Below are 72,089 nucleotides of genomic sequence, written 5' to 3' on the forward strand. Positions count from 1 at the left end.
AACAATAAAAATATAAACCCATCCGCTGGTTCCGGTTAAAGTCTGTAGATGTGTGATCTTGACGGGCATAATTCACGGCAAAAAAGAAGTAAGTATACGCGTGTGGGAAGTGCTATGTTGCACGTCACACATATGAATATTATATTATATATGTAAAAAGGTCTATTAGGGGATTTATACATATAAAATCTACCCAATGACTGCTAAAATATTTCATTTGCTCGGACTGTACAATTGACTCTTCAAACTAGCAATGACAAAAATATTTACCATCCAGGTAAAATAATTTTGTCGTTACTAGTATACAAACATCCTCCCTCTATTTACGTCTTTATTTTAAGACAATAACATACCGATTGAATTAATATCACTAAATATATCAATTAAAGAGTTTTACCATATTAAAAAGCCACTTACATATCAAAATCTATGTCCTTGCACAATTGATCTTCAATTGGGTCACACAGGTAAATAATTTTGTCGTTGCTAGTGTCAAGAGTTGCACAAACAAAATGAACGAATATAGATGAGGGCAAATCAATGACCTTTTGCATGGTACCTATCAGAAAATTATCACAGTTGACTGTTATCTGTTCATGATTAATATCGGATCACTCCATTTCTCTGACAATTTTTACTCTAAAAATTACTTGATGCCTGCAAAATGACAGAATGCATCTTATGGCCTTATCATCTTCACAGACCAATTTAACATTACAAAACTTTCCTGCACGGTATGAATCTTGCAGTCTACCGACGAGAAGGAGTAGAGAAAGTTTTGGACCTACGAGCTCCACACAGTTACGAAAAGGATACAGGAAAGATAAAGAATAATTTCATACACCACATCGTCCTTTGTATCTTGTTATATTGGCCAATGGACGTTGCAAACTCTTAACCACCAATTTTGTAAATAATCTTGAAATCTATTCAAATTATGAATTATTTACGAGGTAGTTAAATTCGCGTGCAACATGTACATTGAGCTACAAAATTTTCTTGTAATCTACATCCGATATCACCTGGATTTGTGCACGCCAGTTAAAGCTAGTTTGTCTAACGAATTGTTGCGGTTATTTGTAATCGTTTTGTGTATATTTTAAACATCGTATTACGTACATACTAAATAGTTTTAAAATTACATTGATAGGAACTCTACATTTGCAATTGTGTATCAATTGAATTAATCTTTGCACTGATTAATCCACACGCTCACAGTTGTGTATGTCATGTGTTGCTATTTATAGGCACGTATATACCGAATGATGTATGTATATCATATTGTGACGAAGCAAAACATACAAATTACAACAGATTAATGTATCACAAAAGTTTTAACCATTAGTAATCAACAAATAAACTGTGCATGTTCATGAGGGGGTGCATGTCTTTCCCGGTAAACGGACAGAAAGTCACAGGACAAAAAGTCACAGGACATAAAGTCACAAATTTGATAGGACAAAAAGTCACAAATAATTTGGTGACAATTGTTTGAATATATAAGAGAAATATTTTGAAATATTTACTTTTTAATACATATATTCATATTAAAGTTTAGGAAATGTGTCATTATACTTGAAAAATCAAGATTTATTTGATTTTAATCAGGCAAAAGATACATTTCTTGGCACAATGAAGCCATTTAAGTGCCAAACCACTCTGACATTTTGTTTTTTTAACAATTATTTGATCATCTTTGATATATTTTTAGGATGAAAAATTTTGTTCTGCATTTTTTTTAGCTGTAATATCTGTCCTGCCTTTTTATTTTTCACTCTAATCGGTCCTGCCGGTTTTTTTTTAGTTTATCCTGACTTTTTTTTTGCAAGTGTCTCATCCTGCCTTTTTTTTACTCAAAACTCCTGTCCTGCCTATTTTTTTCAAATTTCATCCTAGCCCCCCCCCCCCTAAAAATCAAATGGTAGCTCCCTTACTGCTACTTTAGCATCACATGTGTTCACATCTACTTTTTTACTCTTGTGAGTGTTCTTAACTGCTACTTCAACATCACATGTGTTCACATCTGCTTCTTTACTCTAAAACTTGTGGTTTGTTTAAATAATTTGATGGTTGGCAAAATATTAACAAGAGGCTAAAAATATTAAGGTTTAGCCTCTTGTATACCCAAACTTTTGATAAATATGTCAAAGTATTTCCCAAGGGTGACTTGGGGATAGAAATATGGTCACTTGGTCTTCTTCCGACCGGCAGTAAAACGCTTGCCGAAGTGGGGCGTCCGTTTGGCTGTGCGGGATGTATCAAGTTCGCAGTCACGTCCGGTCAGATTGGGGACGTTAAATCCGATGCCTCGTGTAAAGAGAGTGCCACGCTCTTTGCACGTTAAGAACCCTTGCAACAACTCTTTGAGGGACCCGTAGGTGGCCTGTTGCAAGGCAAAATTTCTGTCCCTATCCAATATACCCTCATTTTCCAGTGGCAGTCCAAATTTCCCCGACCATCATCCCAGATGGCCTCTATTATTTCAAGACCTACCTATAGTATTTATTGTGAACTTGTTCTCGTCCTGAATATGCATGAAATATTTGCCACTGGACGTTAAGCAACCAACAATCAATCAATCAAAGTATTTGCATAAAGGAAAATACTGCCTAACAGATTAGCCTCTTGTATACCTAAACTTTTGATAAATATGTCAAAGTATTTGCATAAAGGAAAATACTGCCAAACAGATTCGGAAACTGCTTCCCTGACTGTTCAAAACTTTCAAGGCCAATATTATATATTTCATAATAAAATTAAAATAAGGAAGTTACTGTTAAGAAACACAAGATAATCCAGTTTACCAGGTATATAAAGAACAATTAATATGAAATTAAGGGGATTTTCGGTATGATTGCCAATGAGACACCTCTCCACCAAGTAACTTAAAAGAAAATATCTACATGTCACCATAAATTGCCAGGAGTAAAACAATGGTAAGTGCCCAAACATTTCTCTGACCAGAGATAGTGATATTACAGCACTATAATATGATTCTGAAAAAGTTATATTTCCATTGCAAAGATCATTTATGTGTAGAACCTTAACATGTCTTATTATTTCTAATTTGACAAAAAATATAAAATAAAAGCTATCTTTGGCTATTTTCAATCTGGTTTTATCTAGAGTAGTTCTGAAGTCTCCATCTTTTTGAGGTTGTTAGTCTCTGCCCTCGTGAATTTGCTAGGTCAGCACGGAAAAACAACAAAGGCATCACCTTTCTGATTACGAAATATCCAGGGCTGCTTTCTTTTTAAGTCCTTTGCATGATTTTCTATATTGTTTCTCCCTCAACTGTAACATCTGCACTCTCAATTAACTTCACATTCGTCTGAAATGCAATAGTTCCATACTTGATATATTACAAAGTGAATATGTGATGATAATGATGTCATTACGAGACAACACGCTTATCTTCAAATGATATTATACATATAAATACCAATAAACCTTAAATGTATGAGGAGTTAGTAATTCTACGTTAATACTGTTATAGAGTGTAAACATTTAACATGTAGGAGTGAATTTTAATTACTAAACAAAAAATAAAGAGAAGGATTTCCTTAAAAAAATATGTGTCCTCATCAGGTACTTATTACTTCGTTTAAAAGTTCTAAATGCATATATTTATTAAATGATATGGTAAAACCCTAATACGGATAAATCAGTATGTGCAATACTGAAAACGTTCCACAAGATTTAATATTGCTCTTCGAACAGGGCCAATACGGGAAAAGGCGGGAAAAAGCTGTATTGGCCCATGGGCTTATACAGGATGTTCACTTCCGGTTTTTATTTGTTTTATGCCATTACTAACTATAGAAATATCGTAAAGCATAAACAGGTTTGTATTATATTTTTTTAAATTAAAATAATAAGTTATCTTTTTTAATCTTATGTTTTTGTAGTCTCATCAGAAGGCGCAATCTCTTTCATCGATACCACATTACCATTCAAGTAATGTAGAAGTCAGCACCATTTCTACTGGCGCAAATTGCGCCAGTAGAAATGGTGCAATCTTGTGAATTTCCTCATTCTCAACCACAAACTTCCCAGTATTTTTATACGCTGATAGATTATTGATGCCAACACTGAACTTGACGTCGTCAAACTTTATTATGCCTCTCTTTGTCCCACTGATTGATGAGCCTCCTCTATACACTCTTTTGTCTTTGCCTATAAATTTTACGTATACTTCGTCGCCTATATTATATTCGGATGGTGGATATTTTGCCAAACCTTTTTTTATTGACGTGGTATGAAAAGTTATCTTTTTTCAATCTTATGTAGTCTCATCAGAAGGATCAATCTCTGTTATCGATATCACATTATCATTCAAGTAATGTAGAAGTCAGCACCATTTCTACTGGCGCAGATTGATGTCTTGTAAATTTCCTCCTTCTCAACCACAAACTTCACAGTACTTTTATACGCCGATAGATTATTGATGCCAACACTGAACTTGACGTCGTCAAACTTTATTATGCCTCTCTTTGTCCCACTGAATGAAAGTTGAGCTGTCATGGTTCTGAAAAAAATATATTTGAATTGTATATTAAATTTTATATCATCTTATACAACAAATGATCAAAAACATATAAAGAAATTACAAAATCTAATCCGGTAGATGGTTCAAAAGTGAAACGTGATCTTTTAACATTCCCTAAAATATGTCACCAGTCACATTAAATATCAAGTATTATGAACGATTTACCAGAAAGAATTCTGGAACATATACGTTACTAACCTTTTGGTCGATACCATGCAGATTTGGAGTCATATAATTTTTATTGTAAACTGAAACTGCATTAAAGGGAAAATTCGCCAAAAAATAAAAATTTGATATTATATTCATCCTAAATAAATAAGCATATTCTCAAAATATTAAAGGTTTATTTGTCTAGATAAGTGAGTTAATAATTTTTAAAATCGACTCTAAATTCTCGGTAAGACGCCATCTTGAAAACTAATGACCACGGATATCTAATTACCACAAAGTCCTAGTACACGGCATGACATGTCCGTTAATCAGTGTCAATATGACTTGTCAAGCTGATGGATTTTCTATCCGACCAAGTAATGGAAGCTGAAGAAGTCTACATAGTTTTCAAGATCATCAAATCAAGTAATGCTTCACTAAGAATGATAAGAATAATTTAAAAAATACTTTAAAAAACATCTTATTTTTTTTAAGAGGGTTAAATATTCAACGTACAATGCTGAGGTCAAGTTAAAAAGCTGTAAATGACATAATATCGGACAATGGTTTAAGCTGGTCAATAAATTTACATTTTTGGCACCCAGATACAGTATCAAGTATTGTATGAATTATGCTATAATAATGTTAAAGTAAACCCCAAGGGTGACTGGGGTATAGAAATATGGTCACTTGGTCTTCTCCCGACCGGCAGTAAAACGCTTGCTGAAGTAGGGCGTCAGTTTGGCTGTGCGGGATGTATCAAGTTCGCAGTCACGTCCGTCAGAAGGGGACGTTAAATCCGATGCCTCGTGTAAAGAGAGTGCCTTTCTGTCCCTATCCAATGTGCCCATATTTTCCAGTGGCAGTCCAAATTTCCCCGACCATCATCCTAGATGGCCTCTCTTACAACAACCTACCTATTGTATTTATTGTGAACTTGTTCTCGTCCTGAATATGCATGAAATATTTGCCACTGGACGTTAAGCAACCAACAATCAATCAATAATGTTAAAATAGTCTCAATAAAGTGAGAAAAAAAGTCCGGTGAAACTCATGGGATTCTTCCTATGTCTGTCTGCTATTGAGGGTTATTGTTCTTGCATAATTTTAATTCATATGCATCATTTAAATTAAATAATAGCCTGCTAATGTTTTTAAGATTAGAGAAAAAAGGGGTTAAAATTAGAGAAAAAAGGGGTTAAAATTAAATGTTTACAGAATAACAGACCCCCCATCCAGACCCTCATGCACATTTAAAGCTTGTCTGCTTGCTTTTAATTTTCTCGTAGCCCTAGAATGAACAGTTTGTAAGGGTATGCGTGAATGTAGAATCTATTATTTATTAATTTCCAAGAATTGTCTGCCAATATGTCTTCATCTTCGCCGTCTTCTGGTTAAGACTCGTCAGAATTTGAGTTGTACGGCTCAAACTGGTATGGGATAATCCCGGGTTGATTTGAGTCCCTGTCATGGCACCAGTAGCTTCGTCTAACTCATCGTCCGAACCTGAGCTCCCGTTTTCTCCCATTTCAAATTCCGATGAACCACAGGACAGACAATTCATCAGAATCACTTTCACAAACTGTCGTGGTTATCGTCTTGATGTTTGGAAGTTGATGCAGATGCCATTGTTGTTTATATTCTTTGTTCATAATGTGACGTCACGCATTCCTTTCTTGGAAAACTGGAAGTTATTCAGACTGGCACTCGGGACTTGTCGCAGACAGGTGCGATGGGAATGTTTAAAGGGATATAACATGCTTATAACTATTTCTTAATATTTTTTTATCGTTTTTTTTTCTATCGGTTTGAAATAATAAGTGCTTTAAAAATTTAATTTAAATACGTTCATATGGCACTTTAACTTGACAAAATTAAAGCAGTCTCCAACAGAAAATATTGAAGATTATATTCATCGGGCAATTCAGTACAATATATATAGAAGTGCATCAGCACCATTTTTAATAGAACTTGCTATTTATGGAATGAAATCTTTAATTGTCCACATAATTCTTCCTCAACAACCACAAACGATTGAAGAGTTAAGGAAAATTGCATCAGTAGCTGAAATGACAGTTAATCAAACAAAAACACTAGATGAAACCAATATTAATGACAACGTAGAAAAACTTGTGGCATCAGCCGAAGCAAGACTCATCTACAATTTGGCAGAAAGATTCTCAAGTTCTATTTCTGCCATCAATTCTTCAATGGACGAAAAATTTACCCGTTACAACCTAAATACCAATAAACCAGTTGAAATCCACCGATATGAACAACTACAATATCAAGCACAAGAACAGGCTATTACCAGCATCCATATCAACCACAACTCCAGAATAACTATTAGCCGCGCCAACAATTCCAACAATTTCAAACACGCCAGCAATTTCAGCAATTCCAACCACGACAGTAATTACAGACACAACAGCAAAATTAGACCAAGATATCAGCAAACCACAGACAGCCATGGTCACCACAAAACCAGACAAACCAAAATACAAATTGTAAAGGCTGTGGTAAGTTTTGTATATCAAGGTCCAAATATCCAATAGGAGTGCGAGCCTGCTTGTAGTCAACCAAGGTCTATAGGAGGGCATAATGACAATCACAACATAAGGCAATTGTAAATTTGTTGACAACTTTCCATCCTCAAAAGAGTACTACACAATTTGTGTTGGTGACTCGAAAACTCATGATTTTTTAGACAGTGGAGCAAATATCTCAGTCATGTATTCTAACTTCCTGAACAAAACTACATATTCAAAAGACAAATTTCTTCCTGCCGATATGCCATCTCAAATCGTAGTGAATGGTGATCATGTCAGAATATTAGGCAACATAAAAATCAAAGTAACAATAGGAGATAGATTATCAACAAATGGTATATGTGCTTAACAATCTTCATCATTCTTTAATACTAGGGGAGATTTTTTTTTTAATTCAAAAGCACACTTATGCTTTGACACAAACACAACAGACAACCCAAGCATGTCAACTGTTATAAAAATGGACACGAAATCTGGTTTAGAACAAGTCAAAAATGCTGTTATAATTCCTAAAATGTCTTGAGAAAATTATATCGTCAAAATTTCAAGACAAAAGTATGACGCAGAGGTTTTACTAGAACCACTTCACCATTTAGCTTGTCAAAACTTACTTGCTGCCAAATGTGTAGTCAAGGTAAACAAAAATGGAGGCTTTATACAATTGCTTAACCAAACAAACAAAGATGTACATTTGAGAGTATTAGCGACAGTTGAATGTTTACAAGGTGCAGAAATACTCTTTGGATAAAGCAAAAGATGAATTACACAATTTTCTATTTCATCTATGAAGTCTAGCAAAAACAAAACCTTCGAATGGTATTCAATTCAATTTGATTTAGTAGATAGTGATTTAACACAAGGTCAAAAGACAAGTTAAATGCTTTCCTTGGAGAACATACAGGTACTTTTGCTGCTGATATGAGTGAGTTAGGTCTTTGCTTCATCTTATACCCATCACATTGAATTAATCCCAATCTCCCAAACAGTGAGACAAAACTTCTATAGAAAATCCCCTCACATGGAGAAAGAAACAAATAAACACATTGAAAAAATAAAATAAACTCATCATAGATACAAGGACTAAATTTTGTATATACGCCAGACGCAAATTGACAGTATCCACCACTCCACATCTAACTGGTCTTCTCCTGTTGTTCTAGTCCGTAAAAAGGCACTTGACAATGAATCAAACAAAGTTGAATACATATTTTGTATTAATTATAGAAAATTAAACCGTATATTATTTGCACAAAATTTTCTTTTACCGAATCTAGATAATGTATTCGGTTCCATTGGAGAAGCACAAGCAAATTTTTTTACGTCACTCGACATGAGAAGTTCTTTTTGGCAAGTCCCACTAGACCCTGAAAATCAAATCAAAAAAACTTCTATCACTCAGTCTGGTGTCTATCAATGGAAAAGAATGCCATTTGATTTAAGAAACGTCTAACGTTTTGAGAGGGAAATCAGTTCTTGTCTACATTGACGACATCCTTATCTTCAGTCGCTCATTTTTTCGCAAAATTTCTGTCCCTATCCAATATACCCTCATTTTCCAGTGGCAGTCCAAATTTCCCCGACCATTATCCTAGATGGCCTCTATTACAACAACCTACCTATTGTATTTATTGTGAACTTGTTCTCGTCCTGAATATGCATGAAATATTTGCCACTGGACATTAAGCAACCAACAATCAATCAATCCTTGAAACATAAATATCTGAATAAATGCAACTGTCAAAACGTCTGAATTAAGGACGATCAGGTGAAACTGAGGGTGTTCAGTTATGCACTCCAAGTCATCAATGTTCGGTTGCACATATTCAGAGGAGCAGCAACAAATACATTCCTCCGGCGAAGGCATTTCTTACATGCATTGCAACTGCACCAATCTTCTAAAGTTGCATGATTTGTGATCTGCAATGTCTCTCTTATATTTTGCAGTTCTTCTTGCGTAAACTCCGGTTCGTAAGCATAAGGAATTATTCCAAGATTGGCCCGGCCTTCTACCATTTCACAATCGCTTCACAATTAAATATTTAAATCGGAAACACGTTAATTTTCTATCCATTAATATACATGAAAACACCTGTGCTTTTGTCTTGGAAACAAACCGACTGCGTGACGTCAGATGTTCGCCGGTCATGGCCGCTCCAAGTGAAGGCGGGAAATTCAAATATGTAAAAATTAAAAAAACCTCTATAACCATTATAACTGCTAAATAGTTAATTATTTTATTATTTTATAACAACTGAAACTAATTTGTAACAGATAATTACAAAAAATTATAAACATGGCCTTTTCCTTTAACAGTAAAAGTAATAGTAATAAAATAATTTTGTCATTCAAAGTATGATGGGATACATAAGCACAGAGTTACGTCAAATGGATATCTAAAAAAACAGACCTAACAGTAAAAATAATTTAAAAAAAGACACATAAAAGAATAATATAACACGTTATTAAGATGATAAACAACGTCAGTACGCAAAATCTATACTTCAAGACCAACGTGTATTATTTGATACGGAATATTTATCAACAAGTTTTTGGTACTTTCCGATGAATTTTTTTAGAAAAAAAGATGAGACGTTCTTTGACATACCCCTGGTTCATCAACTTTCTGCTAAGACACTGGTGACGTTTTATAGAGTCTGAGTAGGAGTTGCAAGCTCTTGAATACCGAATAAGTTGGGAAATGTATATTCCATATGCAGGTGAAGTTGGTATATTGCTACTAAGGTTGGGGAAATTTATAATTTCAAAATCAAAATCGTCTCATTTGTCATAGATTCTGGTACTAAGATGACTGTGTATGTCAAATGCGAGGTATAAGTCTAAAAATGAGGCGGAGGAAGCCGTGTCTATTGTCTCTTTAATTTCTAGTTCTGGTGGATATATTAATGGAACCCAATCGGAAAAGTTCGGATTGTTAATGGAAAGAACATCATCAATATATCTGAAAGTGAAATTAAATAACCTGGCTTCTTTGATCTTCTTGTTTTTGACAAGTGTTTGAAGGAACTCCGATTCATATGAAAATAAGAAGAGGTCAGCAAGGAGAGGCGAGCAGTTTCTTTCCCATGTAGCATGTTTTACCCTTTTGTTCACTATTAACAAAATATGCCTTATGGTATCCCAAAGTAATAAATTTATAGCGTATGCTACCATTTTTATGATTGATTTATTGATTGATTGCTTAACGTCCAGTGGCATATTTCATGCATATTCAGGACGAGAACAAGTTCACAATAAATAAAATAGGTAGGTCTTGTCACAATAGAGGCCATTTGGGATGATGGTCGGAGAAATTTGGACTGCCACTGAAAAATGAGGGTTTATTGGATAGGGACAGAAATTTTGCCTTGCAACAGGCCACCTACGGACCCCTCAAAGAGTTGTTGCAAGGGTTCTTAACTTGCAAAGAGCGTGGCACTCTCTCTACACGAGACATCGGATTTAACGTCTCCATTCTGACCGGACGTGACTGCGAACTTAATACATCCCGCACAGCCAAACGGACGCCCCACTTCGGCAAGCGTTTTACTGTCGGTCGGGAGAAGACCAAATGACCATATTTCTATTCCTCAGTCACCCTTGGGGAATACCACACTTGTTAGAGGGTTGCTGCGCACAAGGACGCTATTAAACCAAGAGTTCCAAATGGTGAAGTTGAAATCATCCCTTCGTAAAATTTACGGACGCCATCACGAGTTGGTTGACCGGTATGGAATAACCGTTTCACAAATGATATCGGATATGTTCCTTACGTCGTAACTACAATCCCCTTCCCTTTCATGAATGTGACCTACCGAATTAGACTATTTACCGGATTTGTTATCACATAAGCAACACGACGGGTGCCACATGTGGAGCAGGATCTGCTTACCCTTCCGGAGCACCTGAGACCACCCCTAGTTTTTTGGTTGGGTTCGTATTGTTTATTCTTTAGTTTTCTATGTTGTGTCATGTGGGCTGTTGTTTGTTTTTCTTTTTCATTTTTAGCCATGGCGTTGTCAGTTTGTTTTAGATTGATGAGTTTCACTGTCTGTTTGGTATCTTTCGTCCCTCTTGCATTTAACGCAACTGCAGGAATTGCAGTTTTCAGTGCAGTTAAAATCATTACAGGGGAGTAACTGTCTGCTCATTCCATTCAATAAAAAATGTCTTACAATGTATGAACGCTGGCATTGTTTAGTTTCAACAAGAGATCTTAAATACTCCCGGCTGCTTCATGTACATTGGAATTTTCGGTTACTTCTGCATATATCACATGGTTTGGATACACTCCTCTTGAATGCATAGCATAACATAAGTCCAAAGATGCCATCACGGACACCTCTGGCAGTTTCCTGCCACAGTAAAAGAAGTGTTGATGGCAACCCTCACAAAACTACTAACTTAATGTTGGGTATATTAACACCCATTCCACAGGCAATTGTTGCAACCAAAACACGAATGGTACTGTCTATGGATATAAATTGATCCATGATTCTTTGTTTGGATTCCTCATCTGTGTGAGCATGGTACATTTCAACCATGCGGTTTTGAATGATGGTTCCCCAGTATAGGCTGCAGATTTGAGCTCTGAGTGAATCCATATATATAAGGTTTCACACAGAGCAATAGAGTTAACATACATGATGATCTTTGCAAACTTGTCTTTCTTATCTTTTACACCTTCTTCATGATGTTCGGATGACTTGTTCATGCATAAAAATATGTCCGATCTAAAATACAGATTAATTTTATAAAACATATGCAACTATGGTTTTGGTTATCGACGCACCAAAAATGACATTCAACATCTTGTTGTTTGGTCTCAAGATCATTTATCTCTACATGTTCCATATTTTCTGGTTACAGATGCTTTGGTGACTTCTTCTGGCTTCTCTGACACACATTAGGTGTTTAAGTATTTCTAAAACCTACCATCCAATCATCAATGGAGGCATTTGGGTCAAAACTACTTATGCCTGGTGTTTCCAACTCTATTTGCACTAAATATGATAGTGTATCTGTTTTAAGGTGACCCCTTATTTTGCCCTTTGTTAGTTTGTTCTACTGAACGTGGTCTCATTATTAAATCAATAAACACTCTCAGCATCATTTCTTCGGATGGTAATTTAAATAAGTAATTAAATAGAAAATTTCGTTTTGAACAGACCAAATTATGATTTTGAATTGAAATTTTCCCTAAGCATCACAAAACTCAAATGCTAAAAATAATAACTTTTTAAATTTTCCAATTGAGCTAGGACTTGTGGCTTAAAACCATTTTTTCCTTCACATTTATCACTGATAAGCTTCTGTGCAATGTTCATGACGTTTTTTATTTTGAACTCTTTTGAACTTTTGATCCTCAGTGCTGTACAACTTTGTACTTGCATGCCACAAAACCAGGTTCAACCCACCATTTTTTCTTTTAAACATGTCCTGTACCAAGTCAGGAATATGGCGATTGTTATAGCATAGTTCGTTTCTGTGTGTGTTACAGTTTTATGTTGTGTTTCTGTTGAGTAGTTTATTTCTCTTATATTTGAGTGTGAATTCATATTACTATAATACGTGTCACGGTACCTTTCTATCCCAAATTCATGTATTTGGTTTTGATGTTATATTTATTATTCTCATCGGATTTTGTCTAATGCTTAGTCCGTTTCTGTGTGCGTTACATTTTAGTGTTGTGTCGTTGTTCTTATGACCAGGTTGTTTGTCACCTCTGTCATATTCATTAGTTTCGGCGGTAGTTAGATAAAGTCCAAGTCGCCGGCAAGTTTACATATTTATTTCACATGCATATATTTCTAATATTAAAACATAACTGCATAACAACATACAAACAAATATAAAATACAAATTCAAAAGACTGATTGACATACGGAAAATGAACCAATCACATATCTTTTTATTAAATAATATTAATTCGCGTTATACCGAAAGCGGGGATTACGGATGAAAAACATGCTTCGTATAATTTTGTCAAGAATGGCTTTTGGCAGTTATCACTTAGTATCAAATTATCTGTGTTCTTTGTTACAGAACCTTTTACCTGAAAGACGGATATAAATCTTTGATAATTTATTTAAATAACAGGATTATAGTTGAGTGTAAAATACAAGTAACTTTTGAATAGCGTAAAATACAATAAACTAATAAATTATTAAAACGCAATGAGGACTCGGAATAATAATAAAAAGCTAATATTATAAAAATATACAAAAACCTAAATGTGAACGAATAATTGTCGGGTCATATTCTCCTCTTATATTTAATGTGTTTCCCTCAGTTTTAGTTTATTACCCCGATTTTGTTGGTTTGTTTTGTCTATAGATTTACGAGTTTTGAACAGCGGTATGCTACTTTTGCCTTTATTAAAGCTTGTGTCCGGAAATGATATCACTCAAATTACTCTGCCACTTCTGGTGTTTTGTGTTAAATGTCGAGTTGAAAGATGGTAAATCATCTTTGACCTGTTCTTTCTTTTTCGTCTGGATCTAAACTTTGTCGAGACTGATTGTTCATGGACAGTTGGCGACATTCTGTTACGGAAATTTGTGACTGATTCACATATGTTGAATCAGGTGCTGATGTTACATTTATCTTTCTGTTCACCAAACTGGTTGATTTCATGCAAATACTTATTTTAGCAGATATGATGTGAAAACACTCTCCAGTCGACGGGCAGACACATTTTTCTTTTGGAAACAAGGATACGGCATACTTGTCCCCTCTACTACTTTCAACAACGAATGCTTTTAGGGTTGGAACATGGAATCCTTTTCCATTACGGAAAGTTTCTATAGCCATTGACCGCTGACACAGTGCTTCCTTTGGTTCAACAGACTCTTCGTCAGCGGTTATTCTTTCAATCTCAGCCAATAGTTCTCCTTTTACTAACTGGACGATTTGATATGGGCTGCAAGATTCTTCAATGACAGTTGCATCAGCTCTATCAATAGAAGCTCCCCATAACTGGTCGTAGAACAAGCGTTTGAGGATGGTATTAAATACTTCATAAGAAGATAATTATTTGTTACACCTGAATACGGATTGAAGACGCTACTCAACTATAATGTCCATCTACATGCGTGTTACTTAATTTCATTTTTCAACGACTGACTTTTACGTAAGTTGAACGTGAAATATTTCTCATGAATTGTGCGTATAAGCTAGAACAACGTGAAATTCCCGTGAACCAATGCATCTGTGTGCTGCAATTGAACATACTTTCATATAAAACATATACATGTACGGGTATTCTATATTGTAAACAAAGCAATAAAAAGTCCTGAAAAATTCATCATATTTGGAACAACTTTTCTCATTGAGGGGTCAAATCAATAAAGAAGATATAAGTTTAGAAACATCACATAATTCTTTTGACATGTCTTAACCATTTATTACTTGATAGACATGTCAATACTTATTTTAGCAGATATGATGTGAAAACACGCTCCAGTCGACGGACAGACACATTTTTCTTTTAGAAACAAGGACACGGCATACTTGTCCCCTCTACTACATTCAACAACAAATGCTTTTGGGGTTTGTAATGGACGGTACGTCTAAACACTGCTAATGACTCCTTAGTGCACTAAGGACTATAAAATGCCACTAATGACTAGAAGGAGTGATGTTATGTGTATTATTTTTACATATTACGGTAGGGATTGATATTTAATGCATAAATTTCAAATTTTATAGAAAAATAATCAAATAAACAAAATATTCAACATTATTTTACGCACGTGCCCGTTTTTCTTTGATATGCCGAAAATCAATGAACCGTTTGACACGTGCCAAATGACATAACAAATGATTAAACAATCATAATCTTTTAATTTAAGTAATAAACATTTGTGTCGAAAAGATTAATGCTTAATGTTTATAATTAAATGTGTTGTTCTTTTTTAAATAATTTTGTTTTTGTTTTATTTTTTTCCCAATTTTTTCTTTTGAAATATGAATCCTCTAAACTCAACAGATATATTGTCGATCTAAATGTCCAGCATTTTGATATCATCTTCAGTATAATTTCTGGTAGATTCAGTGTATTTCTTCACAAATATGAATTATTGTAACCCAAAACAAGAAATTCAAACTCCTGTTCGAGAGGATCCTGATGAAAAAAGTGAGTTAGTTCAAACTTAGCTCCACTGTTAAACAAAATTTCACACGCAACAATTGAATGCACACTTAGTTTCAGTCCAGTAATAGTCTAATGACTTAGCAGCATCTCCTTCTGGTCTTTAAAAATGAAATTTCCTACCCGATTCATAACGGCTTACTCCCATTCTCTGAAGTAATTTAGGAAATCACCTCATAACTACCTCAGACTTTCATCATTTGAAGAATTGATTGTAGGGATCCAAATCAGATTTTTTTTGTTTCGACATTCGTTCAGGCTTCGCACATTCAAACAGTCAGAAAACCTGTTCATAACCCTTATAAAGTTCACTGTCTCTATAACATCTTCTCCATAAAGCATTTCCTATGCATTAGCTACAGTTGAACTCGAGACCTGTGCAGCAAATTCATCTTCATGCACCCAAATGTTGACATGTCGATATGTTTTCTTGTCAATTTGGGAAATAGGCTGTAAAATGACAGTTCGCAATGTTGTTCAAATAATTTAAACAAATGAAGCCAAGAGTTGTCTTTGCCGTCTTCTACATTTTTCGAGTAATTTTATGAGAGGATGAATTACAAAAACAGTTGCATGAGGTTTTATGATAATTGAAATTAATTAGAACTGTTTAAAATAAGTTTATTTTGTAGCTCAAAACTAATCAAATTCTCAACATAGGAAGCTCAAAGTTTCTATGCAAGTGTAAAAATGTCTAAAAAAATAATGCAATATGTGATCGTGTAGCATATATTCAACAATATAGCTGCGAAATAGCATCTCTGCTCTGATTGGTAAACATTTGACCAAAAAACAGAGGGGGCGAAATAACTTCAATATTTGACGTACCATTTTACAAATAAGTTGGAACTTTCTATGTAAAGGGTAAAACTATAAAAGGAAAAGAACTTATTCAATTAAGAGCGTCTTTAAACATTAAAAATGAAAATTTGGCTACACAAATACAAGGCCATTCTCTATGTAAGTCGCTAAATGTTTACCGAAAAGGGCTGTTTTATATGTTACATTACACGTGAAATTCACAACAAAAGACACTCTGTTGTCATATGCAAACGGAAATGGTATCTAAATACTTGTGTAGAATTTAATGCAATAAAATTTAATAATTTCAATTTCAATGGGTCATGTACCTCGGACACAGCATCAAAAGCAGCATCTGGCATCCTTACTGTTGATCACTTATGTTAATGTTTATAAGCGTCTTATGTTGTTTTGTAGTGAAATATCATTAAAAACCATGAAATAACTTCTCCTTAATATGTTTAAAATTATTCATATAATGTTTCTATACTTGCACATTGATGGTAGAAATCTCCAAGCGGCTATTCCCGCTGGTGCTTTCTGCAAGATCTAGTGTTTTCTCTAACTAAGCGGTATTTTTCGGATGTTAAAATGTCGATATCAGGACTTTACTATTCTTCTTATATTCGTCCTCGCCTGTAGGTACCAAAGATGTGATAGCACTGTGAACTCAATGAACACTTGCAAGTACTTTAGGAAGAAGGACTGCACCATGAACATTTCCTTGCAATCCAATGACCATAAATGCCTTGTGATGTTCAACAAATGACACATGACCAATATCAACAGCCAAATTTACCAAAACTTTCTACGTCAACACCGGTCAGTTCAAAAATGGAATATGAAGCCATCTGTGACATTTGAAAAAGTTTCAACGCCTGTTTTTTCGTCTACATTTGAAATGGATCGCAGTCCAATCAGAAGTATTAGTATTTGTAACTTGGATCCTTATGGCAACGTATCTGCCTCCTGTATTTCGGTAGATCCTGTCCCTACTGAGATATGATCTTTAGAGCATGTGGCTTGAATAATGTCTATTTGTACCATCACATGCTTTAAAATGTCGAAAGGTTGAATTAACTGCTTTTGAATATTGGATTTATCTGTTGGTTCTTGACAAATAATTACCAATGCCAGCTAGCCCCTTTTGTATCTCAATGGTAACTAATTTTGGAAATATAACATGCTAAGCACGAAGCAGTCAACTGATAACTTTGTATTTGTCGTTTTTAACGGAATTCATGCTTTCACACCCGTTATTAATTATACCAGAAAATGGAGAAGTAGGGATTTTGTATATGTGAATTATACTTTTACCTCTATGCGGTAGTATGTATTTTTTCGCGACTGTAAAATCTGCCCGGTCAACTTGTTTTGCTCCAAAATATTGTTTTTATATGACCGAAAAATTGAAAATGTTTTGGCCGTATATTTGTATCACGTTGGCGTCAGCGTCGTCGTCGTCGTCCGAATACTTTTGGTTTTCGCACTGTAACTTTAGTTAAGGTAAATAAAAATCTATGAAATTGAAACACAAGGTTTATGACCACAAAAGGAAGGTTTGGGATTGATTTTGGGAGTTTTGGTCCTAACAGTTTAGGAATTAGGGGCCAAAAAGGCATTTTCTTGGTTTTCGCACTATAACTTTAGTTTAAGTAAAAAGAAATCTATGAAATTTTGACACAAGGTTTATGACCACAACAGGAAGGTTGGGATTGATTTTGGGAGTTTTGGTTCCAACAGTTTAGGAATTAAGGGCCACAAAAAGGCCCTAATAAGCATTATTCTTGGTTTTCGCACAATAACTTTAGTATAAGTAAATAGAAATCAATGAAATTGAAACACAAGGTATATGACCACAAAAGGAAGGTTGGGATTGATTTTGGGAATAGAGGTCCCAACAGTTTAGGAATTAGGGACGAAAAAGGGGCCCAAATAAGCATTTTTCTTGGTTTTCGCACCATAACTTTAGTATAAGTGAATAACAATCTATTTAAATACAAGGTTTTTTTACCATAAAAGGGCGGTGGGGTTTGATTTTGGGAGTTTGGGTCCCAACAGTTTAGGAATAAGGAAAATATCATATTTGTTAGAAACAACAATAACAAACACACCCAGCGAAGATAAATGGGATTCAAGTTTCTTGGAATTATTGCATTTCCTTTGAAAGAGAGATTGCTGTTGTCGCAAAAGAACATCTTGATTTAAATATTCATTCTTTAATAAAGCACTGATTAATTGACCCTGACTTTTTAGTGAACAATTTGGAATTTCATAAGCACACGAAGTGTGCGAAATGGAATTCTAATTCTAAGAATAACCGAAACAAGATATGAAAGTGTTATCTCTTGCTGCGCATGCAGCCTGACTAGCCAATCCCAAAGATAATGCATGTTCCACGTGCATTTCCTCATTCTCTTACTGAAGAGCGTCCAGTGAAGAGAAAAAAGAAGTTTGACTGCAAAATCTAAACAAAAGCCTAACGAAAATTAATCAGAAATAAAATTCCGGAAACAACTGACAATTAACCCCTTGGAAGAAAATGAACATGTCTGGTGGATAATTGTCTCATATATATTATACGACATTTCTCAAATATGTACATGTACTTCTTGTCGATTTTTTAAACCTGTTAGCATTTGTGTATTTCTTTCATTTTTGTGTCATCTATTTTAGAACTCTTAAATACATAAATACTCTAAACAAAGAAAAAACAATGAATATCATTTATTCTTATAATCCTGGTCCAAACTTGGTCATCAATCGATCATCATCTTTCTTGGTCCCTATTTCTTGGATTGTTAGGAATTCATCCCTGCTTCCTGGTTCTACTTCCCAGATCTGCAAAATACAGAGATAGAATGTAAGATGTGAATAGTGAGTATATCTAGTAAACACTTCGTGTGCTTATGAAATTCCAAATTTCATATCATATCATAACCTCAACAAGATATTCAAGTGCTAGACCTACCTATAGTATTTATTGTAAACTTGTTCTCGCCCTAAATATGCATGAAATATTTGCCACTGGACGTTAAGCAACCAACAATCAATCAATCTTTTTGTCTTATCGAATGTTCTAAATCCAATCTGCCCCATCAAAATAATAACATAGTTTATATAACAAACCAAAAACTACTTGAATAGACTTGACAAATATTTCTCCAAATGAGTGAGAAAAGTCAATTAAGGGATTGCAGAAAAATTAGCACATAGATAATGATTAACAATAGAACATACAGATTATTTATGGAATTCAAGTCTTGGCCTGTCATATACGACTAATAGATCATTTGAAGTAAAATGTCGCTAATTGAAAAACAAATTAAAACATAAAATTAGATTATCTTAATCTTCTAAACTTGACTTAAATCTTGCTCAATAAAAATAACAAAATCCCTTAGTGAAATATTGCAATTATAACAAAACAGTGATTTTACAAAATCTTTTACAAAATGTCCAAAAAGTCTCAAATCAATTTTTGTCCATTTTTCCACTGTGACACTAGGATGAAGATCTACTGAACATTCCTTTGGTGTGTGCTATGTATATTTATGTGCTACTTTGTTTAACCAATGTGCTTGCATTACTATTTAAAATAAACAGCTGCGCCATGAGCGCATGATACGCCCGACGTCTTGTGTGGAAGTTTTATGCAATAATCATAAATAGTTTCCGAGAAAGTTTTAAGCAATTACCATTTATTGCTTTTGAGACAAGGCGGGACATGTGAAACCCCCCCCCCCCCCCCCCCCCCAACCCTGTTTCTTTTTTTACAAATATCCCTAAAATAAAATTTTGAATCAAACCAAAAAGTATACAGATCTTTAGATTAATATAACAAAGAAGTGTGTACAGTTTCAAGCAATAATCATGAATTGTTTTTGAGATACGGCGCGACATGTAAAAAAAACCTCCCCTTTTTTACAAAATACTCAATAACTCAAAAATAAAATTTTGAGTCATCACCAAAAAATATACAGATCTTTAGATTAATATAAAAAAGAAGTGTGTAAAGTTTTAAGCAATAATCATAAATCGTTTTTGAGATACAGCACGACATGTAAAAACCCCCTCCCCCTTTCTTACAAAATACTCAATAACTCAAAAATGAAATTTTGAATCATCACCAAAAAGTATACAGATCCTTAGATTAATATAACTAAGAAGTGTGTAAAGTTTTAAGCAATAATCAAGAATGGTTTTTGAGATATGTGAAAAAAACACACCCCTGTTTTAGTTACAAAGTGCCGTAATTCAAAACGTTTAAATCTTATTTTCACCAAAAAGTATACAGATCATTTGACCATCATAAAGAACAACTATATAAAGTTTCATGAAATTTAGATAAGTCGTTCTCAAGTTACGGTGCGACATGTTTACGCCGGACAGACAGACGGACGGACAGACAGACAGACGGACGGACGGACGGACACTGGACATTTGTATACCATAATACGTCCCGTCAAAATTTTGACGGGCGTATAAAAATGTATAATCTGTGTATCTACTGAACATTTCTTTAGTGCCATTGTATGTTGTGTGAATCTACTGAACATTCATTAAGTCACGGTGTGCTATTGATATTTATATGCCAGTATTTTATAACCATTGTGCTTGAATTGCTTTTGCTTGTATATATATTTTTTGTTCTGTTCAGTCTTTGTGTAGTAAAACGTATTCAACTTATACTTTGTCCCATTTGGATCATGTGGTCAGAAGAACCGAAAAAAATGAACGAAGAGGATCTATTATACACAAATAAAACTCCATCTCATTGACAAATCTCTTCATGAATAAAAGTGCAAATGATTTTTTTCTATCCAATTCACATTTTTATTAATGGTTAAAAAAATTAAAAACACTTTTAAATGATTTACATTTCATCAACTAAATGTCAGTTGCACATTTTAACATGCTATGCTAAATAACACTACAGAAAATTTAATCTGGGTATAATTTTCAGTCTTATTTTTCACCTGTCATTCAACCCAAACTCTGATTGGACAACCCTTTGTTCTTGATTACCTTTGATCTCATCTATCCTCCTGTATTTTTTACCTGTACTACCTATAATTTAAAAAAAGTTGGATAAATGAGAATGAACCAATAAAAATAAGAAGAGTACAGATAATTAATCAGATGACAAATAGGAAATACTATTTTTTTTACTTTGTTCGTTTTTCTAATTAAAGAATTCAAACGAATTTTGACTGACACATGTCGCAGTACTCATTGTTGAAACAATCTCGAGTGAAAGACTAAAATAAAACCAGGTAATGCATACAAATATATTGACGATATCACTTTTTAACCCCTAAACCAGCCTAATGTAGAAGTATAATAAATTGTACTTTTTTTTCTTACTTGCTAACTCACGCATGTAAAATATGCAAAGATATATACTACTATGCACAATGCGATTGTTTTGAAGACCTTCATCGTTATCGTCCGTGAAAAAGGAAGCTTATCAAAGATAATTAAGCTGCATGTACTGGTACACATTTGTACTATTTACAAATTTGTCCTGGGTCAGGAACAAACTTTTCCTTCTGTTACAAGTATGTACCCTACAAATTTACACACGTGTCCAATACGTTTTGGTATACAAGTATGTACCCTACAAGTATACGCTTGTCCAATACGGTTCATGTTGTGAACTCCAACTTGACGGTTGTACAAGTCAGTATTTCTTGATTACACTTAAGTAATAGTGACTATTATATAAGATACACCGATTTCGAATATCAACGTACCGTATCTTATGTCTCCGTCGACTTTTGACAATCGACCCTGCGCAGACTAATTAAGTCTGTCATTTAAGATTGGAATAATGTTCTTATAAGAGGAATTATTAGCCTGAAGTGATGAAAAGCAAACAAAAATACATAGACAGCAGCATACATTTATTTATTCTAATACAAAAAATAATATTCACCTCTAATTTGTTCACAAGCTTATCTGGTCGAATAAACAAAGATATCTGACTTCCTTTACGAACATTCTCAATATATACTCTGATTCCATCTGGCGTGTTTATTTGTTGGGGAATGTTGTTTAGTAAGCCGCCTCTGCCTGAATACAGGATTTCATAACTGTGTCCTTTCAGTGCTGGAAAACAGCTGTGCAAATATTCTCGAAACTCAATGTCTGTCCATTGTAAGGAGAGATGACTTCTCTGACGTCCTATGCCATACTGCGGTTGAGCTCGTTCTATTTCTGGTACACCTAAAACAAAGTGTCTACGCATTAAGTTTTGAAATTTGTATTAAAAATTAGTAAATAGTTCCATTAAACTTTTAATAGTTGATTATCAACAATATAAATTGGAGTTATAGAAAAGGAAAATGCTCTATGATTAGCTAATGGATGTAACTTTGATGCAATCTTTTTCACTCACAAACAGCTATGTCTTTTATAATTAAAACGCGATCCCGCTTTCTATTTTTCCTGTCAAATCACATTTATATTATGACTATAATTGCGTAAACAAACTACATTTCTTGATTAAGCTCACCTGGCCCGAAAGGCCAAGTTAGCTTCCTGAAAGTGTCCTATCGACACAGGTCCAGGCTCTTTAGAGCCTGTAGATCATATGTATGCTCACATTTATATACTGATAATGTCTTCATAAATAAATACCTAATCCCAAAGTTGTTAAGAAATTAAAATTGATGTTGTTCACTCTATCAGTACTGGGGTCATTCAAGCAAGTTAAATATGCCCGAAGATGTGTCATCCTTCTTTTATCTAGTTTTTGGCGTGCAGGTCTTCTTTCTCTATTTGTTTGTGAATGCCTGACATCATACAAAAATGATCTGCTCAATTCCTGTCCGAGTCTTCTGGCATTCTGGGGTTGAGAACTGAGAGTGTCCAATGTTCTATTCAGCTCATTTGAAACTGTGTTCAAATGTCCTAGAAAATCTAAAATATACTAGTCATTTTAAAGACAGTCATAACCTTTTACTACTTCCGTTCATACAAATATTTTCAGGCAATTGTCATTTACAAAGAAATGTACATTTTATCAACCGTTTTTGTAAAACTTTATTTTATATCTGTTAGATTTTTTAAAAACTATAGTTTTTGATAGAATTTTCAAGATATATAAGCAAACAGCAATTAATTAAATAAAATTTAATAAGATAAGATAGCGCCAATAAACACAATTATGCAAGTTTGGTATTACAATAAATGATATATCCGATATTACATATTATCGCTATTTTGTGCATTTTTCCTTTGATCTTTCTTTGTGATAATTTTTCATATCATGGTACTCGCTTGAGATGGAAAGTTATCGCTAGAAACTAAGCAGGCTCGTGGCTTTGCCAACGAAATTGACATGCATGAAATTAACAACGTCGTCATAGGTAAAACAGCGATAAACAGATTATCATTGGTCATCTCAACTCGATTGCCTTTCTCGATTTCGCAGTCCCGGCTCAAGCGAGAAAATCAATCTCGTTGAGATGATCAACGAAAATCTATAAACACAAACGTGGCAATACTGTTATGTTTTTAGCAGTATAGAACAAAGACAAGTTCAAATAATTGTAATTTCCTACAATAACAGATGCCGGAATTCCCCCCCCCCCCCTGATGTTTGTACTGAGCTCTGTATATAACATATATCGAAAAATGGCATATTCTTTATATATAACATGTATAACATACTTATTATCATTATCTCTTCTTTTTAATAAGTATAAAGTATGTCGAGGATTTGTATTACTTATTACCACGGTGGGTAAGGTTGTCCTGCGATAGAACGTTCTGTGCTGGTGATTCGGTCCTGACGGGTGCTAGTGGGTTTGTTTAAATTGTATCAGAACGGCAATAAAACAACCGTTGTGTTGCTTAATTTTTCTCTGATACGTCAAAAGTACCATGCAAAGAATATTACAAAAAAAAAATATTGCAGAATTCGTGCAAATTCACCAAACGAAATTGTCCTGATTATGTGCTGGTGATTAAAAAAACGGTCCTGGTTCTGTGGTTCTATTTCCTGGTTCTGTGCCTATATATTTTAGTTAAAAGTGGCAAATATTCAAAATCATTGATGCTTGTTATTGAATGATTATCTGTTGTCTGTTTTTTTTTTAAATTGACACTGTTGTGAATCTGTTTACTGTTATTGTGAAAACAAATCCCCTATTTTTTTTAATGTAACTGTCTTCTGTTTTCTCACTTAAGATGAATTAAACGCTGTTATCGATTATCAATATTTTAAATTATCTGTAATTTTATTAATTGACCTGTTAATGGAGCCCCACTTGTCCCCTTTTAAGATAAAATAATATGTTTACGATTTTCGGGATTCTGATCCTTTTGCATGATCACCAAAAGACGGTGTAAAATATACAATACCTATATAAAAGATGATGTGATATGTTTGTCAACGGACAAATTTCCAATAAGAAACCTAAGAAAGTATGTTTTAAAAACCATATACGTCTACGACATTCAACAATGACCCAAAAAATCAAATTTTAAAAGATTTGGCATAAAAATGGATAGCATAAATTTGAAAATGGAAACGAGGATGTGTCGGAGACCACAACTTGACCAAAGAGCAGACAACAGTCGAAGGCAACCAATGGGTTTTCAACACAGCGGAAAAAAATACCGCATCCAGAGGCGGGCTTCAGTCGGTTCTTCAACAAAATATAATCTAGTTCAATGAAAATGGACGACATATTCAACTTCATAACATATAAATGAACAAAATTAATAATAAAAAAAACCACGCAAGACTTATAAAGGCAAGAGACTCCCGACTATAGCCAGGCGCTAAAATGCGTCGGGGTTAAACATGTTTAGTAACAATCAGGCACAAACAAAGTTGATGAAGGCAACAATCAGGTGAGCCTGGACACTTCTATACCTAAATATAATATAGACGAGTTAACTTTATTACATATCATTATGTGATGATATCTGCTTGTCTCTATCTATTGTGTTTTAAATTACGGATGAGTTTATGCTGTTACGTGTCTTCTTGCTATTGACATATTCTTTAGTGTTTTTTATAAATAAAATAAACAACACTATAATGTTGGCCGTTGAACCCTGCCCTTTTTTTCCTGGAGCCCCTTCAGAGTTTTCAGTTCATTTTACTAGCAGGAAAGTCGTATACAGTTTCCAATTTCTTCTACATTATTGAAGCTTCACATTGTCGTCTCTGTTAAATTCTTCTTCCGAAAGCATCCCCATGTCTAGATAGTTTGGGAGGCAATTCGATTTTACCAAACTAGATTCAAAACTAGGAGTTATGGATGCCTTTGGCAAAGACTCCGTGCTTTGACTGTCAGATGAGCCGGCTAGCTTCTGCTTCCACAACGTCATTTAACCCCAAGGGTGACTGGGGGATAGAAATTTTGGTGTAAGATTAATCGACAGGAAAGTCATGTAGTAAACCAATGACCTTTTTCATGGTACCTATCAGAAAATAGTTACAGTTGACTGGTATCTGTTCATGATTAAAATCGGAATCACTCCATTTCTCTGACAATTTTTCCTCTAAAAATTACTTGATGTCTGCAAATTGACAGAATGGAATCTTATGGCTTTATCATCTTCACAGACCAATTTAACATTACAAAACTTTTCTGCGCGGTATGCCTCTTGCAGTCTATCTTTAATAGTCATGATATGGCTGTAAACGAACGTAATCAAAGCTGTATTAATTAAAAGCTGCTAATTGCAAAATAATTAACCTTATTTTAGATACTTATAGAAACAGGTAATATAAATTCTCCGTGTTCATGTATTTTAAGCATTCCTGTTGAAGATAAAGCTAGAAAAGCACCAACGAAAAAAGAGCTATTTTTATTGTGACCGTGCAATATGAAGATAAATTTACAAACTGAACATTTAGTGAAAATGTCTTAATTATTATTACATCAACATCTATTCCTTTACATACATACTAGTATCTAATGATATATAAATCTGAATACAATGGGTCTCTGGCCTTTGTTAGTCTTGTATTATTTTTAATTTTAGTTTCTTTTGTACAATTTGGAGTTAAGTATGGCGCTCATTATCACTGAACTTGTATATATATTTGTTTAGGGACCAGCTGATGGACGCCTCCGGGTGCGGGAATTTCTCGCTGCATTGAAGACCTTCTGCTGTTGTCTGGTATATGGTCGGGTTGTTGTCTCTTTGACACATTCCCCATTACAAAGTTATATGTCTGGACTCTGGTGTCAGTTCAATTTGATGGTACGCAAGTTTAATATCTAACTTTGTGAATAATTTGCTTTGATTCAAATCTAGAATGACCTCATCTAAAGTTGGTATTGGGTATCTTTCGCGCATGACTGCTAAATTTGCGCGCCTCATATCAACACATATTCGTATATCACCATTCTTCTTTGGTACAACCACAATTGGTGATATCCACTGACTTGGTCCATATACTGCTTCAATAATGTCCTGTTCTACAAGTTCATTCAGTTTTTCTTCTAACTTTCCTCGCAAATGATACGATATACGACGAAACGGCTGAATTACAGGTTGAATACTTTTGTCTACAGGAATTTTCAATTGAAAGTCTACTAATTTTCCCACACCTCAAAATACCTTTGGAAATTTACTTATATAGTTTGTTTTCACCACACTATCAGTCACCGTATTAACGTTTTCAATACACCAAGTTCTATTGACGTCTTATGTCCAAGTAATGCCTGGCCATCTTCCTCAATCACGAAAAAATCAGCTGAAACACAGCGGTCGTTCACACAAACATTTGTATTAAAACTGCCTGCTATAGTAAGTGGCTTGTTACAACCATAAGCGTACACATTCTTAGACGATGTCTTAAGACTCGAACTTAATCTTATTCTTCTTAAGTGCTCCAAAAGTGTCTATAATGTTTACAGTTGCGCCAGAATCAATCACTACAGGAACATCTATACCTCCAACATTAACTAATTTGCTGACTTTGCCTTGATTCCCATATACTGTAAATGCATAATCATCATTCGTTTTCGTAATCTGGTTCACTGCATGTATCATCTGCAGACTCAACATGTCGCACATTTGTTTTTCTTGAATAGTGATTCTTTGAAATTTTTTTCTTCGACGAGAAGGAATAGAGAAACTTTTGGACCTACGAGCTCCACACGTTGCGAAAAGGATACAGGAAAGATAAAGAATAAGTTCATACACCACATCTTCCTTTTTATTTTGTTATATTGGCGAATGGACGTTGCAAACTCTAACCACCAATTTTGTAAATAATCTTGAATTCCATTCAAATTATGAATTATTTACGAGGTAGTTAAATTCACGTGCAACATGTACATTGAGCTACAGTTTTTTCTTGTAATCTACACCCGATATCTCCTGGATATGTGCACGCCAGTTAAAGCTAGTTTGTCTAACGAAGCGTTTATTTTCATCGTTTTGTAAATATTTTAAACATCGTATTACGTACATACTAAATAGTTTTAAAATTACATTGATAGGTACTCTACATTTGTATTTGTGTATCAAATGAATTAATCTATGCACTGATTAATCCACACGTTCACAGTTGTGTATGTCAAGTGTTGCTATTTATAGGCACGTATATACCAATTGATGTATGTATATCATATAGTGACGAATCAAAAATACAAATTACAACAGATTACTGTATCACATACGTTTAAACTATTAGTAAACAACAAATAAACTGTGCATGTTCATGAAGGGGGTACATGACTTTCCTTAGTATACCCACACATTTAAATACTTCCTTGAGGAATTAAATTTCTGAAGTAATAGCAACGTCAAAATAACTTTGGTAGAAATACAAAAAAAAAAAATAATAATTCCCCTAAATCTGTTTGGGTTAGACTCAAGTCCACATTTTGTTGTTCACCATTTTCACTAATAAAACATGACAAAAACGAAGATATCAATCAATAAGTATTTATCAAGAATTCATAATAAGGTCTGGATTATTCGATAATCATAGATATTTCATACCTCATTTAGAGGCCATACAGTAAAAATTAATTGACTGAAAAGCTCCAACTTCGACAATGTTGGTTATGATGAGGGAAACTATACATGCTATCAGAACCTATACCATCAGTCAGGGTAATAACTTAAACAGGTGATTTCAGAATCGCCTAGTTAAGTAACTATGACAATTAAAAATGTAAAATAATCACAATTTGACACAGATTCTTCAAAATCACTTGCCAATGCCAAGAGTGTCCAGTAATTTCTTCTGTTGAAATGCAAGGTCTTTTCCTCCTATGAAAGGTAATTTGTATTTGTTTGGCGTGACGTACAGATCTTTCTCCACCGGATCTTTACTTATGTTAGTAAAATTTCTAGATTTCTTCGATATCCGAAGATCATGGCCAGTGGCCAATGCTTGTTCTTCTTCAAATCTTGTTACCAGGTCACCAGAACCAAAATACTTAAAATTTGTTCGCTTTACATCAAAAAGAACTACCAGTCCCTCCACTGGCTCATACACCTGCTCTGTGTGAAGTTTTTTCATAGATTTTTTTATTTTATTTATTATTCTGCATTTGGAGCTTCTCAAAGCTTTTACTCGGAGGCCAGTTGCCTCTGTCTTTGTTTTTAATTTTTTCACGACACCGGGTTTAAGTTTTTTTTTTATTTGTTTTGGTATATTATCCATATTATCCATTGTGTTATCTGGACATAAAATCTCAGGCCCAGCCACTCTGTTGGTTGTATCTGAAACTGTAAAAAAAATGCTTTAATAAAATTGAGAATGGAAATGGGGAATGTTTAAACATGTTAAATTATCATTTTATAAGTTTATGAGCATGATAAGTGTGGTTGTTCAAAAAGTATCTGCCTGTGCCACTTTAAGCAACCATTAATCTCTCTCAAGTCATGTGCTTACAAGCAGACACCATAAGTCATGATAAGTAAAATTAAAAAAAAAGTAGTTAATTGTGTACACTTGTTTATTATGTTAATCATGTTAATGTTTCAAAGGTCAACATTTGACAAGAAGAAAATCTTTTTTCTCTTTTTTTTCCCTGTGATATAGACTCTTTGAGTTAAGGTTTATGTACCCTTCTGTAGCCATTTTTGTACGAATTTTTCAAACATCAATTGTATCAAAACTACAGATATAATGAATAAAAAAGACAGGCCATTTTGAACACTGAAAATACATGTATAAATCAGTAAAGTTTATGATCATTGGGATAGAATTAAAATGAATATCTGAGGCCTTTTCATTCATTAATGATGGATTATTGCCTTTTTAGGGGGTTGGTGGGGTGGGGGTTGAAAAAAAATACTTTGGCATTGCTGAAATAACTGAAAATAAATACAACAAATTTAGTATACCAAAGAGGTTCTGTTCCCACATCTATACAGGACAACACAGTAAAATGGCTGTGTTACAGTAAAACATTTTTAACAAAATCTTACCAAGAAGAAATCTTGTTTCACCCAATAGTTTTGTTGTGAAAATAAGTTTCATACAACAAAGGATTAACCTCAATGTAAAAAATAATTGTGATATTCAAGTTTGCATTTTTACTTGTACCTATATATAGATTTGCAAAATTTAAAATCAACTTAAGTGAATTAAGCTATTATTAAAAGAGGTTTGATAATTATTTTAATTTACTGATCTACTCTGAGATAGTTGCAATCTATGTAAAACATACCTTTGACCTAAATAGAATTCCATCTCTCTCTAACTTCTATTTGCCTTAATCAAATGGAATGACACATATTACCACAACACATTGGATGGCAATTTTGAATTAGGGTGGATTGACTTTTTTGGTTCTAGAGTTATGTCCCTTTTTAACTTAATATGCCAGCATGCTATATGCATGGATACATTCTCAATTTATTAAATAACACAACTCATTCAGCTAATCCATATTTTCAATTGTGTAAGTGTTTCTGTTCAATTTTTGATAAATTTAGCAGCTTGTTATAATCAGACTATCTATTTTATTAGGATTACTAATAATAACAGTTAATATTATACAGTTGAAATCGATAGGCAACACAGAACAAAATGGTACCCTTATAATTGCTGAAGGTTAAAATAATTAACACTTACAGCCTGGCCAATAATGTTAAGCTGTGCTGATATCACAGCCTCCCTAGGCTTTCCTTTATAGGGATCAATCCTAATCTGCTGTGCATCTTCCCTGAAGACCTCCTTTTCTCTCTCGTCTAATTTTCCCCACTCATTTGCAATATGTTTGCAATATGTGGGACCATCCATTGTTCCTGAAATAAATAAACAAGTCCTTTCAGTTCAGAATTAAGATGTCAAATTATTAGATACATAATTATGTGCAGACAAGTTTTGTTTTTAGCCATTAATAAATGCAATTTGTCTGTTATTTTTATGTTCCGTTAAATATGTTTAGTAAATTTATAAGTGTAAAAGTTGGTTCTACTGGGGAAAAAATGTGTTTCTTGCAATGCTGCTAAAATTATATATATGGTTTAACAAAAAATGTAAACGTCTAAAATAATCAACTTCAAACTGCATGGCATTATTATGTTCAAAGCCAAAAAACAATATAAAAAACAAAGAAACTAAAAACAAACCCCTTTTAACTGTTTTAGCAAACAAGGCATAGGAATTGGTCCCTGTTGTTATTGCTGCCTTTCTTTTCATAGGTTTACCCTCTCCATTTTCTCGTCTTTCTTTGGCATTTCTATTGCCAATCCATTCCTTAAATATTTTTAAACTGAATTCACATTGACAGGAAGTAATAAGGTAGATACAGTATATAATTAATAAACTAAGTATAAAGAAACTAATTTTGAAAGATGAATCTTATGACAATTGAATAAGAATGGAAACGGGGAATAAGCAAATACATGTAACGGATAAGATACTCATATATATGTTATTTTTTTACATGAAATATTATACAATGTGAACAAATAAAGTTTTCACTTTAAGTTAGTGAAATGTGAATAACTCTTAAATAGTGAAAAACATATACTTAATTATTTTACAAATTACAGGCTGTCACAAAAAACTTTTTTTTGGGTAAATTTAAAATTGATGATTAGTTAAATACTGCCATTAATAGTTGTTATTCTTTGACCAATAAGCGCATTTAAAAATAAGCTGTATTAAAATTGATTGACTATTCATGAGAGAGAAATATGATTGTCTGTTCAGTATAATCCAAACAAATGGCTAACCATTGTTGTCATTTGTGTTTTTACTAACTAACCTTTATTTTAAATATAAAGTCAATATATAAATCATGAAAAAAATGAAACAAAAAATAGTCTTAAAAAACTGAAAAGCTAAATTATCTGGAAAAAAAGGAAATTGCACTTTTGTAATTTGCTACATACTTATCTTGAACAAACAGGTTTTAAAGTACATTAAAGCATACAATTACACACTACTTTGTGAACAAATGATATTTTAAAAATAAAATGATTGGTAGATTTCATTTTGTTTGATCAGATGTAACTTTTATTTTCTGAAGATTTTCTCTCTTACTATTTTCAAAATGCCTCAAAAGGCAAATTGTGTTAAAAATAATCTAAATTAGCATATCTAATTGATGCATTAATCATAAAAGACTGCCTGAAAGAATTATGTATAAAATTCTAGTATTTACCTTGACCCTCTCTGTTGAAATTGCCAAAGAATTGGCAACTTCCTCTATCTCATCCTTACATCTTTTTCCGGCATACTTCATTCCCCCTTTCCAGGCTTCCTCCAACTTCACATTCATATTATGTGAATAATCTTCTCTTGATCTCTTCTAAAATAGATGCATTTACTAAGTAAAACTTTATGATATTAAATAAAAGATGTTTGGAGTTTGCGTTTATTAAAATACTTGACTTAGTAAGAGTAAAAAGAGCTGCATCACAAAATGTTCTGTCTAATGTAAACTTTAATTATTGCATAAAGTCACAAAAAGAATACAACACAATGGGTGCCACATGTGCCACATGTAGAGCAAGAATTATGCTTACCCTTCTGGAGCACCATCTGAGGTCCCCCAGTTTTTGGTGGGGGTTTGTGTTTCTCAGTCTTTAGTTTTTCTATGTTGTGTTTCGTGAAGTATTGTTTGTCTGTCTCTTTTTAAACCATGGCATTGTTGTACAAAAATGTGATTCACATGGAAGGTTAATGAGCTGTAAAGCTGAGGTTTTACCCACCATTTTTCTCATGCAGATAATGCTAACCCAAGTCATTAATAATTGTTTCACAATTTATATTTTTCACAGATTTTATTTCCAGTTTCAACTTTTGATCTGTTCTTTGTATGAATATGAATCTGACAAGACACTGACCCTGAAGCAAACATCATTCCATCCTTTAGATTTTGATGTTTTTGTTTTTAACCTTGTTATAAGATTTGATGCACTTTTTGCAATATAGGATCAGATTAATAAAAATGTACTGTCACGGTGTCACCTTGCAATAGTGAACAAGAATGTTCAAAAAAAGTCTCTGCATCTTGGTCTTAAGTGCAAAGCAGGGCCAATATTCGTTAGATTTTGATGTTTTTGTTAACTCCAAATATTTCATCAATATTGATCCAGTTGTTAAGGAGGAGTTGTGCTTAAGAGACTTGATGCCACATATTGCTATATTTAAATTAAGTACCAGTTCAATTATCTCTTTGAAAAAATTCTGACAAGAATTATTCTCAAACCAGTTTAATATAACTGATTCATATAATTATTCCACTGTAGGCTTGACCTTCAACCAGTTAAATATATATACAAAGTGGTGGTGTGATCTTCATTTCCTGTGAAACTGGTGCTAGGGTGCATCATATGATTGCAGTTTAATTTTTGCACTACATTGATGGCCTTAATATGAATAACTTTGAGATGAAGAACAGCAATAAAAACAGTTCTCTTTTGCTTTTTGGGGTTAAAGTAACAATCTTGACTGGCTGGTAAGTCCTCGCACTGTCAGCTTTGTGAGCATTTAAATATTTACATTGATGGTGTGATCTTCATTTCCTGTCAAACTGGTGCTTGGGTCCATAAGATTGCAGTTTAATTCTTGCTCTTCATTGATGGCCTTACAATGAATGACTTTGAGATGAAGAACAGCAATAAAAACAGTTCTCTTTTGCTTTTTGTGATTTGTCCAGTGTATTGCAGATTAATTTTTGCTCTATCTGATGGCCTCAATATGAGTGATTTTGAGATGAAGAACAGCAATAAAAACATTCTCCTTTACTTTTGTGATTTGTCCTGTGTATTTTTTATGTATGGATTGTGTATTATCAACTGATATTATACCCATGGACAATAACCTTTCTTTTCAATTATATTGACTATTTCATCAAGAACAGTGATCTGTTTTTTTTTGAAAAAAAAACAAAGTTTCAAGGATTAAGTTTTTATTTCTAAAAGAAATATCATATTATTTATGTCATGTATATACAGTTGTACAAAGAGTTACATGTATACATTTTTATATCAAATTATTTCTTTGACCCTGGTAAGGGAAACAACTCCACAAATGTATTTCCATTGTTAAAATTTTAAATTAAAAATAAAGTCAGAAATAGCCAGAGTGTCAGACTGATGGATGAACAGACAAAGTGAAATTCTACAGTCCCATATAACTTCACCTGTAGGGGACTAAATCTGTGTCAATATCACACTGAGTATACCACTCACTTTCCATATTCAGTGGACCAAAAAATTAGTGTAAAAATACTATCAATTTTGTACTTGAATTACATTTTTAAAAATTATAAACATGCATGCTAACTTTTTAAGTTGTTTGGACTTTGAATATAAAGTTATTCAAAAGAACTTAAATCTGAAACTAGAGAGATAGTTAAAAAAAACAGACAGACAAGTTATTCTATAGCAAAGTTCTGTATTTCATTTAAGTTTAAATTGTTCACATATTCTTTTTCCATTCAATGCCACTTTTAGTCATTTCAAAAAGGGCAAGTGATTCTACATGTATAAATGTATAAAGAGTGAACAAGGAAGTTGATGAGAGATGAGGGAAAATGCTATATATATATATATATGTTCCGGACCATATGAGTATCTGGACCATATGAGTATACTTGTTTGGTTATGAACGGGTCGGACCATATGAGTATTTGGACCATATAGGTACTTTCGATTATAAATGAAAAAAGTTTTACTACATCGAGGCATGATTCTAACAAAATGAATAAAATAAAAATTGCTATTATGAATTATGAAGTATTAATTAAGACAATTAAACATATTATGAAAATTGAAAATGAAAAAGTCATCAATGGAATTTAGGCATGTACGTTTAAGGTGATATTTACTTCCACACGGAACCATTGTTTTCCTGCATTTTTTTTCTTCTTTTTTGCGGCTGCATGAAACGGTACATGATACAAATTGAAAGCTTCTGAATCTGGGCGTTTCTGTTTTATTTCCTTTGTTATTGTTGAATAAAAATGACTTTATCCTGCTGACTTTACATCTGTGAGCAGAACAGTTGATTTTAGCTAAGAATTTGGTGAAATTTTATTCCCAAGTCGCCATAGTGTACGACAAATTGATAATGACCATGTTTAATTGTGGTCAATATAATTTGTTTGTGAGTAAAATTCACTTGGTCATTCGTCTTCACTTTATTTTATTAATTAATTAATCGTGTAACAATTACGACCATTTTACTCAAAAACTAAAAGAAATCATTATCAAAATCTCATTTTTTTTTAAATCGAAGGGTCATACCTAAAAAAAATATTATTATAGATTTCTATATTCATCGTTTTGGTAAACCGGACCATACGCGTACGGCCATGACCATACCCGTATGGTCGGACCATATGAGCATATGCATATGGTCATGACCATACGCGTATGGTCCAGATACTCATATGGTCCGGAACATATATACACATGTACATGTATCTTAGTCATTTGAATATTCCCAACAAATTTGAATGAAGCTTTGATTTCAAGTTGAAGATAAATTAAGCTATCATCACATTCATTTTTAATTATTATATATATATATATATATATATAAATACAATTACACAAATGTACGTAGTTGTATTAATCTTTGTACTGATTAAGGTATTCAGGCCTGTGCATTCAAAAAAATTTAAAGTGCGATAATATGTACAGTTCAGTGTTCATATACATGTAGCTTAAAGTACTGAACATTTATAACACATTCATTGCTGTTAGCGCTAACAAAAGACAGAATACCATATCCGGAGATGAAACCCTCCGTCTACCGGGTCAAAACTTACGCACACACGTGGTTCAACGCCCGTGGTTTAACGTTGGAAGCCCTGAACCGCCATTTTCAGCCGCCGTTTCAACTTTTTACACGCTATCTACTACTTTCACTACTACTTCTTCTAAGATGGTTGTGATTCGGAAAAGAAAAGCGTTCTTGTCTGCAAGATTTTATTCTGGGAAAAGTTCAAAAAAGGTCGTTTTCTCTAAACACTTTCGTGGTGTGAAAGCTGATGAGGGAGAAGTTTCTGACCTACAGCATCATGCAAAGTCATTTGGTGAAACTTCCACATCTTTATCATCTGTACTCTCTGTATCCATGCCAGGTTCTTCAGCAATAGAAGAAATGATGAATGAAATTCAACCTGATGCTGAAACAGGTATGTAAAAAGGATTCGTAATCATGATTTAATTGCGGAGATTTGACCCCTTTTTTCTTTTTTGGTTTGATAATTAAATGCTTTAAATTATTTGTAGTGAGATATTTGGTAAAGGGAAGATTTTTACTTGTTTTAATCTTTAGCACTGTCCCTAGGTGTCTCCCCTAGCAGGGAAATCAATCAATAAAACCAACATTTTGTACCCCCCCCCCCCTTTTTTTCACTTCCCCTGAGTATCGTGCTGCACAAAACCCGCTTATTTTAAAGGTGTCTGTTTAATTTTGATATATATATGCTAGTATGATTCACTGTTTTTTTCATCAAATTGTATTGTTTGTGAAATATTGTTAAATGACTTAATTATGATTGTATCATTGTCATTGTCCCCTGTGGAATAGAAGATAAGTTGTATTGTTACTGTATTGGCTTCGCTGTATTGTACTGTATGGTTAGAATTGCATCTTTTTTTATTTATTAATGAACTTGATGTGTTTGACCCCCCTCATCCTTTCTGTTCCACTGATTATGCTGAAATTATGCCATTAAAAATTAAAATGCTTTTAATCTGAAAATTTGGTGAAAATACTGTTTTTCATTTACTTTTATAAGTGCTTTTAGATATTGAGCTGAATTTTGGTATTGTGAGTTGTCTACAAGGAGTTATGTTATTTAAGAATTGAATGCTTCATTTTGTAAATTTATTGGGGTTTAAAAGCGTTGACTGAACTACATTTTGTATGAAGCGTGGAATAACGGGACTATTCAAATCCATAACATTGAGTTATGTACATAATTAACCAGTCTAACATAAACAAAACAACGACATATATCAAGAACGACGTTTTCACACTATTTACAAACATTATTCTCTAGTGTAAAAACATGGTGGAATGAAATAATGCTTGCAGTACAAATTTAAGTTTATATTCCTTTCTGCTAGCTTTGTTGATTTGATTTTTGAAAATTATGGCTTTGTAGTATTTGTGTAGATAAAGGCCATTGAACCACCTACTTGTATGTGTAAAATGTATCGTATGCATTACCAATGGTATTAACACTTGGTTCTGGTGTTTATATGTTTATTTTTTTCTACAGGGAAGCGTACATATTTATCTCTAAAGGAACAACGCTTGCATGATTGGAGTACCATTAGGGATGATATGTATGAGGCCTTTATCAGTACAGAAGCACCATCAACTGTTTCCTGCCATGAGTGCAACAAAGAGGCCCAACTTTTCAAGTGCATTGATTGCACACCATGGGAAATGGTCTGTGAAGACTGCTTATACAGGAGACACCAGTATCCACATTTGCATATGTTTGAAGCATGGAGGGTAAGCAATACTTACTGTTTGAATTTTTTTTTATGAAATCATGTTTGCACAATTCAAAGAAATATGGAACATATTGTTCTATTGGACATGAAGATGTCCCCATTTTTATTTATTATTCTTAAACTTGAAATGAGTGTATTATTGTCATGGTCATGTAACATTGCCAAATGTAAAAACATTGATTAACATATTTATTCTTATTATTGGTGAATGGATCCACTAGCCTGATTTTTTGTTGGTCTGGTGAATATTTTAGTATTGTCAGTTAAGAAAAGAGCACATTTGATTATATATAAACACATAATCTAATTGACTGTTTTTCATATTTAAAATTATAGTATCAAAAAAGGTTAGTTTTTATATATATGAAGATTCTACCCTTCATGCACTTAAGCAGCATTTATAGCTTAACTTTTTGAAAAAAAAAACATTTTTTTAATTTTTAATATTTTCTTGTTTTCATGTATTTTTTTGAATACATTGTTTTTTTATGATTATTACAGAATGAAGCATTTGTTGGGGCTGTCTTAAAAACACCTTCATGGATCTTGTCATCACACAGTGATTGTGATTCCAATTATTTTAAGAGTATTGTAATTATTGATGTGAAAGGTATGTTAAATTAATGTATTGCTTATCAAGTTACAGTATAGTACACATGTATGTGTAAAAAAGAAGATGTGGCGTGATTGCCAATGAGACAACTCTCCACAGGAGACCAAATTACACAGAAATTAACAAATATAGGTCACCATAAAGCCTTCAACAATGAGCAAAGCCCATACCACATTGTCAGCTATAAAAGGCCCCAAAATGACAAATGTAAAACAACTCAAACGAGAAAACTAACAGCCTAATAAATGTACAAAACAATGAAGGAAAAACAAATATGTAACACAGCAACAAACGACAACCACTGACTAGGGACCGGCACATATTGAATAATAATGGAAATACATATCAAAGGTGCCAGGCTTACAATTTATATTACAACAGACATGATGATGATGATGATTTGTCTATAAAAGACTTATCAGTGACATTTGAATCAAAATAATTGAAAGGCCAAATAACAAAGTTTATGAGCATTGAGGAAACTTGGAATATGTCAAAGGTACAACAAAATGTATATACAACTTAAGGCCACCAATGGGTCTTCAACATGTGGGAAATCACACACCCAGAGGAGGTCTTGAGCAGGCCCCAAGATCCTAATGTATACTAGTTAAAAAAAAAAGGAAATCACTCTTCACTTTGAAACAAAGAAAAACCTAAAGTATAATGTTTTCTAATAAAAACATTTTTATTGTTCTGAACACGACTTTACATTGAAAAAGATAGTGTGACTTAGTACTGTATTTAACGGTTAAATGTTCATAGTTCCTTTACATAAACAATATAAAATAGTGTTCACATGAAGAACAAATGATGAATGGGTTCCAGAATATGTACTGGGGACACATTGTCTTGGTTAATATGTATATTTATATAAAATGATTTAGCAGCAGCAAAATTTAGCATTTATACTAGTTTTATCAACTTATTTATGTTTTTGAAATAGTGAAAAATATTTGTTTACCTTTTTAGGAAGACAGCATAAACGCAACATCCAGTTTTGCAAATGTGAACCAGAAGCTGTTACATTGGTGAAATACAGACTGTGGCCTTCAACCACTAAGTTTCCTAAACTAGCATTTGACATGGAACTACTCAAGTGGTTATATGGACTACTCATAGAGTGTCATGTCTCCTGCAAAGGATTTTGTGAGGCGTTGAAATTTAGAAGTTCTAAATACCAGAGAAATTATGTCAACTTTCAGGTTTGTTTATGAACATATTCACATTGTTTGTTACTCTATGATACTGTGAATGAACTGATTCTAAACAATGTTCTATTTCCTGACAAATAGATTTTTTTCTGTACAGTTTTGAATACCATGTGATTTGGTGCCATTTATATATATTGAACAATTATGGATTAAAATTTAGATTATAAAAACCAATAATTATCAATATACATATATGCTATTGCAAGAATAAAGGGTACAACACCAAAAGAAAGCCATGAATAAATATTTAAGATAAAATTTATCCTTGGTAAGTATGATGTCAAATGATCCTTGTCTTAATATGTCAGAAGTTAAAAGTAAAAAAACACAAATCTTGTATGTTAATCAAATTAATAAAAACAGGCTTGTTTAGTTTATATGAACTTTTTTTAATATTGACGATTGCGAGAAGAAGATAAGAACTTTAATCTGGTGTAATTTTTAGGTGTTAGACATCTACAAGTCTCTTATGACCGAGACTTTTGCAGAATTCAGGAACTTCTTCCAAAGAACTGAATTTCCAGACAAGTTAGATAATGGAACTGAATGTCCAGCTTGTTTTTCAGTAAGTTTCTTTTAATTTTTATTTCACTACATTATTTAAATTTATGATTTATTATATATGATTAAATGATTTTACTTGTCTTTTGCATCCTTGTAGAAAAAAAAGAAAGGTATATGTATAAAGAAAGACTAATTTTCAGTGCTGAACAAAAACATTCTATATATTTTTTGGATTAACCAAAAAGCAACAAAAACAATATAGTTTGTGTTTGAAATATTCGAACTGGAGTTGAAAATCAATTATCGCAATGGAATATAATACAATCAGAAGATCAAGCCAATTTTCCAAATCATACACAATGTGCTTTGGTGAACCAGTGGTGACCAGTTCTCTTTTAAGACTGAAATTCCCACACAATGGCTAGGGACTTGGTACATCTTATACTTTATCATTTACAAGTGTCAGCAACTAAGTAATATCCATAATATAGGAATAATAGTATGAAAACACCTGGGAAAATATCAGATTTTTATTTAAAAATAGGTTAACCTTGTTTGTTTAATGAATGTTTTTTTTTGTGCATATATGTATTGATGAATTCAAATTCAGCTAAACATTATGATGATGAATTGAATATATTTCAGACATTGCCAAAGATATACAGTTTTGATGCTGATTTCCAGCTAGTTAGGAAGGCATCATCTGGCAAGCAGTGGGCAGAACCAAAACACAGCAATAAATTTTTCTTGGACCAGGCTTCAGTAGATGCCTTTATGGGCAATTATTACGAAGACAGGGGAAAGCCTGATGTGGTAAATAGTTTTCTCTAATTCTTCGGCAATTTATCCCTTTCTCAACCCATTGATTATCAAAATTTAATCAACGTGTGGTTCATTTGATCTCAATACTTCATTGGTCGAATTTCCATTATGACGTCACATTTTCTTGCTTTCTCTAGAATTTTTCTATTGTGAAAATCATTATCGTTTGTCAGCCGGGGTGTGTAAAACTGTGGAAGATAAACCTGGTAACTGACACGCACACACGTGCACCATGTGTACGTTGATTGGGAATTGCCGCTGCGAAAGATCACTATCATTGACCAGAATTCATAAATTATACAAAATAAATACATACTAACCCAGCTTTACAAGTGCAGTAAGATTCAGTAAGTTTCTGTTGCCCGATTTCAATGTGAAGACTGTGTGGCGAATCATTTTTCCTCATAGACCGCCAACATCTTGCATCTACACGTACGGCACCATTTACTTCAGATATTCTCAAATCATGGATATATCCTTGGGTAAAATAATTGAGACCTTTTGCTAATGCCTTCTTGGATACGGATTCACTCTCTGGCAGGTAAGAAATAGCGATGGTTTCGGGAATTTTTTCAAGAGAATCGTTGGTGATGTTGGTAGGATTACGATGCTGAGCCTCCATTTTGAAAGAAGCTTTGGGTTCTTAGAAACAATTGCTAGGGGGGCGTGGCTTAATCTCTTATCTCGGAACCATGAATTCAAAAGGAACATTGATATTTGATGCTCATACTAACAGCAAGACAAGAATTATTGTCATTACAATTTTTTTCATTGTCAAATTTTAGTTTAAAAAAAAGACATTTAATCTGCTTAAGGTGGCTCGTGGGTACAAAAATTTCAGCAAAAAATTAAACCTTTATTTTTTCATTACAAATTTTATTTATTACGCTATAAGTTATTACTTTATTATATGGTACAAAAATCAACCAAAAAAACGATTCGGTTTGGCCCCAGATGACTTTTAAAATGTTTATATCATTGAAAAAGCTCCAAATTATCTCCCTTTGGTGCAAAAATGCCATTTTTGGCATTAAATTTGAAATACCTTTTTTAACTCTTCGGTGACCTATATTTTTTATTATTGTTTTCAAATTAGCTGTACATAAACTAAATAATTGTAAAATTTAAGCGATTTCTGTAATTAGGTTATTTTTTTATTTTGATATTACCTCTATTTCTCCTATTACAATGTATTAGCTCAACAGAAAAAAAGGAAATTAACAAAAATGTATGCTTCTTCTGTAGGAGGCAGATTGTGAGTTAAATGGACGGTGACCCCATTTTTTTATTTCATTTTTCTTTTAAGTATATGTTAAATTTCATTTATAAAAAAATAGAGCGAAATCCTATATTAGAAAAAAAATTTGATTGATTCCCAGGAGCCCCCTTAAAACTTACATTTTCATTTTCTTCAAATCTCTCCAATGTCTCACTAGTATTCATATCTAAATCTGTTAGTTTACTGCTACCGCTGTTACCATGGTTATTACTGGTCAAATCTTCATTTTTGTTGATGTCAGATGGCGCTTTTAACTCATGGTAGGTTAATGGTACATTCTTTAATAAATCAAAAATTAAATACCAGTTAAATGTATGTATATTATTACTTATTACCATGAAGATATGTTTTGGTGTGTTACAATTTTTGTGTATTTTGAATTGCAATTAAATAAGTGTGTTACTTAACTTTCTTATTTCATGTTGTTTTTTTTCCCAAAATATACATTTTTCGCATGTATTTATTTTTCACCTCCTGTGAAACTTTGAAAAAAAGTACCGACTTGTTAATTACATATTATTCCAATTGAAAAAAATACAGTAAATTCCATAAGACGGTTAAACTTCATTTTCTTTCAAGATATACCAGACATCAAAACATGATTTAACAAAGTAGGCTCAAATTAATTATGCCAAAAATGAAAGTTTTTCAATAGGATCGTTTTCCCTGTTGTAGTGGTACCCTGAATAAAAATTAGAAGTCAGAAAAATAAATATCTCACAGTGAGACTCAACTAAAAGACCAAAAATGTAGACCATTTTATTATATGGTCATTTAAAAGTTTGTGTTGACCATTTCTACATCATACACCTTTAAAAAAATATGTCAGCTACAAAAAGCTGAAATATATTCAAGACTGTGACATCTCAGTGTCCACTATATGCTGACACTAACAATTTCATAATATAATATAAAAAAAATAATTGTTACCTCATAACACTGATGACGTTGATGGACTTCTGAGTCAGTAGTACCTTCAAAATGATTGCACAAGCGAGTTATAAACCTTTTAACATCTGGTTTATTCAATGCCATAAAAAAATCCAACACTTCCTTTGGCGGTACTGAAAAAAAATTCTTATAATTTAGTTCTGAGTTGACATGTTAATAAACTTATAAATATTTTCTAGTTGGTTTCCTAATTCATTTCAACAACACCTTTAAATGTCTTTTGATTGTTAATCCTTTCATTTCATATTCAGTGGCGGATCTAGGGGGCAACTCTCCCACAGAGAGCCGTGGTGTAATGGTTAGTGTATCGGACTACTAACACAAAGGTTCCTGGTTCAATTCCCGTTCGGGATGAAAATTTCAGGAACTCAATTTTCGGCTCTCCCTTGACACCATTTGCGAGTATGGTCTTGCGGAAACGATGATAGTCCGTCAGAAGGGGACGATAAATGGTTGACTCGTGTTAAGAGAGAGACATATCTCTTGCACGTTAAAGACACCCTTGTAGATTTCGAAAAAGAGCAGGCTAAAGTGGAAAGGGATTAATATAAGTTGCAATATATTATTATATTTATATCTTGTTTCCCAATCCACTATGAATGAATTTGTTTAAACTATGTATGTTGCATTGTAAGTCATACACTATCTTGTTTCCCAATCCACTATAAATAAATATGTTTAAACTAAAACTCTCCCTTTTTTTAGACGATCAATGCAGTTGTATCTAAACGTGTGCTTGAAACCCCCATATATCCTGGGTTTGGACCCCCTCTCTTTATGAAAATGGTTGGATCCACCCCTGATATTTTTTTAATTGTTGTAGTATTAGTTTATGAAAAGATGTAAAAAGTTGAGAAAAAAAAACAACAATTAACCTGACAACTGTTTAAAATGCCCTTTAAGAATTAATTTATAATGCTACCAAAAATAATATAACTTGTCAAGTCTTATAAAGACCTTAGAGGTGTAATTATAGTAAATCTGTTATGTAGTCACAACACAATAACTACCACAATAATTTTACCTGGAATTCTATTTGGTCTTGACATAATGAAGTCCATTTCTACATCTTTGTTTTCAATAATGTTAGAAGCTTCCAGAACTTTTTGGCCTGTTGTTGACAAATCAATTTCCGATTCTTCTACTACTGTATCGCGGTCTTCAAATTGGAAGCCCAGGTCTGATTTATGATATTCCAATATCAAACTGTTTTCGCTCACTTTATTTTTATCAGTTGCATTCGTTTTACCATGTCTTACAGCTTTATTTACGTTTTTTTTTCTCCGTTTCTTTTTTCTCTGTTTTTTTCTCCATTTCTTTTTTCTTGGACTTAGATTTTCTGTTTGTTCAAAAGATTCCTTCATTATGGCAGTAACTTTTCTTTCCCTTTTTGTAGATGCTTTATTTGAATAGTTACTACCATAGTCCAACATACATTGAATAGTTTCTTCATAGCTTTTTTCAGGATTTTTATTAACAATTTCTTTCACAGCAGCATTACCAAAACCTGTTAGTTGGTCTTTATTGCCTATGAAAAAAAAAAAACATATTATTTAAATCTTTATTTAAAGTTTGAATTCACTCAGACAATCACACCTTTTATAATTGCATGTAATGATGTATTCATGTCAAAATTTTGCAACGTTCATTCTATACATCCCAACAAAAAATAATAAAAAAGGGGGTTGAATAACTTTTTCTTTATAAATACTTATAATAAGTAAGTAAATTTGTATTAAGAGTCGGCATATATGATAATACACATATATTTATACAGGGACAGTTAATTTGGGACAGTTAAATTGTTTCTGAGTAAGAAAATAAATAAAATAAAATAAATCTATAACGTTGATCATTCTTTAGTCTTAGATGCATGATATTTATATAATATATTTAAATTTCAGAAGAATGTAGCTGGCAAAAGGAAAAAAGGAATGGTTGAGGAAAAAGAGAACTGATGATCATGAAATAAAATAAATCAATATTTCCCTTAATTATTGTTGCAATCTTTTATTTTGTTGATTGTGTCATCTAAGAAACAATGACATGCTAAACATAATGAAAACTAAAGATCAAAAGAAGGAACATAAGTTCAGCAATTACAGCCAATTTCAATAAGTATGTAGCTAAAGGTATCATCTTTGGTTAGCTTGCTTGCTAGCTGAACTTTGAAGTCATTGTAAGGTAAGGTATACCACCCTCCTGCCAAATAAAAATAAAATACTTGTCATTTATTCAAACAAATATTACATTGGGTCATAATATAAAGCCACTTCTCACTGCTCATGCATTATAAAACAGTACATAACATGTTACCAACATCATTCAACAGAAAAAAACCGGCTAAGGTAATGTCTTCAGATATAACAAAAAGTCAAAAACAAGTATAAACCTGATAACTAATCATATGAATAAAAGAATTTAAATTTCTATTTAATAAGTGCACAACGTACACTGACAGCTTATTGTGTTAGTGTTCTGTCACTAATCTTTTTGATATGTTCATGCAACTTCACAACACATTAATATTTATCTAGTTATAAATTTACGTTACTAAACATGTTTTCTTGATTCTTTTTTAAGTCTTTATAATAATTTTTTTTTCAGTATATGCTCAGCACTATTTAAAATGCAACAGTTCCGTTTTCATAAAGGCGTGGAATGAAAAGATGTCAGCAGCCAAGCAGACAATCAAAAAGATCAGTCTATAATTCAAACTGTTATTCCTTAGAGGGGCACTAACTGTCACTCAAATAACCTGTATATTAGTAGATTTTTGCATATTTTACAATTTAGATCTAATGTGATATTAATATCCAAATTTAAAAGTGAAGGCAGCTAATAATAGAAAATTATAAAATCACATAATAAAGAGATGTAGCTACTCAAAATTTATATGCATAATTCATAATTTTGGCGTGACAAATCCTACTGGAGGTAAACTGTTTTACCATTATATTTTGTTTGAAAATAAGAAAATGTGGTGTTTCAAATTTTTTAATGATTAATACTGTACAATTTGTGTGTGATTTGCTTGTGATTTGTTAATGATTTGAAAACCAATTGTTTGTAATTTCTTAACAATTTGAAAACAATCTGTTTGTGATTTGTTTTAAATAGCAGTGTAATTTGCTTGTGATTTGTTTATGATTTCTTTACAATTTGTTTAAGATTTCTTTACAATTTGTTTGTGATTTATTCATGATTTGTTGTTCTGTTCATTTGCATATTTATAATTTCTTTGTAATTTGTTTGTGATTTACTCATGATTTGAAAGCAATTTGTTTGTGATTTGTTGTTCTGATCATTTGCATATTTATGATTTCTTTGCAATTTGTTTGTAATTTCCTTATGAATTAAAAGCAATTTGTTTGTGATTTGTTGTTGTGATTTGTTAGCTCATTTCCATGTGAAATTTTATCACTTTCAAATCATAAAGAAATCATGATTTGTTTATAATTTGTTAAAATGATTTGTTCCTTAGTTTTTTGTTTTTGTTTGGGTGTCTAGTGCGCTGGACATGTGTATATATACTTCATTAAAGCTCAATTCAATCATACTCTCGGTTCTTGCAAACATCAGAAATCAAAGTCTCGACATTTTATTACAGATAAAGGTGTAAGACTTTTGACTGAATACCTTCTTATAAATTTCAAAGAGATCCATTCATGTCAACTAAATTTCTTGTCCGAAACCAATTGTGTCCTCGGACGACGCAGACAAAGACGAAATCATACCATTATACGATCTCAAAAAATGTTTTTGCAGTCGTATAAAAATGAGTGGCAAAAGATACAAGCATGACCAGAGGGACATTCAAACTCAAAGAAAAAAAGACAAACAAATAAAAATACAGCACAAAACACAGCATAGAAAACTAAAAACTACATGGACTTTAAACAATACGAACTCCACCAAACACTTTGGATGATCTCAGATCTTCCATAAAGATAATTATATATACTGAAATCTTTCTAGTTTGATTAAAAAAGATTCTATATTTTAAATATATCCAGTTGAAGGAAATAGAGACAGTCGAGGATACAACTGAAGAAAAAGCCATGTCAATCGAGGATACAATTGAAGAAAAAGCCATGTCTGTTGAAAATGTCCGTGAAGAACAAGAATATAAAGTGGGACACTATGTTTCTGTCAAACATGGCAAAGACATGTTTCCTGCTGTTGTAAGTAGATGTTGAATGTTATTGAAAACGTATTGAGTAAAATATTTAAAAAAACTGTTATCACAGATATATGTCTCACGTTTTTGGTAATTTCGATAATGCAATCAATAGAAACACTTTGACATGTAAGATTTGCAAATATTCAAAGTCAATGAACCATGTCTGAAGGTACATTAGTAAACAATATCCATGGAAATTAGATGTGCAAATGCAAATATAATACATACCGAATACCAATGACTTATCATTCGTAATTCCCTTTAAAGAAACCTAAACACAAACCAATACATGTAAACTACGCAAAAATTCAAAATCAATAAACCATAGCTGAGGGGACAGTGGCAAATAATCTCCATGGGTAATGAGTTGTGCTAATGCTAATACAACTGCATACCAAATATCATTGACCTTCCATTAGTGGTGCTCCATAAGCTGACCTAATCACAAACTAAAACATGAAAATTAAGCAAAAGTTGCAAAGTCAATAGACCATGACTGAGGGGGCAGGGCCAATAATCTCCATGGAAATGAGATAAGCCAATGCTTACACACCCGTGTGTGTTAACAATTACAAGTAGGTGTATTGCATTCAACATGTTATTTCCATTTTATACTGTTCAGAATTTCGTTTTTTTTTTTTATTTCAGATCACACATACGATGAAACCTATTGGGTCCAGTACTTCAAGAAAAGCACAAAAGAAAAGTGGAGTTTAATGCCGAAAGTTTTTAGTGTGTTACATTCAGAATTTGTTAAATTGTAACAGCCACCAGACTTGATATTTGAAAGTGCGTCTAGATTTTTTTTTACAAATTTCCTGATTTTTTGGTTTGAAGGTGTTGAAACGTATAATTAATTTGGCTTTAATATCATGAATTTATAAATGGTAATCCTGGTAACTAAGTATTTTATGTTTTAGCAAAACTGATGTTTTTTTATAAATCCACAAGACTATCATCAGACTTTTGACATGGAAAATCAATTCAACATCTAATTTTTATGATCATTATCATGATCATTACTACATTGGTTACTTAGGATTATTGTTATTTAATTAAAGTCCCTGCAATAGTGACATTCCATTTTAAGTACTGATATGCTTTAATGTGCTTTATCTCACGGTTACATTCAAATAGAATATTCCTTTAGCAAGATTGTTAATATTGTTTTTTTTTTAATTGAATTGAGACCATGGATCAGATGGATACACACAATTTAATTCAGTTTGTTGTCTATTATTACTTTTACAACTACGGGTAAATATTATTTGTTGTCTCTTTCACGGTGAAGATCTCCTTTAACAAATATTTTTTTAGGGTAACGGAAATGTATCTTCTGACAGGAGTCATTTAACAAACAACAAACTAAGATGTGTAAACTAATAAATAAATTTAAATGTCATATTACTGATCTAAAATTTTAAAATGCAAGTTTTTTTTTAACATTTATATAAAATGTGCACCAAGTCTTTTCAGAAAAAAAAAATTATTTTTAAACCTCCCTCAGAAAATATAAAATTGCAATTTCCTCGTTTTATCCCATTTATGATCATAAATACTGAGTGCATCCATGGACCGTGACGACAGCTGGTCAGGTATTCTAACTTTTCAATATAAACTGATAAAAAAATATATTTATGGACAAATATGTATCAAATGTATGCATTAGTAAGTTCGTTAAGGTTTATTTAATTTACTCCCAAGATATTATGATTTATGTATTAAAATTATGATTTTTATTTATTTGTATTCTTAATCTAGTTGATTTTTCACATCGAAGATGGCACACATATGGCCCAAGGTGTCTGTGCAATACCTTCCGTTTTGATACAAGATTATCAAAATGGCAATAAACCTTTTGACAATTTACGTTTGTACATTGTTATAAAGTGCAAACAATTATACGGAAGTGTCAATTCAATATTTTAGTTATTTTCATGACAATTGTTTGTGGCAAAACATACGCATTAAAAAAAAGTTATACCATCGCACAACATCGCCAGTTAAGAAAAATGTCTTCAAGACTTCAGACTCGAGAAGCAAGTCATTTCCTGGTCGAGTTTGATGATGAAAATGCAAATTTAAGATTTTATGTATGTCCAAGATTCAAAATTCTCATAGATGGACGTATTCGCCTTGGTGAGAAATAGCTTGTGCATTGGGGCGACAAAGACGAGCCAACAGTTTTAGAAAGTGGTGAATGCTTTGACATGAGGAGAAAAGAGCAAGAATGCAAAAAGAAGTAAGCATGGTAAGGGCAAACAACGAACTCGCCAAACGTATCTACAGAATCATTTGAGACACCACCTTAAAGTCCAGTCAGTGATGCCACTTTACCAAGTCCCATTGCTTTGGCAAAGCAATTAAAAAGAAAACGAAATACAAAACCTAAAGATGTTAAACGGAGTGAAAGTATATTTTTAGATATATTTATTTTAAAATCTGTCTCGGTCTATTTTGCATATGATTATTTTTTTCTTCTTCATATTTAATATGTTCAAATGTTATCAGATATAAATAGAAAATAAAACTTTGTGTATGGATACATGTAGTTCGATTTATTAGTTGGTTTAAATAAACTACGTTCACTTCACACTCTACACTCAGTAATTGACAATTGTTATTCTTTATCAAACCGTTAATATAAACGTATTTAACAGAATCTGAAAAAGTTTTTGTAATATTTGCCACACGACAGTAACAACATAACGTTCGACACAACACTAGAAGTAGTATTTTTTTAGTTAAACGTCATTCAACTGCATCTGTAAGTTGTCATTTAATGTAATATATTTATATTTTGATTATTTTTTCAGAAACCAGAAGCATCACTTGTAGATATTGGAGATGGGAATAACGGTGTTGGAATAACTATGGTTCACTTATTAAATTTTTTATTGAAAAATTTGATCCTATTCAGGATCCCGGAGTTTATTTAAGTCAATTACATAGTATGACTCATAGTTCATATAAGAGCTTATTGCAGCTTTCATCTGCTGTATTTAGGTTAGTATGCAAAGCATATCCCAGTATAGACTCGGACTCTAAAGAAAAGATGTCGATTCAGTATTTTATTGATGCTTTGTCAGACAGTGAGGTACAGAAACAAGTACGTCGTTTAAGTCCTAAGACATTGGCCGAGGCTGTTGACTTAGCTTTACGTGAAGAGTCATATGTAACGTTGGAAAAGAAACGTCCAAAAACTCAATCACTTAGTGAAGTTGAACGCTCTCATCAATTTTCCGTGTTTAGTAAGCAATTGAAGGAATTGCGTGAGTGTGTGGCAAAGTTGTCCGTGGTAAAATTCTCCACTGATCGGGTGAAGGAGGCCGCCGTCGCGCCAGCGCCAATTCAGATACCTGCGGGGAATGCCACGAACTTTGGTTATAAGGGTGGATATGGTAACAGGTATAGAGGAAGAGGGAGAGGAAATTATGGTAAAGGTGCCCAGAGGGGGGTTATAATTCTCCTGGCCAATTCAATGGTCAAAACCAAAATGGAGGGTATTTTAATTATCCTGACCAAAATACTGGATTTACAGGTCAGTCCCAGGGAAATGCACCAACCTTTTATGGAGGTAGAGATAATTTTTCTCAAGAGGGGGTGTTGGAATTGTGGGGACTTAAACCATTTTAAGAGATTGTCCATATGGGTTTTTTGGAAAAGTTTTAGTTTTACTCTAACCCATACAGTTGTTCATTTAGTTCTACACTAGGATAGCATGACTGCGGTCAAGGTCAAAGGTTAGGATCGGGTTGGCCCTCAAAGTAGTCTATGCCTTCTTTATTTACCATTGGTGATAGAATCCAGAAGTCATACTTACTGATACTTGGAGAGTACTGAACGTCAGACATGTTGTTCCACAACACTTATTTATATAAATTATAAACTGGTGGCATAGACCGGTAAAAATTATACCCAATAAAATTCTTAAATATATTCTAGTCGGGCATTACTATAATAGAAGTCCTAGAGCGAAAGCATAGACCGAAACCTACCCTCGAGATAGATTTAATGAAAGTTGGGTTGCTGTCTAGTTTATATAAAGTTCGATTAAGGTCGCATAGACAGTACCCAGTTTCGTTTCTATATGAACCTTTCCGCTGGTTCCGGTTTGTAGAAGTTTGATCGAATAGGACAGAAAGTCACAGGACAAAAAGTCACAGACAAAAAGTCACGGACAAAAAGTTTACAGGACAAAAAGTCACAATTCATTTTTTCTGAATATTTTCTTTGAATAAAAAACACTTATTTCTACAAAAATATTTTTGTATTTTTTTTAACTATTGTATATAAACCAATATTGTAAACAGTTATCCAAAAAATATCAAAGATGATCAAATAATTGTTTAAAAAACAAAATGTCAACGTGGCTTTGCACTTAAATGGCTTCATGGTGCCAAGAAATATACCCTTTGCATGATTAAAATTAAATAAATCTTCATTTTTCAAGTATATTGACCCATTTCCTACACTTTAATATGAATATATGTATTAAAAAGTAAATATTTCAATACATTTTTCTTATATATTCAAATAATTGTCAACAGATTATTTGTGACTTTATGTCCTGTGACTTTTTGTCCTGTGACTTTCTGTCCGTTTACCGTTTGATCTTGACGGGCACAATTCACGGCAATTAAGAAGTAAGTATACGCGTGTGGGAAGTGCTATGTTGCAGGGTACAGGTTACATGTCACACACATGAATATTATATATGTAAAAAAGTTATATTTGGAGAGTTTAAACATATAAAATCTACCCAATGACTTCTATACTATTTCATATGCTCGGACTGTATAATTAACTCTTCAAACTAGCAAGGAAAAAAATATTTACCATCCAGGTAAAATAATTTTGTCGTTACTAGTATCCATACATCATCAGTGTATTTACGTCTTTATTTTAAGACAATAACATACTGATTGAATTTATATCAATACATATGTCAATGAAAGAGTTTTAACCATATTGAAAAGCCACTTTAACATGAAAATTTATGTCCTTGCATAATTGATCTGCAATTGGGTCACACAGGTAAATAATTTTGTCGTTGCTAGTGTCAAGAGTTACACTTGCACAATCAAAATGAACGACAATGGCTGAGGGCACCTATATTTATAAGGCAGCAACCATTTGATTTTCTGGGGGGGGCTATGGTTTTTTTTTCTGGACAAATTATTTTTTTCGCCTGCGGCGAAAAACAATCTATTTTTTTCGCGACAAGTCGAAAACAATTTTTTTCTTTCAATTTTAGCATTACATATAGTAGCAGCTGAGGGTGAAACAAACATTTTTTTTTTCTCAGAATCAAAAACAAATTATTTTTTTCTCCAAAAACTGGAAACAAACTTTTTTTTCCAAAAAAAACCATAGCCCCCCCCCAGAAAATCAAATGGTTGCTGCCTAACTTACTACAACACTATCAAAATTTAAACGAAAACTAAGAGATAATATCATAAAATACATATTAATCATAACTCTTATTAAATTAACACATGGATTCATGACTGAAATGGTCATAAGTATTAACCATTCCAAACATACGGAAGCTGTAAACAGCGAATGTAGGACAGAAAGTCACAGAACAAAAAGTCACAGGACAATTTCATTTTTTCTGATTATTTTCTTTGAAGAAAAACTGCTTATTCTACAAAAATATTTTTGTATTTTTCTTGAACAAGATTCGTCAATGACAGTTGCATCAGCTCTATCAATATCAGCTCCCCTAAACTTCTTGTAGAACATGGTTTTCTAAATCATACTGGTCTCTTACTATTTCTGTTACATACCAGACTGCGGCAGCAATTTGAACAAGCGTTTTAGGATGGTATTAAATACTTCAGACGATAATTATTTCTTACACCTGAATACGGATTGTAGACGCTACTCGACTTTAATGTCCATCTACATGCGTGTTACTTAATTTCATTTTTCAACGACTGACTTTCACGTAAGTTGAACGTGAAATATTTCTCATGAATTACGCGTATAATCTCGAGTAACGTAAAATTCCCGTGAACAAATGCATCTGTGTGCCGCAATTGAACATAATTTCATATAAAACATATACATGTACGGGTATTCTATATTGTAAACAAAGCAATAAAAAGTCCTGAAAAATTACTGATGAACAGACAGAGAGGTTTGCACCATTCACATAACCAATAAAAGATAGGAGCTAGAGGTTATATGTTCCATGTTAATTAAGACAGTATAACTTATACAGCCTGTTCCAGCAAATGTTACCCCCTTAAGGTGAAGCTACTGAGGAAAAAATTCGCTGTCGTTTTATCTAATCAATCAGGTGACGATACTTTGAGTGATGATCTTCGCAATCCAGCCTTGTCCTATTAGAGGCCTTACGCATTTCAATCTACGCAAAGACCTTCTATCTCATCACGTTTAGTATATGTCGAGGATGTTAGCTTCACTGGGCGAAGAAAATCGACAAAAAAGGTAAACTAAAGAAACATGAGACAAGAAAAACAATAAAAAGGGAAATCAACAAGAGAACTGGTCAAGGAAAATGAAGATGAAGAACGAAGTTCTGAAATACTTGGTTAAAACAAACAAATCAAAGTATCATGGATATTGTGATTCAGCCAATTTTGTAGCTAGTCGGTCATTTTTTCTGGCCACACTTTCAGTATTTGTTTTGTTATTTTGATTTTCGTAATCTCATTGTAAAATTCGATAATTATTTTGGTATTCCAATTGATGTAAAAATTCAAATGTAAAATGATATTATGCTATTGACAATTTGAAGAATGTTTTATATATACAATTATATTGCTGGGTAATCAAATCATTACAACCGCTATTCAATTTCTTTGGTCAGTACTGTGTGTTAAGGAGATGTTTATATATGGTGAGATACTGGTTACTTTTTCAATTGAAGTGCAATCGTCTCTCATTTTGGACTATGTATGATGAACGATATGCATTATTATTATTTTTTTTTGGGGGGGGGGGGGGTGCTGGTCGTCGCCACTTTATTACATATCATTATGTGTTTCGTGTCTTCTTGCTATTGACAGATTCTTTATTATCTCTACATAATTTTGAGCTTTGCATTGTCGTCTCTGTTAAAATCTTCATCCGAAAGCTTCCCTATATCTAGATAGTTTGGGAGGTAATCCGATTTTACCGAACTAGTTTGAAAACTAGGAGTTTTAGGCGCCTTTGGCACAGACTCCGTGCTTTGGCTGTCAGATGAGATGGCTAGCTTCTGCTTCTACAACGTAATTTACCCCCCCCCCCCCCAAGAGTGACTAGGGAAACGAAATATTGGTGAAAGTTAAATCGATAGGAAAGTCATGTAGAAAATCAATGACCTTTTTCGTTGTACCTATCAGAAAATTGTTACAGTTGACTGTTAGCTGTTCATGATTAATATCGGAATCACTCCATTTCTTTGACAATTTTTCCTCTAAAAATTACTTGATGTCTGCAAAATGACAGAATGGCATCTTATGGCCTTATCATCTTCACAGACCAATTTAACATTACAAAACTTTCCTGCACGGTATGCATCTTGCAGTCTATCGACGAAAGGATAAGAAAAAGTTTTGGACCTACGAGCTCCACACGTTACGAAAAGGATACAGGAATGATAAAAAAAAATGATTTCATACACCACATCGTCCTTTTTATCTTGTTATATTGGCCAATGGACGTTGCAAACTCTAACCACCAATTTTGTAAATAATCTTGAAATCCATTCATTCAAATTATGACTTATTTACGAGGTAGTTAAAGTCACGTGCAACATGTACATTGCGCTACAAAAGTTTCTTGTAATCTACATCCGATATCACCTCGAGATGTGCACGCCAGTTAAAGCTAGTTTGTCTAACGAAATGGTGCGTTTATTTTTTATCGTTTTGTAAATATTTTAAACATCGTATTACGTACATACTAAATAGTTTTAAAATTACATTGATAGGAACTCTACATTTGTATTTGTGTATCAAATGAATTAACCTTTGCACTGATTAATCCACACGCTCACAGTTGTGTATGTCATGTGTTGCTATTTTATATAGGCACGTACATACCACAAAAGTTTTAACCATTAGTAAACAACAAATGAACTGTGCATGTTCATGAGGGGGGTGCATGACTTTCCCTAGTATATCCACACATTTAAATACTTCCTTGAGGATAGAAATTTCGTAAGTAATAGCAACGTCAAAACAACTTACGTTGGGAGACATATTGTTGTATGTATTTTAACACGAACTGACAAGGAGAATGTGGCGTAAATCAGAATCAGTACATAGAGGTAAATTAGCGAAATAGATTGCATTATGCATCTATGCAGGTTATTTCTTTTTTGTACCTAAGAAGAGTTGGGTACACGAAATATATATAAAACTTAATTCTTATTCTTAACTGCTACTTCAGCATCACATGTGTTCACATCTGCTTCTTTACTCTAAAAATTGTGGTTTGTTTAAATAATTTGATGGTTGGCAAAATATAAACAAGAGGCTAAAAATCTTAAGGTTTAGCCTCTTGTATACCCAAACTTTTGATAACTATGTCAAAGTATTTGCATAAAGGAAAATACTGCCAAACAGATTAGCCTCTTGTATACCTAAACTTTTGATAAATATGTCAAAGTATTTGCATAAAGGAAAATACTGCCAAACAGATTGGGAAACTGCTTTCCTGACTGTTAAAAACAATAACTTTCAAGGCCAATATCATATGTTTCATAATAAAATTAAAATAAGGAGGTTAGGCAGCAACCATTTGATTTTCTGGGGGGGGGGGGGGGGGGGGGGGGGCTATGGTTTTTTTTTCTGGACAATCTATTTTTTTTGCGACAAGTCGAAAACAATTTTTTTCTTTCAATTTTAGCATTACATAGTGGCAGCTGAGGGTGAAACAAACAATTTTTTTTTCTCAGAATCCAAAACAAATTATTTTTTTCTCAGAATCCAAAACAAATTATTTTTTTCTCCAAAAAAAACATAGCCCCCCCCCCCCCCAGAAAATCAAATGGTTGCTGCCTTACTGTTAAGACACACAAGATAATCCAGTTAACCAGGTACATAAAGAACAGTTAATATGAAATTAAGGGGATGCGGTATGATTGCCAATGAGACACCTTTCCACCAAGTAACTTAAAAGAAAATATCTACATGTCACCATAAATTGCCAGGAGTAAAACAATGGTGAGTGCCCAAACATTTCTCTGACCAGAGATAGTGATATTACAGCACTATAATATGATTCTGAAAAAGTTATATTTCCATTGCAAAGATCAAATATGTGTAGAACCTTAACATGTCTTATTATTTATAATTTGACAAAAAATATAAAATAAAAGCTATCTTTGGATATTTTCACTCTGGTTTTATCTAGAGTAGTTCTGAAGTCTCCATCTTTTTGAGGTTGTTAGTCCCTGCCCTCGTCAATTTGCTAGGTCAGCACGGAAAAACAACAAAGGCATCACCTTTCTGATTACGAAATATCCAGGGCTGCTTTCTTTTTAAGTCTTTTGCATGATTTTCTATATTGTTTCTCCATCAACTGTAACATCTACACTCTCAATTAACTTCACATTCTTCTGAAATGCAATAGTTCCATATTTGATATATTACAAAGTGAATATGTGATGATAATGATGTCATTACGGGACAACACGCTTATCTTCAAAATTTAATGATATTATACTGTCAAGTAAAATATACATATAAATACCAATAAACCTTAAATGTATGAGGAGTTAGTAATTCTACGTTAATACTGTTATAGAGTGTAAACATTTAACATGTAGAAGTTAATTTTAATTACTAAACAAAAATAATAAAGAGAAGGATTTCCTTAAAAAATTATGTGTCCTCATCAGGTACTTATTACTTCGTTTAAAAGTTCTAAATGCACATATTTATTAAATGATATGGAAAAACCCTAATACGGATAAATCAGCATGTGCAATACTGAAAACGTTCCACAAGATTTAATATTGCTATTCGAACAGGGCCAATACAGAAAAAGGCGGAAAAAAGCTGTATTGGCCCATGGGTTATACAGGATGTTCACTTTCGGTTTTTATTTGTTTTATGCCATCACTAACTATAGAAATATCGTTATGCATAAACAGGTTTGTATTATATTTTTTTAAATTAAAATAATAAGTTATCTTTTTTTCAATCTTATGTTTTTGTAGTCTCATCAGAAGGAGCAATCTCTTTCATCGATACCACATTACCATTCAAGTAATGTAGAAGTCAGCACCATTTCTACTGGCGCAAATTGCGCCAGTAGAAATGGTGCAATCTTGTAAATTTCCTCCTTCTCAACCACAAACTTCCCAGTACTTTTATACGCTGGTAGATTATTAATGCCAACACTGAACTTGACGTCGTCAAACTTTATTATGCCTCTCTTTGTCCCACTGATTGATGAGCCTCCTCTATACACTCTTTTGTCTTTGCCTATAAATTTTACGTATACTTCGTCGCCTATATTATATTCGGATGGTGGATATTTTGCCAAACCTTTTTTATTGACGTGGTATGAAAAGTTATCTTTTTTTCAATCTTATGTAGTCTCATCAGAAGGAGCAATCTCTGTCATCGATATCACATTACCATTCAAGTAATGTAGAAATGGTGCTATTTTGTTAATTTCCTCCTTCTTTACCACAAACTTCCCAGTAGTTTTATACGCTGATAGATTATTGATGCCAACACTGAACTTGACGTCGTCAAACTTTATTATGCCTCTCTTTGTCCCACTGAATAAAAGTTGAGCTGTCATGGTTCTGAAAAAAATATATTTGAATTGAATATTAAATTTTATATCATCTTATACAACAAATCATCAAAAACATATAAACAAATTACAAAATCTAATCCGGTAGATGGTTCAAAAGTGAAACGTGATCTTTTAACATTCCCTAAAATATGTCACCAGTCACATTATATATCAAGTATTATGAACGATTTACCACAAAGAATTCTGGAACATATACACTACTAACCTTTTGGTCGATTCCATGCAGATTTGGGGTCATATAATTTTCATTGTAAACTGAAACTGCATTAAAGGGAAAATTCGCAAAAAAATTAAAATTTGATATTATGTTCATCCTAAATAAATAAGTCTAGATAAGTGAGTTATTAGATTTTTAAAATCGACTCTAAATTCTCGGTAAGACGCCATCTTGAAAACTAATGACCACGGATATCTAATTACCACAAAGTCCTAGTACACGGCATGACATGTCCGTTAATCAGTGTTAATATGACTTGTCAAGCTGATGGATTTTCTATCCGACCAAGTAATGGAAGCTGAAGAAGTCTACATAGTTTTCAAGATCATCAAATCAAGTAATGCTTCACTAAGATTAATAAGAATAATTTAAAAAATACTTTAAAAAACATCTTAATTTTTTAAGAGGGTTAAATATTCAACGTACAATGCTAGGGTCAGGTTAAAAAGCTGTAAATGATATAATATCGGACAATGGTTTTAGCTGGTCAATAAATTTACATTTTTGGTACCCAGATAAAGTATCAAGTATTGTATGAATTATGCTATAATAATGTTAAAGTATGAATTATGCTATAATAATGTTAAAGTAGTCTCAATAAAGTGAAAAAAAAGTCCGGTGAAACTCGTGGGATTCTTTCTATGTCTGTCTGCTATTGAGGGTTATTGTTGTTGCATAATTTTAATTCATATGCATCATTTAAATTAAATAAATGTAGGTTTACCTATAATACCCCTTCAGCCGAAATGGAGTCTTCCATATTATCGTTTCGAGTTGTCTCCCTTCCGGAAGTATTTCCCGTCAAAATCGAAATACAATACGACTCGTCAAGAAAAATTAACTCGTTAGATGTCGATAAACGTCCTATTAATATATTAAGAACGATCTCAATTTAAACAGAGAATTGTGTACGGAAAGGAGTCATTCCCACTGACCCAAAGAAAATTAATATTTAAAGACTTAGAAATGGGGTTCTTCCTAGAATTAACGGTGATAAGATACGAAGTGAAATACTTTCTAACTCTCAGTGACTGCTGTGGAAAGTAAACCTGGAATTGATAGTACAAAAATAAAACAAATAAGTACATTGCTCATACACTTGTATCCGGGATTGGCTATTTTTAAAGTTGAGTTACTATTCAGATACATTTTGCATGTGCAGTCGAATTAGTTTTGAAAATAATACTATCCAGCTGTACCAGGGCTGCCAAAAATGCGTGAGACTCACGCATGTTCATGCTTTTTTGCGGCAGTATCCTTGGATCTATTTTTTCCCTCTTTGACCTTTTCAATTTTGACCAAATCTCACTCATTTGCTTAATGAAAAGTTGGCAGAACTGCTATACATGTGTCAATCAAAACTATGGCAATCGTATCCCTCAGAGCATTCTGCTCTTTGATTTAGTTTTGTTACTTATTTGAATTCAAATAAAATAATATAGCATCAAATATAATTAAATAATTCCATGGCGATTAACTTGTATACGTCAACACCTCGAAAATATATTTTAAACTTGTGTATTAAACGCAACCTCCTGTCTTATAATCCACTGATTCAAATAGACAGTCGCACCTGGCATGGAGTGCCCTAGAGGCCAAGCTAATTACCAATCTGCAAATAACATCTTACCTTCACAAGTATTGTCGGAGAATACTACACACATCGCATCAACCTAGTAATAACGTAGATAGTAAAAGGTCAATAAGCGTAAACCTATATATTGTCTTAACAGTTTAAAGATATATACTTCAATTTATTCACTTTATCAGTATGAAAAAGCATATCTGAAAGCAAAACAATTATAATAAAAATTTCTTGTGCTGTCTACAAAAATAAATCGAAATATTTAGGGAAATATAGAAAAATTATCTCATGAATGTGTATATAAAATAAAAGCTACCTTTGGCTATTTTCACTCTGGTTTTATCTAGAGCAGGTCTGAAGACTCCATCTTTTGAGGTTGTTAGTCCCTGCCCTCGTGAATTTGCTAGGTCAGCACAGGAAAACAACAAAGGCATCACCTTTCTGATTACGAAATATTCAGGGCGGCTTTCTTTTTGAGTCTTTTGCATGATTTTCTTTATTGTTTCTTCATCAACTGTAACATCTGCACTCTCAATTAACTTCACATTCGTCTGAAATGCAATAGTTCCTTATTTGATAGATTACAAAGTGAATATGTGATGATAATGATGTCATTACGAGACAACAAACTTATCTTCAAATGATATTATACTTTCAAGTAAAATATACATATATATACCAATAAACCCTAAATGTATGAGGAATTAGTAATTCTACGTTAATACTATTATAGAGTGTAAACATTAAACATGTAGAAGTTAATTTTAATTACTAAACAAAAAATTATAAAGAGAAGGATTTCCTTAAAAAATTATGTGTCCTCATCAGGTACTTATTACTTCTTTTAAAAGTTCTAAATGCATATATTTATTAAATGATATGAAAAAAAAACCTTATACGGATAAATCAGCATGTGCAATACTGAAAACGTTCCACAAGATTTAATATTGCTCTTCGAACAGGGCCAATACAGAAAAATGGCGGAAAAAGCTGTATTGGCCCATTACTTAACTATAGAAATATCGTTATGCATAAACAAGTTTATATTATATTTTTTAAATTAAAATAATAAATTGTCTTTTTTCAATCTTATGTTTTTGTAGTCTCATCAGAAGGAGCAATCTCTGTCATCGATATCACATTACCATTCAAGCAATGAAGAAGTCAGCACCATTTCTACTGTAAAAATGGTGCTATCTTGTAAAGTTCCTCCTTCTCAACCACAAACTTCCCAGTACTTTTATACGCTGATAGATTAAAACGTCAAACTTTATTATGATTCTCTTTGTCCCACTGAATGAAAGTTGAGCTGTCATGGTTCTGAAAAAATATATTTGAAATGTATATAAAATATTCAACAAGTGACCGAACAACACATTAATTTACAAATGCGCATAGCGCATGAGTCAATTATCAGTGTTGTTCGGTCACCAGTTGAATATTTTTCGATATAATAATTACATGTATTCATATTATCTTGAAAGAATCTTTTTAATTGATCTGCCATTCCTAAATCATAAAATTCCAAGGTTTTTGCCCGATTTCTTATACATGCGTTCATGTCAGGGAGTGAATTCTGACAATTTTCACAGTAAAAATGATGTTTAGGTTCTTTGTAGTTTAGACACTTCTTTAATGTCTCTTTCAAATTGTAAACTGATTTTGGCAATTTACAATTTGATGGCAGAAGTGCTGAAAGAAGCTGTAAAAGTTCATCAAAGCCTTCCTTTGATAACGAGTTCTTAGTAACATACAACATAATTAAAACATATGCTTTATATTGCGAAAACTTGCATCCATAATACAAAGATTTGTCCATTTTATTTCTTAAAGAATTTTCAACTTCAGATTGTCCACCATCTGAATTAGAATCAGAATTTTCGAACACATAATCATCACTTTCAGATGTATTCTGAGAGTCTGAGACATCTGTGGCTGACAATGAACTATATTATTCATCTAATGAAGTTGTTAAACTGCTGAAGTTTAGTTCACTACTGACTTTAGATCCATAAGTATCTATTTCTGTCAAACTAATGTCATTTTGTAACTGTTGATCATTAGTGTCCATATCTCGGTTATCATTTTCATCAGGCGTGGATTCATCGGATAAATTTAAATCGCTGTCCGACGATAAAGTCGAGGTTTCTATTTATGTTTGTGTAAACCATGTATTTCTTACGTGATTCCTGTTGCCAGTGTTGGGTTTACCAGTCTTATAATTATTTGGTTTGTCTGGTATGATGTTATGATATTTTGCATTCCTTTTTGAAAATCCGTGAAAAAAATATAGCTTTTGTAACGTCTCTTTTTAGGAGTTTGAAACTCTTCCTCTGAAGATGAGCTTTCCATTTACAATGTAGCGCTTTTAGTTTGAAAAGAAATGTTTACAACCCTATGCAAAACGAAACTATAAAAATAACGAAACGAAATTCATTGTACTAACACTTTCAATGTATTTTCTAATGACATCACCATTTTTACAAATTCTTATCATGTTTTTTTCAAAATAGATTCATATTACAAAAAGATAAAACATTATCATCAGTGATACTTCTCTTCTTTATCTTCCGATAATTTCTTTTTTCCCCTTTGGAGGATGTAATTTTAATTTCCCGCGTTAGTTTCGTAATTTCAATCATTCCAAATCATTCAACCACTGGACATCTCTAGATGATTTTTGTTTTATTTTCAAAAGCGTGAAAATAATGAATAACAATTACGTTGTATTGCATTAGTAGTTTGATTAAAAATATTCGATATTGATATATCAAATACGAAACTTTCTGTTTACATTGAGAATATGACGGGCCAGTATCAGTATCGGTTTTTTTTTTAACGGCGCAGTTTGACTGACCGTACAAGAAGTAAAATATGGAACCAATAAAGAAGATATTTGGAATTGTAGATTGGGACGATAACACCACAAATAGTATCACTCGGACAACTATTCGTTATCCAAGGAAGGGGTTAGAAGAATATGTCGTTGACGAAAGAGTTGAGGCAAATTGTCTTATTGATAAATCATGATGTTGACCTCAGCTGACCCAATATGTTAGTGGTTGGAAAGTAAAAATATGTTTTCAAATATATTGATACCTTAATTAACATGCATATCTCTACTTATATGTGATGAGGAGTGGTAGAAGTGCTACTAAAACATTAAAATCCAATTAAGATGACAGATTAACACTTGTTTTATTAAACAAGAAATAGAAAAATCCAATGACAACATAACAGATTTCCATAGTATTATAATTAATAATTATATGAATTGTCCCTGTATCTTTTCGTTTGGTCATGTAGCCCATTGTGTTCTTATGCCCAACCTACGATAGTAGAGGGGCATTATGTTTTCTGGTCTGTGGGTCCGTTCGTCCGTCTGTTCGTTCGTTCGTCTGTCCAGTTTCAGGTTAAAGTTTTTGGTGTAGGTAGTTTTCGATGAAGTTGATTTCCAATCAACCTGAAACTTAGTATATATGTTCCTTATGATATGATCTTTCTAATTTTAATGTCAAATTAGAGTTCTGACCCCAATTGCACGGTCCACTGAACATAGAAAATGATAGTGCGAGTGGGGCATCAGTGTACTGGGGACACATTCTTGTTCGGTTTGTTTGTAACGGATTGCTGCTTTGAATTCGGCTAGCTTACTGTCATTATGGTCCTTTAGTTCTAATTTTTTGTACATAATGGATCTTGCTGTACCTTCACTTTTACTTGTAATTCCAATTTTTTCTTTCGCCCCTCTTCTTATAGTTGTTATTGTCTCCTTTTTTTCTTCCAGGAAACCGTCTAATGTTCGGATAATTCTGTCCTTGGAGTATTTCTTGTCTCTTCCGTGATGTTCTTCAGTATATCCGTAAACAAATTGTTCATTTCAACATTTAATGGGAGATATTATGGACATAATTGTGCAAATCGTGATACAAGCATGAAATTTGGTATAAAGGTTGACTAAATGATACTAAAAAAAATCCGCTGCTGGCCACCACACATTTCGGAAATGGCGTCATTACAAATTTACAATAATTCGTTAATCCTTTAAAAGGTGTGTTATATGTAAAATCCAATGTTAGATTTGATAAAAAGTAAATGACAATTCCTAAATTACGACTAGACAATACATTAATGAAACTAAAGGTGATTTCCGGTTTCAAGCAACTTCACAAGGGATGTATAACACAGCTGTAGACCTTGAGGCAAAGAATGCCCTGGGTGACCCTCTATCTAACTGTGATATACCATATACTGATTTTAAATCTAATATTAGAGAATATGTTTTTAATAAATGGAGTAAAAAATATGATTATAAATTGCATGAAATTAAACCTAATTTAGGCAAACCTTTTAATAATAGTATGTGCAGAAAAGATCAGTGTGTAATTACTAGATGTATTGGTCATACTAGAATAACACACGAGTATCTTTTAAAAAATGAAGATGAACCACAATGTGTTCCTTGCAACTGCAAGTATACTATTAAACATGTTTTAATTAATTGTATTGACTTTGCTGATATTCGTAAGAAGCATTTCAATGTCAATAATATGTATGATTTATTTAATAATGTTTATCACGTTATTTTACTCATATTGATTTAGTCTAGAATTTTAAAAATATGCTTTAAATTGTAAAAATATTCGAATAAGCTCTCGCCGCGATATAGCCTTTTTGTGCTAATGCGGCGTAAAGCAACCAACAATCAATCAATCAATCAATCTTTTGATGTGCTCTGGAAAAGAACCTCTTGTAGGCATTGCATCACAATGCCGCTGCTTCCTGGCGAACAATTCACATAGTGCCTCGGTTCCATACTTAAGCCTAAAAAAACATCCTTTACATCTGGAAAACCTTCCATTGTTAGCCAAGCTGACCTTTTGCCTTTCTCGTGACAATTCGACAAAGTGCCACATCCATTAAATGCATGGACGAAAGGAAAAGCAGCTACACAAGGACCAAACGCATTTGATGTCACGTGCAGGAAGCCATCAAAAGTCGTTATTCCTTCCATAACCTATCCGCAATTTGTTCTACCTAATTTTGTGATTGCTGCAATTCTTGATACTATTACATCTGTGTCAGTACTACCTAAAATTACATTTTACAACACTTTTCATAATGATGCCGAACATGGACAAACATTTGTGTATCTGCTTCTTCATGAATACAAGGGGATAGATAGCAAGTATGTTTATTGAAATTGCAAAGAATATTTTCACCATGTGCCATCATCATAGGCCAGTGTATAGGTACATGAAAACGACTGTGAATACGGTGAAGGACTTGAACATTTATATATAAGGCCAAGAACAATTGTGTGTTCATGATTTCCTCACCGACCACATAGTATGGGTCCAACCACACTGTTTTGACCTTCAAAAACATTTGTTGTAACCGCTAACTTATTTAATCAAAATTCATGACAGAATTGACCAAAACCACGTTCATTTTGTTCTGACAAATATTGCAAATGGCGAACATTAATATAATACTGGAACCAGACTCATTGAATACACCTTTTTTTCCATAGTGGAACAATATTTTTCTGATTTTCCTATTTTAAAGTATATCAAAATTCTGTCTTACAGACCAAACAAATTTTTTAAAATGCAACAATAACCCTTAATATACATATTTTTATGTCTCGAAAATGATTTTTGTATTTAATTTCTTTTCTAATGTTTTCATCCTTAATATCTAATTTTACCAATTAGGTTATAATTTCCAAAAATATGAAGGACCACCAAATTTTTTGGAAGGACAAGCAAAAGTTTTTGACGGTCCTCGGTCTCGCAAGCTTTGCAAACTCTGAACTTTGTACAATTATATATATTTATTATTTTTGTTACAATCTGGGAAAAAAGAGAATTTTAATGAATCTTGAGTACACCAACCTCTTTTTGTATTAGTTTACAGCATTTTCCTATTCTGTTTCTTGTTTTGTTGAGTTTACACCAATATACAGGTATTTATTGATACATTTTTTTTTAGAAACAGAAGAGACCTATTCACAATAGTGAGTCTAATACATCAGAAGCTGTTGATCCTGATTTACCAGTAATAAAAAAATTAAAGTCAAGGAAAGGAAGTGCAACACCAAGACCTGTGGTAATAACTTTAGTTTTTTTGTAAAAAAGAATTGCTAGTCTTATTCTTTCCATATGCCTTCTTGCTTTAATGAAACATTGAGTGATTGATCTATTATTATTATTACATAAATAATTGTGATTAATTGAATTAAGCATAAATGTGAGACTATCATAAACAAATATTCCAAAGACATAAATATAAATGAGGATATTGGAAAAAGAAAAGATGAGACAAACACTGATAAGGTTCCCCCCCCCCCCCCCCCACAAAGTTCAATATTCATTCATTGTTAAACCTACCCTACATGTATTATTTTATATCTTTTTAAGAAACAGAAGTCTCCCAGTGACAGTGAGTCAGAAGCAGAGTGCTCAAATGAGGTATATATACATATATATAAATAAATATTGACAGGATTTTTTTCTTCTTATGGTGTTTCGAAATTCTTTACAACTTGGTTAATTGTCCATAATTTACGAATAAAGTATAAGTTCTTAGACCTCTCTAGTAAAGTGTAGGACTGTCTAAATGAACATGTGGGAATCAGAAAGCACTTCAATACAATTATATTCATGGTGGGGTAATTAAAAAGTGCCTATGCACACCCCAATGCATTTATTTCTGGAAAAGTCCTTATTCTCTGAGATCAATAATTTTACATATACCCTCTTATGTATATTTATGAATTTTACAGGATGGCAGTGATAGTGACTTGGATCCACCAGCATCGACATCAACATCCATATCAAACAAGAAACAAAAAGCTCCTGCTAATGAGGTATACATGCCTGCATTTATTCAGTAGAGGATTTTTCTAACCTCACTCCCAGTCCAAGTAAACTACTTTAAAATTGATGTTTGCAGCTCCTCTTCCAAACAGATTACATCAAGGAGTAAAAGCAAAGACTGGTTGTCTCATAGTCAGAGTAATGTGTCCAGGTACACCGTACAGGGATTTACATGCCTTCCTGTAGAACTGCCTTGTGAACTGGCATGTTAAAAATCAAGCTTAGCTAGCTAGTACAAAACCGGGTATATTCATGTTCATTGCAAATTATTTGATATTCATTTCATGTCCATTGCCTGATTACAACCTGTTTGTGCTGCTCTGGCATTAAAAACCAACAATCTGTCACTCAGTGAATCTTAACCTCACATAATAACTTTGAATAGACTTGTCATTACATGAGTACAAGATATCCTTTTCACAACCAACTGAGATGTCATTAATCTTGCCAAAAAGTCCCAGAAAGATGGAATGAACAATGCAAACAACAGTATGGTTTGGTTTGATTCGTGCCTGGATTTCACGTCACATTTTATCTCAAGTGTAGTTAAGTATTCGTGTCTATGGTACCTTTATTTTAATTTCTTTTACTCCTAGGCTGTGTATAAAGCTGAAATTGTCTTCTATTATAGGGAAAAACTGTTAAGGCAGAAGATTAATTGATTGTTGGTTGTTTAACGTCCAGTGGCAAATATTTCATGCATATTCAGGAAGAGAACAAGTTAACAATAAATACAATATGTAGGTTGGTTTAATAGAGGTCATCTAGGATGATGGTCGGGGAAATGCCACTGGAAAATGAGGGTATATAGGATAGGGACAGAAATTTTGCCCTGCAACAGGTCACCTACGGACCCCTCAAAGAGTTGTTGCAAGGGTTCTTAACGTGCAAAGAGCGTGGCACTCTCTTTACACGAGGCATCGGATTTAACGTCCCCCTTTTGACCGGACGTGACAGCAAACTTGATACATTCCGCACTGCCAAACGGACGCCCAACTTCGGCAAGCGTTTTACTGCCGGTCGGGAGAAGACCAAGTGACCATATTTCTATACCCAAGTCACCCTTGGGGTGGTTAAGGCAGAAGAAAACAAGAAAAAAAGACTGATGAAAAAGGACAGAGATTGTCTTAATCTTGAAACGTCATTAAAAATTATAGAGCCCGACAGCTGTAGCTGCTCATGTGGGGATAACTACAATCAACTTGAGGGAAAGGTAAGTTTTAATCCCTTTGGTCTTAAGTTTCATCTTTATTCTTAAGTTGAGATGTAACAAGCAGATCTTTTGCAAATATCACTGAGCGCATCTGTTTTAGCAAATTGTAAAGACAGATTGAAATTCAAACTAGTCACGGTATCAGTTGTCTTACAGGTAAATGTAAAGAATGATGTCAATATCTACACAACACATTTTCAATTAGCTTATAGTGCAACTATGCCCATTACATGATAGCACCATTTTTATAATCTCGAAAATAATTCGAAATGATGAAACCAAACCTAAAGAAGGATGTACTCCTAGATAGATGTTCTGACATTTTATGTTTTAGGGTAATGATCAGGTACATACACATTTATACACAGCTTTTTTTTTTAAATTCATGTCAGTCTTGATAGTGTTTGTATTATAATTGATTTGTTATATTCCAAGCAAAATCTAACATTGTCTTTGGTACATTTAGAAAAGGCTAATCCAGATCTGAACAGCGTTCAGTATAAATGCATATTTTTAACAGTTTCATTTAAGGGAATCTTTGAATATCTATTGGAAATTTTTACCTTACAAATAAGATGATTTTTCAGAATTTTTTTATGATACTTCTAACTATTGCAAATAAAAACAAAACCATTCCGTCATTTTATCTGTAATATCATGGTTACAGTGAAAAGCGGGAGTGGTCAGCAATACAACCATAATAAAGTATATTGCTTTATAGTTTTCTTAAAAGACTATTTTTCAGTTTTGTATATGCATTTTTTATAGGACAGTGACAATGAGGAAAACCTGAACAGGAACTAATGAAGATTATTGATCAAATTGAGGCAAAGATAAAATTTAAAACATCAAAGAAGGAACAGAATGATCTTATTGCAAAAGTAGATGTAAGTAAATATATATATGGATATTATTAAGTAGCTTATGTGAACTATTTGATTAAATGTCACTGATGCTCTAGTATTCATTGAAAATGGTTAATTCTAAAAAAAAAAATATCATAAATTCCAGAATATGTCTGACTGTTAAATCGTGAATAACAAATCAGAAGTATGGAATTAGGAACATGCTTTTTACCTCCAATATGAGAGACCTTCGTTGTGGTCAGCATTTTCTTTTTAACTTTTTAATACACCTTATCACTAATTGTCCGTCAATACTGGACATCACGCAGGATCCCGCAAACATTTGACGCCACAATGGAAAAGAGATTGCTGGGTCAGCCAGGATTAGCGATAAGGTGTATTGTGTCACAGTGTAATTTTGCTTCAAAATTCTTATTTTAATTTTTATTAAGAAAAGCCTTATTTTAATATTTGAATTGTTAAATTGCAATAATTTTATTTTTAATGAAAAACATTTTGAAGTTTTGTTACAAATGGACACTTCATTTATTCTTTGTCACATTTAGAAATTCTTAAGGATATACGAAACAGGTGTTCAATTAAGAATTAACTTTTCTCTTTGTCAAATTCAAGTGACAGATTTTATTATGTAAGATCCTCTTACACTCTTTTGTTAAAAGGGGATATAGGGGATAACATGTGGTAACTTTAATTTTTGTGTTACCATGGATTAATAAGTAGAAACGAATTCTGATTGGTTAAACCTGCAAAATAGTCCAAATCTGTGAATGGTCTTTATTCACTGAATAGCGTCACTTTTCAAATTGAACCCAGTGAATAAAGACTATTTCTAAGAAATCAGATTTGACTAGTTTCAGGTAAGTGAAAACTAAGTTTTATTTTAATTTTAAAATCTATTTCTTTTATAGATTCAAAGTGTTTATTTCATTTTTACAATGTACATTTAAAAGTTCTAAAAGCTTATGTTAATGAGTTAAGCCAATTTATCTTTTTAAGAGAAATTATCATTTTCAGTAGTTAGAGAAAGACACCAAACCAGTTGGTCAATTTTAAATATGTATATATCTTTTTCAAGTTAATATTTTTTAAGTATTTATCAATTTCAAACATATTAAGTATTTTTGTAAATGAACACTAGTTGCCAAAACTAGACTAAAATTAATACGCTTCTTCAGAAGTAATTTTTATATGGGAGACAACTCCAGTTTTACCGCGACAATTTCATGAGCAAGTAATATGTCCCAATTTACAGTTTACCCATTATTTGTGAACAATGGTAGGTGTAAGAACATTATTATTCAAATCATTTTGCATTAGTTCTCATGGTCGTTAGGTAACATAAAGCACTTAGAAGCTAGTAAACTGATGTTCTCTATTTATCTCATTACAAAGCCCATTGTTGCACTTGTTTTCTTATTTAATAAGATTCCCAGTTTGTTTATTGTTTTCTTGTTCAAAGTAACTTAGTTTATTGAACTTCATTTATTGTGTTATATGCTAGGTGTTCTTATTTTTAGTATGTGAGGTAGTCCCAGTCCAAAGATTTAACTTTCACAGTTATTTTCAGGCCTCAGAAGACTTTTGTCAACAAGATAATTTTATCTTGTCACAGCAGCTAAAAATCAAACAGTCATAATCATCCTGCATCTGCCTGTCACACTTGCTTCATAAAGCTCTACCACAAATCAAGAACAAACACACACAAAAATTTTAGTTTGACAATTGGCGGAGGACCCAAAGATCCCAGCAAGAGACAGCAGACCGCAACTTTGAGACCAAGAATTAATTAGTTACTGGTTAAGGTCAGCAGACATGCAGCCCCAGAATGCAGTCATCATGGACCAACCCTTAATAGAAGAACTACATATACAGAGAATCAACCACCTCCACCAGGACCTGTTCAGAACCAGCCACCACCACCTGCACCTATTGAGAATCAGCCACCAGTTTTACAAAACCAACCCCCTTTGGTTCCAGTGCAACAGCAACCAGTTCAGGCTGCAGCTACAGGGCAGGGTAACAATAGACTCGCGCCCCCAGGTTTTACTAATTCTAAAATAATGGTAAACTTAAAACATTATAATGGCGACACTGATGCGGTTTAATGGTGGGCAAGTTTTCTTGCCTACATTACCCTTCAGAGAATGGCAGAATGGGAGGCAATTCTTGTCCTAACCTTTTATTTGTGTGGAATTGCAGAACAATGGTTCGAAATGATCGATACCACTACAAAAACTCCTTTGGCAAACATAAAACTATCATTTCTTAATCGCGTTTAACAGCACAAGCAAGAAGACATCGGTCTTACTTATCTTAGACAACAGGAAAAACGAACCTGTCGATCAGAATCTACACCGTGCCTTGAACTACAATAAAACAAACAGTGTGTCAGAACAATTTTTAGTAAAACTTGCATACGGAGGTTTAAAACCACAGATCCAACAAATAGTTGTACCACAAAATCCGGTGTCAATGTCTGACTTACTCAGCAAGTCGAAATGACCGTTAATATGGTACAACCTCAACAATCGAGTGTTGAAAGTTCTATTCTTAAAGCTTGTTCATCTATTGAAGACAACATAATGGACAACATTTCTCAAAGAGTAGACTAGAGTAGCGATTACTTCAAATTCCAACAAACAACAGTCTGATTATGTGCCTTATAATCCAAGAAATAATCATGCTAATAATTATCAAAATTCACATTATTTTCAGGTGCCTACTTACAATGACTGCCAGCGAGTGATGCCAGTTGAAAGACAAAGACCAGTAATGAGTAACGGTCCACCTGGATCCTGTATTGGCTGTGGTAAGTCATGTAAATCAAGGTCAATCTGGCCCGCTTACAAAAAGTCATGTCATACGTGTGGCAAACAAGGTCATTTCAGCTATGTTTGTTTAAGTAAGGGAAACCAACATGTGTCACAAGGAAATAGGGCATAGGGATTCGATCCTACCTTTAGGCAGCATCTAGGGGTAGGCACAAGGATGATACAAATCAATATCATTGATTGATTGTTGGTTGCTTAACGTCCAGTGGCAAATATTTCATGAATATTCAGGACAAGAACAAGTTCACAATAAATACAATAGGTAGGTCTTGCCACAATAGAGGCCATCTGGGATGATGGTTCGGGAAAATTTGGACTGCCACTGTAACATGAGGGTATATTGGATAGGGACAGAAATTTTGCCTTCTAACAGGACACCTACGGACCCCTCAAAGAGTTGGTACAAGGGTTCTTAACGTGCAAAGAGCGTGGCACTCTCCTTACACGAGGCATCGGATTGAACGTCCCTAATCTGACCGGACGTGACTGCGAATTTGATACAGCCAGCACAGCCAAACGGACGCCCAACTTCGGCAAGCGTTTTACTGTCGGTCGGGAGAAGACCAAGCGACCATATTTCTATACCCCAGTCACCCTTGGGGTCATATTGAATAGAAGAAATTGGTCCAAATTACACATATGGTATTAGGAGAATCTCAGACCACAATAAGCAAGCTTCACTAGTCAATGCTACCAATCTGCAACCATATATACGACCTGATCCTACTCGGAAGAGACTCTCTCAAGAAGATCAAAATATTCCCCCAGATCCAGACTCAGACCCAGAAGTTGACCAAGATGATGAAGCAACCTCGAATGTAGATGTTGAAGCAACCCAACAACCCCTCAGCAAAATCCAGACAAGGTACCAAATCCAAAAAGTTTTAAGAAGTCGACGAAAACATGGACGCAGAGAGATGTATATTAAATGGATTGATGGTTCATGCACTTGGGAACCACTAGTACCTCACTAGTTTTGGAGGTAACCTGTGGTGTGATTGATT

The 72,089-nt window shown here is 33.1% G+C and overlaps 3 protein-coding genes across 3 annotated transcripts; 1 reads left to right on the forward strand and 2 right to left on the reverse strand.

Annotated features, from left to right (window-relative positions):
• Positions 1 to 30,218: 30,218 nt before the first annotated feature.
• On the reverse strand, positions 30,219 to 31,959 carry LOC143043477 (uncharacterized). The gene is made up of 3 exons (XM_076215759.1): positions 31,810 to 31,959; positions 30,770 to 30,896; positions 30,219 to 30,442 (listed from the first exon to the last, which is right to left on the reverse strand). The coding sequence occupies exons 1-3, from the start codon at positions 31,924 to 31,926 to the stop codon at positions 30,234 to 30,236; spliced, it is 453 nt and encodes a 150-aa protein (XP_076071874.1). The 5' UTR covers positions 31,927 to 31,959; the 3' UTR covers positions 30,219 to 30,233.
• A 3,430-nt stretch (positions 31,960 to 35,389) lies between these two features.
• On the forward strand, positions 35,390 to 40,294 carry LOC143043759 (uncharacterized). The gene is made up of 6 exons (XM_076215939.1): positions 35,390 to 35,796; positions 36,892 to 37,130; positions 37,634 to 37,742; positions 38,718 to 38,950; positions 39,405 to 39,524; positions 40,109 to 40,294. The coding sequence occupies exons 1-6, from the start codon at positions 35,544 to 35,546 to the stop codon at positions 40,292 to 40,294; spliced, it is 1,140 nt and encodes a 379-aa protein (XP_076072054.1). The 5' UTR covers positions 35,390 to 35,543.
• An 867-nt stretch (positions 40,295 to 41,161) lies between these two features.
• On the reverse strand, positions 41,162 to 44,091 carry LOC143043760 (uncharacterized). The gene is made up of 4 exons (XM_076215940.1): positions 43,540 to 44,091; positions 42,495 to 42,628; positions 41,684 to 41,842; positions 41,162 to 41,173 (listed from the first exon to the last, which is right to left on the reverse strand). Exons 1-4 carry the CDS (start codon positions 43,946 to 43,948, stop codon positions 41,162 to 41,164), a joined length of 714 nt encoding a protein of 237 aa, XP_076072055.1. The 5' UTR covers positions 43,949 to 44,091.
• Positions 44,092 to 72,089: the final 27,998 nt, after the last annotated feature.

The sequence above is a fragment of the Mytilus galloprovincialis genome, chromosome 8 (assembly GCF_965363235.1).
Source record: "Mytilus galloprovincialis chromosome 8, xbMytGall1.hap1.1, whole genome shotgun sequence".
In the NCBI taxonomy this organism is placed as follows: domain Eukaryota; kingdom Metazoa; phylum Mollusca; class Bivalvia; order Mytilida; family Mytilidae; genus Mytilus; species Mytilus galloprovincialis.

Coding starts and splice junctions, on each gene's coding strand:
- LOC143043477 (XM_076215759.1), bottom strand. CDS start 31,926: ATGAATGTGAAGTTGGAGGAAGCCTGGAAAGGGGGAATGAAGTATGCC. Junction 30,897..31,809: donor TTTCAACAGAGAGGGTCAAG/GTAAATACTAGA, acceptor AAAATATTTAAG/GAATGGATTGGCAATAGAAA. Junction 30,443..30,769: donor TGCTAAAACAGTTAAAAGGG/GTTTGTTTTTAG, acceptor TATTTATTTCAG/GAACAATGGATGGTCCCACA.
- LOC143043759 (XM_076215939.1), top strand. CDS start 35,544: ATGGTTGTGATTCGGAAAAGAAAAGCGTTCTTGTCTGCAAGATTTTAT. Junction 37,743..38,717: donor TGTAATTATTGATGTGAAAG/GTATGTTAAATT, acceptor TTACCTTTTTAG/GAAGACAGCATAAACGCAAC. Junction 38,951..39,404: donor GAAATTATGTCAACTTTCAG/GTTTGTTTATGA, acceptor TGTAATTTTTAG/GTGTTAGACATCTACAAGTC.
- LOC143043760 (XM_076215940.1), bottom strand. CDS start 43,948: ATGTTGGACTATGGTAGTAACTATTCAAATAAAGCATCTACAAAAAGG. Junction 42,629..43,539: donor AAGACCAAATAGAATTCCAG/GTAAAATTATTG, acceptor ATTTTTTTTCAG/TACCGCCAAAGGAAGTGTTG. Junction 41,843..42,494: donor AACGTCATCAGTGTTATGAG/GTAACAATTATT, acceptor GATTTATTAAAG/AATGTACCATTAACCTACCA.